Source organism: Sceloporus undulatus, chromosome 1 (genome assembly GCF_019175285.1).
Source record: "Sceloporus undulatus isolate JIND9_A2432 ecotype Alabama chromosome 1, SceUnd_v1.1, whole genome shotgun sequence".
NCBI classification, from domain to species: domain Eukaryota; kingdom Metazoa; phylum Chordata; class Lepidosauria; order Squamata; family Phrynosomatidae; genus Sceloporus; species Sceloporus undulatus.
Window position 1 is genome coordinate 71,274,625 of NC_056522.1, and position 72,089 is coordinate 71,346,713.

Consider the following 72,089-nt stretch of genomic DNA (forward strand, 5'->3'; position numbering starts at 1 on the left):
TTTGCCATAGCCTTAAAATCATTCTCCCAGTGTTTCAGCCATAACAATTGCCACCCTACCACTACTGCTGCAACTGCTTTGGCTGAATAAGCTGTTGCATCAGAATTGATATACGCAACATATTGTAGCATTTTTAGCCCTATTGATAGCCATTTGGGGGATATCTCAGAGTAAGCCCCCCCCCCAGTTCATGAGCTAGCTCCCAATGAACAGTGGGTGCCATATGGCTTTGTGGGATCAGATGCTCTGAAGATGGTAAAAATTGACATGTGTATCCTTAAGGCTGAATGATTTCTGACATAACGTCAGCTCAGGCCTAAATCCTGATCAAGAAAGAGGAGCGTCTTCAAAATATAGTATTCCTTTATTCTGCGGAGCATTTGTGAAGTTGTGACCTACACCAATAGGTTGCTATACAGTAGGCCCTCCGCATTTGCTGATGTTAGGGGTGCAGGACCTCTGAGAAAGTGGAAAAACCACAAATAAAAAACTAATATTATGTTTAAATCTGAGACAGCACCTCTCCAGGAATCTCCAGGTCCTCCAGCCCAGCCTTATGTTCAACATCAGCCAGAAGTTAACCATAGAATTGCACTGAAGGGCCTTAAAAATGCCTAGAGAAGTGTTCTCCAGCATAACTTCTGGCAGGCATTGACCATAGAGTCACACGGGGGGATCTAGAAATTCCTAGGGAGTACATATTAAATCCATGAATAATTAAATCTGCAGAAGTAGAAGGGTGACTGTAGTTTTCTATTTCTTAAAATTTTGCAGGTCCCCTTATGCCTTATTTTGCTCCTTCATCATCACCACCACCACTTACGTTGCAGCTTTTGAGTGGAGAGAGTAGTTGATGTGCATTGTCTTTGGAGACTGAGCACAACATCTCCTTAAGGTAAATCAGCAGCTTTAATTACGTTTGGTCTAATACTGCAGCGTGTCTCTCTATTGAAGTATAGCTTACTTAAAGCCATCTGAATTGGGAACCTTCCGATATGCAATGCTCTCTCTGAATCCTACATTGAGTGTACATACTACTGATCTGCTTTAAGGAATTACTTCTGTTATAAGCATACGTTGTGGCACAATTGACATGTGTTTTATATAGTCTTTTCTTTTCTTTTTTAAGATACCATCCCCATGGCGGCAATTTACTCTGGTATTCACCTGAAGCTGAAAAGTGCAAAGACACCTTGGGAGGACAAACTTAAATTGGCCCAGTTTGCATGGGTTTCTCATCAATGTTTTCTTCCTAACAAAGAACAAGTAATACGTTTTCCTATGTATTTCCTATACATGGTTTTCCAAATTGGAGTTTTGTTGGGGAAGGGGGAGTTGTACAGAAGTCGACTAGAGCTACTAGATACAATGTTTTTCAAGCCATTTTTTCCTTTTTTGTTATCCAACTGGAATTGGAACTGGAATCTGGGACTGGAAATGGTTAAGAATTACTTTGGTATCTGAACAATTATTTGAGTTAAATACATTTTCTTTTGTTCTGTTTTTCATATAAGTTTGTTTTATCACAAGATAAAACAGTACAATGATGTTAATCCTGCTGTTTCTGTAAGGAAACTTGAGTTTCTGTTTACTTCAAATGCCATTTGTATACAGTACTAGTTTTTAAAAGAGTTCAGAAATGTTTTTTACATGTGAAGAGAGGGACACACTCTTGGGATCAGAATGTTGTGTTGCTTATGAAATATTCTGTACACTTCACACTTGGTTTCTCTGATCAGTGTCTAAATTCACTAATCATTATTTTATTATTTTAAAGCAGAGGTCGGCTCCCTAGACGCTAGAGAACCATTTCTTGCTTTTCAATCCCCATCATAACCTTCTACCATTTTTCTGCCCTAAAAATACTCAGTGTACCCCCCACTCCCAAATTCCATGGGCCACAGTTGGCCATCCGCATAGCCTGTTTTAGACCTGTTGGGGGCCATTTGTCCAAAGTAGGAAATGGCCAGTAACTTCCTTTTGACGTAAGGCCTCCCTAGGCTTAAAACAGACCCCACCACTCTCTAAAAACTGAAGTTTGGGAAACAATTTTGTGGCTCAAAATTTCTTGATTTTTTTTCTTGGGAGCATGAGTGTGGGAACCTGCAAAAATACTTTTGAGTTCTTTATGCAGCCTACAGTCTGCATTTTTGTTCACCCTTTTAAAAAGCCTCACTGAAGATACAGTCAATACGTCATTATGCACTTCCAAGAACGGTTCCTCCTCAGACTAGCATGTAGTTTCTAAAGTGCCTCTGATTTAAGCAGCCCATAGAGAAAGATCTGTTTGAATTTAGCAATAGAAATGCCTTCTGTATCTGCAAAATGTACAGGATCCCCCACTCTCTTCATCCTTCACACCTGTCCACAGAAGATCTCAAATTGTTGCTATTAATTTGTGCATTTTTATTTTGGGAACATAGGTCTTACTAGATTGGGCGAGTCGCACCCTGGTTTCATTTTACAACAAAAAACTTGAATTGTCAGATGAAATTACTGAGAAGCTTTGGACGTACCTGGACAACATCCTTCATAGCAGAAAACTGCAGGATCTTTTTAAGGATGGAAAAACCATAACACTCCGTTTTTCAATTGCACAGGTAACTCAGTGTATAGATGTGTGGGTATTTATAGGACAATTTGGTCAGCTGAACTGCTTGGGCCTACCAGATTTTTCTAACTTTCTTGCTGGGCCTCACTTATTTCACCTTGCACTGTCATTATTCCCAAACTTTTTTCCTGCACGAACAGAGACATAACCTCTTAGATTATATTGTCCCTGTATGCCATGTTCTGTTATGGTCCTGCAGATGTCTACATGACTGTGTTTTGTGAGTCTTGCATAGACTTGTATGGGCTCTCTTAATCTTTCCTGTGGTTCCCTAGTTGTACCCTCCCCTAAGAGACCTGAATGACACCATCACAGCTTTGGGGCATTACTGGTTTCATCCAAATCTGCACATGGGCATGGTTTTAAAGTACTTTAAATCTTTACTGGGTTAAATTGTTTAATATATATTTCAGTCTTTTGAAATCAAGTATGCAAAACATGTGACCTTTAGACCCCAGTAGCTCTCTTCACTCTAGTAAGAGTCTGAATGCCTTATTTTTACAAAAATAATGCAGTTCGACACCACTTTAATTGTTATGGCTCCATCCTAAAGAATCCTGGAATTTGTAGTTTTGTGACACACCAGTATTCTTTGGCAGAGAAGGCTAAAGATCTTGTAAAACTACAGATTCTACAGGATGGAGCTACCACACATAAAGTAGAATCATAAAGTTGGAAGAGATCACAAGGGCCATCCAGTCCAACCCCCTTCCATGCTGAAACTCACAATCAAAGCACCCCTGCCAGTAGTGTCAAACTGCATTACAGTGGTACCTCGGGATACGAAATACCCAGGTTACGAAATTTTCGGGATACGAAAAAATCCCATAGGGAATTATTGTTTCGGGTTACGAATGTTTTTTCGGGTTACGAAAAAACTTTTGGTGCTTTTTTCGGCTTTTTCGCACGGAATCGCGGCTTTTCCCCATTAGCGCCTATGGCAATTCGGCTTACGAAGGCTTTTCGGGTTACGAAAGCGGCCGCGTTACGAATTAATTTCGTAACCCGAGGCACCACTGTACTTTTACAACCTAGATGTACTCTGACTGACTTAGGGTACATCTACACTGTAGAAATACCACTAAGTGCCATGGCTCCATTGTACAGAATCCTGGGATTGTAGTCTTATGAGACATCAACAATCTTTGGCAAACCTTATAAAACTACAGATCCCAGAATTCCATAGGATGGAGCTACAGCATTTAAAGCGGTGTCAAGCAGCATGATTTTTACAGTGTACATGCATCCTCAGTGCATAATAAATAATCTGGACTAAACAACTGTAGCTGCATAAGAAGATTCTTTTACAGAAGTGCTTCTCAGGCTATCTGATGCACAGGATGGACAATTCATTTTTCCCCAGTGTTCCAGAGCTAAAATATTGATTATAAAAGTTAAAAAATAAATACAGTAATACAACATTAAAACATAGATTTAAAAACAGTATCGTTAAAAACAGTAAAAATCATTAAACATTAAAACAGCACACCATATTACTCAAAATCTGCCCACCAAAAGCCTGCCTAAATAAAAAATGTCTTCAGCTGCCAGTGGAAAGAGATCAGGGGAGGGAACTGATCTGACCTCCCATGGCAGGGAGTTCCACAGTCTGGGAGCAGCCATGGAGAAAGCTCTCTCCCAAGTCCTCACTTGTGAAGATGGTGGGACTGAGAGAAAGCCCTCTCCTGCTGATCTTAGTGCTCAGGCTGGCTTGTATAGGGAGATAACGGTCCTTCAGATAGTTTGGACCCAAGCCATTTAGCACTTTAAAGGTCAAAACCAGCAACTTAAATTCTGCCTGGAAACAGACCAGTAGCCAGTGTAGCTGTTTCACTGTGTGTATGTGTGTGCGTGTATATGTGTGACATAATCCCTTGCCTGTAAACTTGCTGTGAAACAGCACCAATCCATGGGTCACTGCTTTAAATAGCCTTGTTTTAGAGTTTAATTTCTATCTAGAATGTGGAGCTGAACTTTCCTTTGGTTTTCTTTTTTTAATCTTCAGATCATTAATGAAAGACTTTCTACTTTTTACACTCAAAAAATGCTGAAGAACCTTAGCATAGTGCTAAGTTGTTGTAGTGGCATCCTTTCCTCCCCTCCTCTCGCTATAGTTTATACTACAAAATTTGAGCTACTGGTGGATCTTCTGAATAAGTTGTGCCAAATAGCATGTTGTCAGCTAATGTCAGAAGTTACTGTGTCCTCCCAGCTGTTTGAAGTCCTCCAGTTAGCATTTGGGAAGTATCTTCTGGTTCAGAGGCAACAGGCCAATGCAAATCGTGTATTTGGTCAAGTGACCAAACACCTGCTTCAACCATGCTTGCTCCTGAGACATTTACTCACTACTGGGATGCAAATGCGGACAAATAATGATGCCCGTGCACAGCAACACCTGTGTAAAGAGATCCGAAACCACATAGAGGCTTTGCTGCGAGGTGCTGTTTTTCCACCAGAGCTCCTGCCGTCCTACACAGAAGAGTTGTTGCCAGAGAAAGAGCCCCATAAGATCAAGAAAGAGGGCTTGAAGCATGTGCTGCTCCCAGTCAACACAATCCAGTCTGCATTAGGGGATCCTAATTTTTGTGAACCAGCAATTCATGGGAAGGTGGTTGCAAATTCAGTGCCTTTGCTTTTTAAACTCTTTTTAGAGTCTTACAACAAAACTGAAAACCACCTTCTCAGTTTTCATATGCTTATCCAACTTTTTCAGTGCCTGAAGATTTCCCACCTGCAAGGGGATTTTTGGAACAGCCCCCTTTCTTCATCAGAATGGATCTCAGATCTCCTTGCCATGGAGCAACTTCTAAACTCAGTGCTAAGCAGCAACATCTATAATATTGCCTCTGACAGGATTCGGCACAAGGAGGTCCAGTTTCATTTCTACCAGCAGTTGGCACAGATGCTGGTAAATCATCCACAGGCTGCTATACCTGCCTGGTTTAGGTGCCTCAATGCCTTGATCTCATTAAATCATTTGATTGTGGAACCCGATCTGGATGACTTACTGGCTTCAGCTTGGATTGATGCAGAAGTCTCTGAGCCACGTACAAAAAAGGCCCAGGAGTCTCTCATTGGTGCTCTTTTCCACACTTACGCCAAACTGCGGCAGTTCCAAAAACTCTTTGAACAGGTCCTGTGTGTTCTCTGTCGTCCAGCTGCAGAAGAGTTAAGGCTCCCAGTTCTGCCTGCCAGCATTAAGACCAAACTCTGTGAGTGCCTGCAGGATCTGCCTTCTAGTCAGATCCTGGATGTTGCATCTCTCATATTGGAGAAGTGTCAGACCGTCATTATTCCTGATGTCAACGGTAATTCTGATATGGCTTTGAAGCTTCAGTCTATGAGCACACTGCTGCATTTTGTTCTCTTCCACATGACGAGCTTAGATGATTCCACCCCACTGCGCATTGTGCATCGGACTCAGAGTTTGTTGGAGACAATGCAGACGGAAATCATCCAAATTTTGTTTAATCTGCTGAAGAATGTCCAGACAGAAGAAAAAGAACTGGAAATTTGGGTAGAGAAAGTTAGCGACTCAGTACTTCTCCTTGCATGTACTTGGGTCTCAACTGATACACTCTTTGGTTTAAATTGCAGACATTATGTTTCTCCACTAGCCAAAACAACTTTTGCTCTTGCCGATTCTACTATAGGCACCTGGGATTTTTCATCTATTCTCCCTGGGTTGGATGCAAAGTGCTGGGAGAAGATAACCAGACATCTAAGGTATTCCTGCTCCACAAGTAGATATTGCACTGAATGGCTAGTGCTCCAAAAAATGAAGAATATGTTGCTGCACACCAGCTGTTTCACTGAGACATCAGATCAGATTTTGCAGCATGCTGGAGCTTTCATCCTCCAGTCTGGAAAGTCTTACTTGAATGGAGAGGAGACTGAACTCTGGGATGGCAATATAGGCTCCATAAATAGTCTCTCTTACCCTACTGCACATTGGCACCTTGTAGTTTCAAATCTTCCAGTTCTGTTTCCTTATCTTTCTCTGAACGACACACTGTATATTTCAGGGCTACTTCTGAAGACCTTGTTAGTGAACAAAGTGCAAACGTCACCATGTGATGAGAGTTCCTTAATCACAATTGAGAAGGTGTCTAAAGACTTGTTATGCAGTTCTCTTCTTCCAGAAATGTGTATGTTGCACTCATCCTTTCTAAGCCATATAATTCAGCATTCTGCTAGAATGCTCTGCTCCACAGTAAACAATGTTGCCAACCAACCTCTTCAACAGCTATCTGCAGAAGATATTCTGTGGTGGAATAATGTTCCTGCCAGTCAGATTGCTAGCACAGGGCCTAGCAATGAACCTTCTGTGTGCTGGACAGCAATGGAAAAAGTTGCTCAGAATATACTATCATTAGTGAAGGAAAGGTCTTATATTACTTTGGAAGACGAGCACATTGAAAGACTTTTGAATTTACTTGAGATAATTTCAACATTGCAATTAGACAGCCTCTTTCCTGTGGACCACACAAGGTGCTTTCTTTTGCTGATGTCTATGGCTGTCAATACCAAAGCCAGTGCAGCTTGCAGTGAAGCCTTCTCTTTGAAGTTCTTGACAACTTGCTTCCACCTCCTAGCAATCCTGCAGACTGGCAGAAATGCAAACTCATCCTTTAAGGTTTTCTATGCCAGTGATGTTCTTGAAGCTGTACTGACCTCTATGTTTGTGGCATGTGAGACTTTTTCCAGCATTTTGATTACTGCTTCGTGGAATGAATTTCTTCATGGGATCCAAACCTTTTTGGAATACTATCTTCAGATCATGTTTGAGAGAAGACAGAGTGTGAAACTAAACCTGGAAAAGTTCATGTCATTCCTAGCAACTTGCCAGCCCTGTGCAGCCAATACACAACACTCCAGACACTGGAGTCCTGCAGCTGACCAGCTTCTTCTAGTGGCACTGACTGTACAGTGTCACGTTCTAAGTTTACAGCTCCAGCAGCAGCACGGGAAACACCAAGCTTTGGGAACATTGCTGAATTTGCTTGAACAAGCAGTACTGCAGGCAGGGGCCACTATAGAGCTCTGCCTTCAAAATAGTCCCAAAGGCCAACCATTGCCTTTTGCATTCATATCATGCATTACAACCCTTCTGAAAGCAGATTCTTCTTATGTTCATTTGGCAGACCTTGTGAGTGGGGCGAGTGAGCCTGAAAGTCCAGCAAAGCAAGGCAGGACCCAGCAGCTTTCTCACAATGAACTGTACAAACAATTTTATTTTCAAATATTAAAGGAGCTTGACTTGGCAAGTGTCAATGTCCAATTTCTTCAATCTGCGCTGCAGTTTTTAACTGTTTTCTGCTCCATACCAGAGATGTATTCTGCACAAGTTACTTCTGTTGCTGTATTTCACTCTGTCAGAAAGATGCTAATGGGTAAGTGATTTTAATACTTTGTAGTCTCTCCCTCCTGGGTTAATATGGAAGAGTGGTAGAACATCTAACCAATTTAGGCAAGTTTGGCTAGTAGTGATTGATATCAGCATAGATGATTATTACAAATAGATGGCTGAAGCATGTAGATGGTTTTCATTGGCATATCTCAGTGATTTTTCTTTTGTAAAAGACTTCTAGGTATGTTTTCCTGTAGCCCATCTGTTTCAAAAACCAACAGGTTCCATCACAGGTTAACATTCCTAAATCACATACCTCTAAATCCCTCTCTCTATAAATTCTCAGTCTCTTTTCTATGTGCCACCTAGACTGTTAAGGCCTGTTTTTGCTTTTCACAAAGAAGTTAATCCACTTTAAGTAACTAAATAAATCTTGGCCCATTTTGCTAAAATAAAGCCAAGTACAGAATTTTTTTCCTGTTATGATTGTAAGCTTTCAAAATCATACGTTCTCAGGGATTTGTTTTTCTTTAAGTAACCAGTAGCTAGTAATGTACTGGTTACAACCGTACTTGGATGATTCCTCGCTTAGCTTTCTGAATTCTGAAAATATTGGTCATTTGCCTCTTACTACTGGGCATGTAGAATATTTCTTCCAGTTCCCATCTCTACCTTCCAGTTTCCCAGAGCAGGGTCATGCTAACTGAAAGCATCCTTAGATTCTAGTAAAAACAAAATAGACCTTGTAAGCTTCAAGTTTTCCAGTCTCACTGCACCCACCTCAGTGTGTAAGATTGTACTTATTAAGGGAAATTAATCTTTATCAAATTAATTAAGGAGAATTGTATGGGCAGGGACTACTGGAGATTTCAAAATGAAGTTCATGTAGCAGGAGAAGCTGAACCCTACTTTCTTTTCCTAAATATTAGACCTCTGAATTGAATTGGACCTCTTTTCTCTAAACTGGATGCTTATGCTGTGTGTCTGAAAAGCTTTAAAGTTAATGTACAAAATGTTTTATAACTTGCTCTTAAAAGGAATTATTATCCAAATGAAAGGTGGAAATTGTGGGGCTTTAAAGATGTTGTTGGCCTGCCACTCTCAGAATGCTTCACCATTGCATATGATGTCTAAATTCCTGGGATTTGCAGTTGTAACAACATCTGAAGAGCTACATGATTCCCATATAATTTTAACAATTCTAATGATAGTTTCACTTGAACAATTTCAGGTTCTGGAGTTCAGTTTATTCAAGATCTAGAAGTTCAGCTGACAGAACTGATGACTCAGCTGATGGAGAAGTGTACCACCGACAACTTTTGCATCATATTGAGGCTCTTGCTTGAGGGTGTAGATGTTGGGAACATTTGGAAAGAAAATGCTGAAGTAAGGGGATTAATATTATTTACCAGCCTTATAATGTTCTTCTGTGAGTTGCTGATAGCCCTCTACTATGTGCTGCCATAGATTGCTCCCATATATCTTTCCTCATGCTTAAAGTCATAATGTGCAGCTATGAAAGTTACATGTGTGAATATATGAGATTGACTTCTGTTGAATCAAACTCAGCTTTCTTCAACCCAGTGCCTTATAGATGCACTCATAACAATTCCCACCATCCACAGTAGGCAATGCATTGGCTTTGCTGGTTGTGGATGATAAGAGTTGTAGATGATGAGATTCATCCAATACATCTGAAAAGTTTAAGACTGGAAAAGAATGATATAGCCAACCCATTGCCATTGCCTTATAGATGCATTGATAACTATTCCCACCACCCACAGTAGCCAAGGCTGCTTGCTGTTCAATTATTCCTGATAACTGTTGTTAGGAATTGTCTATCACAAAAACATATTGCTGCTTTTGCAGTGTTGTTTTGTTTTAAACATCTTGAATCCCATTGTGGGAGAAAGGTGGGATCTAAATTCTTGAAAAAATAAACAAACAAACAAACAACCTTTTCTTAAACTTGGAAATCTCTTTCTTTGATAAAATTACCAGCTTGGTAGATGAATGGAATGCTGTGGATATAGTATATCTTGATTTCAGTAAGGCCTTTGACAAAGTTTCCCATGACATTCTTGCAAACAAGCTTGTAAAATGTGGGATAGACAAGGTAACTGTTACATGGATTTGTAACTGGTTGACCGGCTGAACCCAAAGGGTGCTCAACAATGGTTCCTTTTCATCCTGGAGAGAAGTGACCAGTGGGGTCCCACAGGGCTCTGTCTTGGGGCCAGTGTTATTTAACATCTTTATCAATGACCTGGATGACAGAATTGGGAGCATACTTATCAGATTTGCAGATGACACCAAATTAGGAGGAATAGCTAATACTCCAGAGGACAGGATCAAAATTCAAAATGACCTGAATAGACTTGAAAGCTGGGCCAAAGCTAACAAAATGAAATTCAACACAGAGAAATGTAAGGTGCTGTACTTAGGGCAGAAAAATAAAATGCACAGATATAGGATGGGGGACACCTGGCTGAATGAGACTACATGTGAAAGGGATCTTGGAGTCCAAGTAGACCACAAGTTGAACATGAGTCAACAGTGCGATGCGGCAGCTAAAAAGGCCAATGCAACTTTAGGCTGCATCAATAAAAGTATAGTGTCTAGATCAAGAGAAGTAGTAGTCCCACTGTATTCTGCTTTGGTCAGGCCCCACCTGGAATATTGTGTCCAGTTCTGGGCCCCACAGTTTAAAAAGGATGTTGAAAAACTGGAGCGTGTCCAAAGGAGGGCGACTAAAATGGTGAAGGGTCTGGAAACCATGTCCTATGAAGAACGACTTAGGGAGCTGGGGATGTTTAGCCTGGAGAAAAGAAGATTAAGAGGTGATATGATAGCCCTGTTTAAATATTTGAAGGGATGTCATATTGAGGAGGGAGCAAGCTTGTTTTCTGCTGCTCCAGAGAACAGGACCCGGAACAATGGATGCAAGCTACAGGAAAAGAGATTCCACCTCAATATTAGGAGGAACTTTCTGACAGTAAGGGCTGTTCGACAGTGGAACAAACTCCCATCGGAGTGTGGTGGAGTCTCCTTCCTTGGAGGTCTTTAAGAAGAGGATGGATGGCCATCTGTCAGGGATGCTTTGATTTGGATTTCCTGCATGGCAGGGGGTTGGACTGGATGGCCCCTGTGGTCTCTTCCAACTCTACGATTCTATGATTCAATGAAATGAAATATCTTCACATGGTGGGTTTGATATGTAGAAAGCAGTTTTCAGGCTTTTACACATTCCTCTTAAATTCTTAGGAGCAGAGTGTACCTCATGCACAATCTAACAAAAATTAAAATAGTTGTCTTTCCAAATAGGCTGCTTGGCATTTTCACTATACTTGATAGAAGACTTTCTAATGAAAACATATGCCATAACTCTCGTCTCCTGTCTTACAGTAGGGATTACTTAACAAGACTTTTTGTAACAATTAAGAGTTTCATATAAAAAAAGCACTTGCTGTTTAATTATTCCTGATAACTGTTGTTAGGGATTGCGTATTTCAAAAATGTATAGCTTCTTTTGCTGTGTTATTCATGAATAGAAAATTGTAACACATTATTGTAACTTGTAATACTGTCTCTTTCCAGTTCATTAAACAGCATAATGCTGTTGATATAGATAGCAGTCTAAATCCAATTGCTTGTCCTAACTAGAGTGGCTCAGTTGCTCGATGTAAATCCCATTGATTGAACAGGTTTACTCTAGTTGGGAGAAGCAGCTATTTTTAGATCAAGTGATCTGACCAGCTTCTAACCCTGAATATTCAACATACAAAACCACCTTATTTTCTTTTTCCCCTGAATATCAACATATGCTAATGTATAGTGTGAAATATAGAATACTAACCTTAAGTTGGTGCTAAAGTTGGCCAGATTCAGAATTCTTACTTGGAGGCAAATGTTATAGTTGTTGTTGTTATAATATATGAAATCACTCTGAGATCTTTGATATAGGGCAGAGTATAAATATTTTAATAAATAAAATAAGTAGAATAACAAAGTACACAACAAGTGGAACCAATAATTGAAATTTAGTTGTATACATGCAGCAAAGTAAACAGAAATATGTTTTGTATAACAATAGGATTCTAGCTGTCTAGAAAAAGCATCAGTCTTTGAATGTTTTTTTATGATTCAGAGATTTTCTAAAATCACAGTGTGGCTAATGTTCCTAACGCTTTGAACTGCTCTTCACTTCCCTTGCTTCATGAGCATGTTTATTACCATCTTGTTCTCTTCATATTTTTTGCAGGCAGTGTTGTCAGCTATTCTTCTTATCAAAGTGCTGCTCAGCTGCCCTTTAAGTGGGGAGAAAGAGAGAGCTTTCTGGCTTTCCAGTCCCCAGATAATCACTGCTTTAGTTGTAAGTATGTCATCAAATCAGAACTGAGGAGCCACTGAAAAGAAATACTGAAAGGATACACTCTTCTCATCTGTTAGTTTTAGCTTCAGGATTATTCTCTTCAAAACCCCATTCTGGCACTTCTGACATACTATTTAATCCTGAGAACATGTAGTGAACAGAAAGGGGAAAGCTACGCTGACTGTTGTTATTCCTACTCTTACTTCTTGTTGTTGTAATGTGGATAGATTTCTACTTTGCAATAAGTGAAAGATAACATTCATTTTCCAAAAAGAATAAAAAAAATTTGACACAAAACATAGGCATTCTAGAGGTGGGGGGAGAAGTTAATTTGTTTGCTACTCTGTAGCTGTTCAGTTTAAATGGGATTGGATGCATGTGCTAGCACAAAAGTTGCACAGTAGGAGGGAATAAAGCCTTGTAGAAAATGAGGAGGCCTTTTTGTTTTAAACATCTTGGGGAACTGTAGAAGAAGACAGAAACCTAGCATTTTGTCTTCATTTTCTAAAAAGTTAGAATAGGTGTGTATTCTAGTGCTTGAGTTTCATAAAACTGGAGAATGTGGAGCCACCTATAACTTCAGTCATAAGTAAAATGTAATATTTACTAAAGGACACAAGCTTGTGTGGGCAAAATAAATTGCTGTATTCAGTAGATTCTTGTTGAAAAATGGTTGAAAATTGCAATTGCAGTAGTGGCAAATGTGCTTTCCCAGGTAGAAAATAGAATACATCCAGCATCCCTACAATCCAGCTCACCATGACAATGCCAGCTGTGTGCAAGACAAAAGAGTACTGTTTGTTCACTTAAAAACTGATTGTGCAGAAGGGGCTCAAATTTTTCTGTTCGTGTTTTCCTCTTTCAGTATGGTCAAGAGTAGGGGTTGGCTATCTATGGTCCTAAGACTCTGTAGCCCTCAGCCTTTTCTCATGTGCCCCTTGATCTCTTATCAGAATACCCTCTCTGCAAAAAGAATCTGTATGTTCTCTAGTGGCCCAGTTAGATGAGAGGAAGAAATGGGAATGGAGAAGAGAAGAATTGATGGCAGTGAGAAAAACAGATGGGATTGCCTACATTTGACTGTCGGTCAGCTGCCCACACTGGCATGCAGCAGTGGTTCTCAACAAAAACACCCAGAATAGGCGGTTATTTTTTTGGACTGTATTTTCCAGAATGCCCCCCCTCTTCTCCCCTGCCATTATGGCCAGCATCCATACTGATGGGAGGATTCTGGGTGTTCTGATCCAAAGACGTAATTTTTACATAAAAGCTTTTGCATAGCTATTTGTACATCACATATGTTACTAGTGGGTTTCAGTACTGATTGTGCATACATATGTGGCTCTTATGGTAACCCTGCGTGTTTCTGGAAAGGCTGTGTTCACATCTTTTTCTCTACTTCTTTTCTTTCTTCTGTCACAGTTGCAAGCCAAAGAGGCTGCTCAGGATGCAACACTGCTTTCCACCCTCATAGTGCCTATATTGGAGACAGTAGCAGTCCTCCTGAGGCAAGGAGAAAGGGTGCTCTCCAACCCTCATCATGTTACCCTAGTTTTCAACATCCTTCTCATTGTTCCTCTTGACCAAAGGAACTATGGTAGCATCTTCCTGGGAATTCACGAAGTACTGTTTTCCATACTGCAGTGCCACCCCAAGGTAATTATCAGGCCATTATTTTGTTTTGTTTTGATGTTGCCACATAAGATGTAGTGGTCTACAAGTGATTTTTGTGGGTCTGAGCAAATCTAATATATTGGTCAGCAGAGTCTTGTATCTATTTTTATTTGGAATGTTCATAGTTCATTGTGTTTAAACAGAGATGTATCCAAACATTGAAAGACTCTGCCAAAAAAAAAAAAAAAAAAGGGGGGGGGGGGGGGGAAGGAAAGGAAAGAAAAAAGAAAAAAAAAAAAAAAAAAATTGTCCATAAGTGAAGAGATGGAAAATGTGCAAGAGCAAAAAGACTGGTACTGTTTTCACACTTTTGTGTAGTTTTTTAAACATTTTATTTACTAAATACATAAATTTTATAAAGTAAAATTACATATAAAGAAAAAAAAACTTAACTGCATAAAACACCACAAACAGACACACAAACACAAAAAGCGAATTATATATTTCACTTCTCACTTGCCAGTCATTGGTTATAAATATCCATATCTTCTACTTCCTCTTTTATTTAACTTTATTTCTAATAATTTGTTTCAGAATATTACAACTCCTACTTATAAATTCATTTTGTATTACTTAAATATCTGTATGTCAGCTAAACAGGTGGTTGCTCCCATATCTCATATTCTTCCCTAAATCCCGATTCTTAAAACATTGTTCCAAAACACACTGCAGCAATAATCCAGTTTGAGACTGCTTTAACTGCCCTGGTTCAGTGCTAGGGAATTCTGGGAACTGTCATTTTGTGAGACATTTAGACTTCTTTCAGAGAGCTCTGTGCCACAATAAATTACAATTCTCAGAATTTCCTAGCACAGAGCCAGGGCAATTAACGTCATCTCAAACTGGATTATTGCTGCAATGTGTTTTGACCCATTTAAATGATATTAATTCATTTTCACAGCTTGATACTATTTAACCTTAGCTTTACCCGTTTTCTTCCATCCATAAAATATAAAACAAAAGAAAGGTAAACTAGAGAGGACAAAACAATTACAACCATATTTATATCTAGAACAGTATAGTCTTAGGAAGCTATACACCTTCTAATTCATTCACTAACTCCCAATTCTTAATACCCCTAGACAGTAGAAATTCATTTTAAGAACTTACGCGGGGTACAGACCGCCGCTTTGCAGCGGTCTGGCGCCGCCGCCAGAAGGTCCGCGGGGGAGCCGGAGCCTTCAAACGGCCCGACTCCCGCGCGGACCGAAAAAAGAAGCTCCAAAATGGAGCTTCTTTCTGCGTCGCGTTTGCGATGTAGCGAGGCGCCAGGGGCGCGCTCGCTACGTCAGCAGCGGCGCGACGCGTCTGGACGCTGTGCGTCCGATACGTAAAGATGGCGCCGGCCATGTAGAAAGGCCGGCGCCATCTTGTACGGACGGAGTCCGTACGAGGCCCAGGGGCGTCTAAAAGAGACGCCCCTTTTTTAAAATGGGACGTCCTCCGGACGTCCCAAAGGGCCGTCTAGAAAGCCCCTTAGTAATATATAATTTGTCTAGCCTATTTAGTTTTTAAGAACATTTTGTGTTCTCTGAATTCTTTTGGGGCTGTTTCAGGGATTCCTACCCTTAGAGTTTATATCCCTAAAGAAACGTAGGGATGTGTGTTGGTAAATATATCTCAGGATTCTTCTTACTTTGGTGATAACTTACCTGTTACGTAAGAATGCTGCTGTTTTGGCAGTATATGATAACTGAACCTATGTGTAATGGTACAAGACTATGTTGTGTTATGAATTTCCCGAAATCCAAGTTTTTAGGATAGCATAATTTAGATGCTGGCCTCTACTTTCTTATATATTGAGTGTCTGGCATTATTTTTGCACCTCTAAATTAGAAGTGCTAGTTTATAGTATGATAACCAATTAAGACATACATTCTGTAGCTTTAACCTACAGAATGTCATTTGCCCCTTAGCTGTAGTGTCTTACTTAATTTCTTTTCAGGTGATGCTGAAAGCAGCTCCATCATTCTTGGACAGTTTTCATAGACTGGTTGTTTCAGTTATGCATGAGGGGAGGCAGAAAGGAGACAGAGGTGAGATATTTTGTTATGTTTGTATCCTATTCTGATTTTCTATTATGGTCTTGGTGTATGTGTAGAATTTAAGACAAGTCCTGCTGAATCAGATGAAGGCTAATCTAGTCATGCTTCCTGTTTTCCATAGTAGGCCACCAATATTCATGAGAAACATTGCTTCATTGGAGCCTACTCATAGATATTCTTTTCCCAACCTTCAAATGTATGGGAAAGTTGGGCACACATGAGAATGATTGAGCGCTTCAGAGCTTCTCTGTTTATTTCAGTGGCAGGTAGTATAGCCTGTGGGCCACCCAACATTTGTTATTCTACCCCTCAAGGCCATTTTCAGCTCAGGAGAGTTCTTCCCCCCCCAACAGGAAATTACCTAAAAGTTGACATTAAGATGTTAACATTTGGGGCCAAAGCCAGGTTTTTTTCTTTTTTTTCCAGGGGGTGTGATCCTCCAAACCTCCCTGGGGGCCATGGCAGTCCCTTAACACCTGGCAGTTACCAATCTCAATCAATTTTGACAGGAATTGACTATATCTGGGGAAGGGGTAAATGTATGGTCCTCCTGGTATTGTTGGATTTCATCTCACATCAATCCTCACTTGTCTATGTACATAAATCTCTTGTTTCTACAGAAGAGGAGGGAATCACTGTTGGACAATCTCATTCCTCTTGTCTCATATGTATAATTTCTCTTAATATGCTGCATTTCTCTGGTTTCATGCATTATGTAGATTCCACATACTGTTGGATGGGCTGACGTGAACTGTTTATTCCCATATTTTGGAAGAAAAAGTGCAAAAGAAATTATGTTATTGTTGTGTTCCTTGAAGTTGTTTCTGATTTATGGTGACTCTATCACAGGGTTTTCTTGTCAAGTTTCTTCAGAGGGAGTTTGCCATTGCTATCCTCTGTAGCTGAGAGAGTGTGACCTGCCCAAGGTCACCCAGTAAGTTTCCATAGGTGATCCAAGATTCAAAGCTTTATCTACAGAGTCATAGTCCAGTGCTCAGGCCATTACATCACATTTGGCTCGCTCAAAAGGAAATTATGGCCTGTTACAGGCTGCCAAAATAAAGCTGCTTTGGGTCTCTTTGGAGGTATGCTGTTTAAATGATGCATGTATCCTAAGAATCTGGAAGCTGCACCAAAGCTGCACTCCAGTGCTTAGGAATGGAGTGTAGCTTTGGCACGACCTCTGGACTCGTAGGACCCATGTATCATTTAAACAGCATACCTCCAAAGAGACCCGAAGCAGCTTTATTTTGGAAGTCTGTAACAGGCCTATGCTACTTTATAATCTCACATTTTAAATTCTTTTCAAAGGGATTACAGATGAATTTGAGGTTATACTAAAGTGTGCCCAGCTGGTGGAGAGGATGTATACTTATATTGCTGCAAAAACAGAAGAATTCACTGTGTTGTCTCCCTTCATTGTTGGCCAGTACGTCATAGAACTGCAGAAGGTAATGATCAATTATTCATCTGCAAGGCATGATGAATGAGAGAAGGTTATTTGTGTGTTCATCATACATCCAAGACCACAAAGAAAAAAGAGAAAAAAATCTGAAGCATAAAAAAATGCTTCACAATTTAGATTTATTTTGACAGGATTTGGATAAGTATTCCTGCCTTTTCCCCACATGTTCAGTTGCTCTCACTTAGGGTAAGAGAACCAGATGAAATGTTGCCACATGTTTCTACATAAAACATTTTTAAAACTGGATACAAATATGCAAGATCCACAACTGCCAAATGCAGTTGTATGTTTGTTCAATTTAAGTCCCATAATAGAATCAGAGCTGGAAGAGTCCATAAGGGCCATCTTGTTTAACACCTTGCCATGCAGAAATACACAACTAGAACACTCTTCAAAGGTGTCCATAAGAAGTAAGTCCCAGTGATTATTACTTTCAAGTAAGTGTGTACAGGAATTAATCAGTTACCTGGATCCTTTTTGTGGGGGGCTGCCTCCAAAATGGCTTTGATTTATAACCTGCCTTATACAGAGTTTTTCACACCATCCTGGTTTATTTTTATACTTGCATTTTAGGAAGGGTCTTTCTTCAGACATCTTGGTCAAACTGTTGACACTAGGAAAATGGCTTCAGATTTGCATTTTCCCTCCTTTGTTCCTATACTCAGATTCCCACTGGTACTCTATGTTTGCAATAGCCACAGTTTGTTGTGATATTTAAATTAAAAATAGCAATTTGAATTTTTTAAAAATCCTTCTCTTTCTTTACTTCTCATCTCTTCACCCCCATCCACTTCTTAAAATTACTGGATCACATGTGAATCCCAGCAAAAGATCCAGGTTTAAGAGGTTCACTTTGCTGGGACTGATGAGGCTCCTTTATGCTGTCTTTGATGTAGAATGACTATCTTGATGCAGAAACCTTTAGATTTATAAGTGAAGGCTAACATTTAAATAAAGCCTTTCAAAATGCCTCAGATATGCCTCAGATAAAGAGTAACAAGAATACATTCCTTACTCAGTAAAATGACTTTATTCCCACTTGTTATATTACTTAGCAAATGTAACTTTGTTGCCAAAAAGGTGTTATTTGTTGCAAGTAACTATTTTAAAGAAACTTGTTACTTCAAGTGTCTGATGGTGTGGTTATAAGCAAATAAGGAAGTGTTGGAGATAATCAGAAAGTGTAAAGGGAAGAAGCAGCATACAGGCATGGAACGTAATCCTAATACCTGAACTTGTAACTCTGCTACTAATAAGCAAGCTGCCTTTGGACCTTGGATGATAAGAAATGTCTGTTTCTCAGCAAGCTAGCTACTGTATTTACCAGTTTCTCTTGGCATACATCTTGTGGTGGTCTATCTCTTTTCCCAGATTTTTAACACACTGGGTCATTTTCTAGTCTAAGTTCACTGTTTCCCAGGATTTGGAAAGCTGCTTTTAAAAAAGCAGTTGTTTACAATTACAGTTCCAAGGCCCCCCCAAAATTGTTAGTTACTCACACAGGTAACAAATGCTAGTTACTCACACAAGTAACACTTTTTTTGTTTCTCACAAATGGCCAAAAAAAAAATTACTTATTAGGTTTTTTAAACCCATCTTTGCGAATTCTGTAAACCACTACCCTTGAGTCTAAAATTTCTTCCCTCCAGGTTATTTTACTTCAACACACACAACTGAGCAGGGGGCAATAGCATAAGCCATCACTTGGACTATGTGATATTTCTTATCCTTCGTTTATCAAGTCCAACCTCTATAAATATAAAACTGACAAAAATAACAGCTGTGCCATGAAAGGGATGTAGCTGTCCCACATTAAGCTAAAATTGTAATTTTATATGTTCATTTTTCCAAAAAGGAATTAGAATCATAGAGTTGGAAGAGACCGCATGGGCCATCCAGTCCAACCCCCTGCCATGAGGAAATCCAAATCAAAGCATCCCCAACAGATGGCCATCTAGCCTCTGCTTAAAGACCTCCAAGGAAGGAGACTCCACTACACTCCGATGGGAGTTTGTTCCACTGTCGAACAGCCCTTACTGTCAGAAAGTTCCTCCTAATATTGAGGTGGAATCTCTTTTCCTGTAGCTTGCATCCATTGTTCCGGGTCCTGTTCTCTGGAGCAGCAGAAAACAAGCTTGCTCCCTCCTCAATATGACATCCCTTCAAATATTTAAACAGGGCTATCATATCACCTCTTAACCTTCTCTTCTCCAGGCTAAACATCCCCAGCTCCCTGAGTCGTTCCTCATAGGGCAAGGTTTCCAGACCTTTCACCATTTTAGTTGCCCTCCTCTAGACACGCTCCAGTTTCTCAATGTCCTTTTTGAATTGTGGTGCCCAGAACTGGACACAGTATTCCAGGTGGGGCCTGACCAGAGCGGAATACAGTGGCACTATTACTTCTCTTGATCTAGACACTATACTTTTATTGATGCAGCCTAAAATTGCATTGGCCTACCGCATCGCACTGTTGACTCATGTTCAACTTGTGGTCTACTTGGACTCCAAGATCCCTTTCACATGTAGTTTCATTCAGCCAGGTGTCACCCATCCTATATCTGTGCATTTCATTTTTCTGCCCTAAGTGCAGTACCTTACATTTCTCTGTGTTGAATTTCATTTTGTTAGCTTTGGCCCAGCTTTCTAGTCTATTCAAATCATTTTGAATGTTGATCCTGTCCTCTGGAGTATTAGGTATTCCTCCTAATTTGGTGTCATCTGCAAATTTGATAAGTATGCTCCCAATTCTGTCATCCAGGTCATTGAAAAGATGTTGAATAACACTGGCCCCAGGACAGAGCCTTGTGGGACCCCACTGGTCACTTCTTTCCAGGATGAAAAGGTGTCATTGTTGAGCACCCTTTGGGTTCAGCCAGTCAACCAGTTACAAATCCATGTAACAGTTAGCTTGTCTAGCCCACCTTTTTCAAGCTTGTTTGCAAGAATGTCATGGGAAACCTTGTCAAAGGCCTTACTGAAATCAAGATATGCTATATCCACAGCATTCCCTTCATCTACCAAGCTGGTAATTTTATCAAAGAAAGAGATCAGTTTGTCTGGCATGACTTGTTTCTCTGAAACCCATGTTGACTTTTTGTGATTATGGCATTGCCTTCTAGATGTTCACAGACTCTCTGTTTAATGATCTGCTCCAGAATCTTTCCTAGTATTGATGTCAGACTAACTGGACGATAATTGTTGGGATCCTCTTTTTTTCCCTTTTTGAAGATATGGACAACGTTTGCCCTCCTCCAGTGCTGGGATTTCACCTGTTTTTCAGGAGTTTTCAAATATGATTGCCAATGGCTCGGATATTACATTTGCCAGTTCTTTTAGTACCCTTGGATGTAGTTCATCTGGTCCTGGAGACTTAAATTCATTTAGATTAACAAGGTATTCCTGTACTATCTCTTTACTTATTCTGTACTGAAATTCCCCTAATCTGTCCTCTGCTCCATTATCCTCAGGTTGAGCACCCTTTTCCTTTTCTGAGAAGACTGAGGCAAGGAAGGTGTTGAGTAATTCTGCCCTTTCTCTGTCCCCTGTTAGTATTTTGCCATCTTCTGCCCGCAGTGGCTACCATTTCCTTCTTCTTCCTTTTGCTGGGGACATATCCAAAAAATCCCTTTTTATTCTTTTTAACCTCTCTAGCAAGCCTGAGTTCATTCTGCACTTTAGCTTTTCTGACTTTACCCCTACACATGCCTGCTATTTCTTTGAATTCCTTTTTCGTGATTTCCCCCTTTTTCCATTTCTTATACATGTTCCGTTTCAAACTTAGCTGGGTTGAAAGTTCCTTAGTCATCCATCCTGGTTTCTTGAGACACCTCCCGTTTTTCTTTCTCACTGGAACTGTTTGAAATTGTGCCTTCAGTATCTCCCTTTTGAGGAACTCCCTTCCATCCTGAACTCCCTTCCCTTTTAGTATTTCTGACCACGGGATCACCCTAAATACTTCTCTAAGTTTACTGAAATCCGCTCTCCTAAAGTCTAGAATGTGTCTCTGACTATGCCTGGCTTCTCCTTTCCATTGTATAACAAACTCCAGGAGAACATGGTCACTTCCACCTAATGATCCCACCACTTGTACCCCATTAACCAAGTCATCCTTGTTGGTTAGGATCAGGTCCAAAATAGCTGACCCCCTTGTTGTCTCTTCCACCTTTTGGACCATGAAATTGTCTTCCAGGCAAGTGAAGAATTTGCTAGACCTTGAGGATTTTGCTGAGTTTGACTTCCAGCAAATATCAGGATAGTTGAAGTCACCCATCACTACTACATCTCTCTTTTCTGAATGTGTGGTCATCTGTTCTAGAAAGGCATCATCCAATTCCTCCATCTGACTTGGGGGGTGTGTGTAGTAGACTCCCACCGTAACATCCTTGTTGTTTCCCTCCCCTTTAATTTTTATCCAGATGCTCTCCACCTGGCTTCCATGATTGATGTCCTGGATCTCTTCACTGGTGTAAATATCTCTGACATATAGTGCTATTCCTCCTCCTTTCCTGTTTGGCCTATTTCTCTTAAAAAGGTTATACCCCTCTATTTCCACATTCCAATCATGAGACTCATCCCACCAGGTTTCAGTGATGCCTATTATATCATATTTGCTTTGTTGTACTAGGAGTTCGAGTTCATCTTGCTTATTTCCCATGCTCTGTGCATTAGTGTAGAGACATCGCAGACCATGGTTCCCTTTTACTTGCTGCTTGTGCAAGTTTATTTGCCTCCCACTGTTGGGTCCTTGCACTTTTTTTCTTGTTTCCTCTATGTCTGTTTGACTATTTTCGCCATCCCTTTTGCCTTCCTTAATATTGTCTCCCTTCCCTACGGAACTCAGTTTAAAGCCCTCCTGATCAAGTTCTTGAGACTGTTGGCAAAAACATTTCTTCCAACTGGTGTGAGATGCAACCTGTCCGTTGCAAGAAGTCCCTCCTCATGGAACCGCAGCCCATGATCAAAGAATCCAAATTGTTCTTGGCGGCACCATCTGCGAAGCCAGTTGTTCACATCCGCTATTCTCCTCTCCCTTCCTGGACCGTGCCCTTCAACTGGCAGAAGAAACGAGATGACAACCTGTACATCCATTCCTTTCAGCTTCCTACCAAGCGCCTCGTAATCTCTTTTGATGTTCTGCAAGCTGTGTCTTGCAGTATCATTGGTTCCCACGTCGACCAAAAGGAAGGGGTATTGGTCAGTAGGCTTGACCAGTCTTGTCAGCCTCTCTGTCACATCACGGATCTTTGCCCCTGGAAGACAACACACCTCTCGAGACATCTTGTCAGGCCTACAAATCACTGCTTCTGTACCCTTCAGCAAAGAGTCCACCACTACAACCACACGCCTCCTACGAGGTTTAGCAGCGGCTGTTCCCTTGGGTGGGACTCTCAGGCTTGCTTGCTCTGTCCCTGAAGTCTGTCCATGCTGCTCTTCTTCATCCTCCTTGATAAGGGAAAGAGCTTCGAATCGATTCTCTAGCTGCAAGCTCCCCGATCGATCCCTTCTTGGCCTACTTCTCTGTGTGACATTCCTCCAGCTGTCTGCCTCCTGTGTATGTGAACTGATCTCCTCGGCTGTAGCATCTTCCTCTGCGTGGTATTCATCCAGGATTTTTAGTTCTGTTGTGTCCAGGAAATCCTCCTGCTCCCTAATATGCTGAAGTGTAGCTACTCTGGACTCCAACTGCTGCACTTTCTCCAAGAGGGCTACCAACTTGCACTTGGTGCATGTGAAGTTCTCCACTTCTGTAGGCAAGAAGACAAAAATCCCACAAGTGTTGCAGGTGACTGCCGTGGTTCCGTCAGTGTCCATACTGAAAAGTCTTAGGAAATTACTGGAACAGGACTGTGGGCTTCCTCCTGAAAAAAAGTCTCCTCCAGAAAACACCAACATTAAAGCTCCTGATGTTTCAACAATTTGTGGCAGTGAGCTCAATCAACTCTGCCTCTGCTGTAGATTTCAATGGCTGCCCAGCTGCCTCTCTCCTCCTCCTCTCTGTAGCAGGAATTAATTAAAAGTAGCTCATTATTTGTAACATGTTATTCCAAGCTCTGCTTTGTCCCCATTTTACCTCAGAATTGTGGATGAAAAGGTGGAAGGAGCATTCTAAGTTTGTATACAGGAGTCAGCTAACATGGTAAACATTTCAGATGAATATGCAAATGGTCTAGGTATTTTCAGGCTGTGATTGTGTCATATTATTTCTGATTCAATGCTTAGAAGCTCTTGTGAAGTGATAAAGCCATGTTTCTGTCACTTAGGAGAAAAAGAGAAATGCAGAAGAACCTAACATATAGAACTCTTTCTTCAGCCTGGTGAAGAGAAGTCTAAAGGGTGACATGATTGCACTCTTTAAATACCTCTAGAATTGTCCCAAAGAGGAGGGTGCAGGTTTGTTTTTTCTTACCTGGTAGGACCAGGTGTAATGGTTTTAAGTTCCCAGAGAGCAGATTTCAGTTGAACAATAGAAGGAACACCTTGACAGTAAGAGCTGTTTTGCAGTGGAACCAACTGCCTAGAGATGGTGGAGTCTCCTTCTCTGGACATCTTCAAAAAGAGGCTGGACAGCTACCTGCTGGGGATGCTCTGTTTTGAGGTTCTGTAGTGAGAAGAGAGTTGGACTAGGTGGCCCTTGGGACCCCTTGTAACTTTATGATTCTCTCTCTACCATGGTGGGCAAAATGTGGCCCTCCAGATGTTATTGGATAATAACTCTCATCATTCCTCACTACTGACGATGCTAGCCCAACCTGATGCAAATTGTAGTCTAGGACTGCACCCTCCATCCCTGTTATACATGAACCTAGGTGAGGTGGGGAAACTTTGAGCCTCCATGGGATTTGGTATACAACTCTGATTAGTCATATCCAGCATGAACAATGGTAAGAGATTGGAGAAATTTTAGTCCAAAACTTCTGGAGAGCCCTGGGTTAAGGAGTCAAGAGTTATCTAAGAGGAAGGCTGTGTGTCATGTTCATTTTAAACCCTGTCCTAGTGTTATCACTGTTTTTAATGAAGTTGCTGGTTCCTCTTCTCTGTTTCCCTTTGGCTCTGTCTTGAAATATTGAGTATCAGAATGGCAGCTGACTCCAAGTTCTGATGAAGGAAAGTTTTTGCAAGAGGAAATAATTCATAAACATAATTGCTGGAAACTCATTAACATAGGACTTCTATAAAGATGGACCATTCAATGATAGCCATTTTATGATGACCCAGAATGGTACATGCTAAAAATATTCTTCGAAAGCAGTTCTTTCTCCACCAACACTGTCATAATGATTACAAGTTTGCCTCATTAGAAATGAATTTAATACTTGCCTGAGGTAGCAAGAGGAAAGCCTGGATTTTAATGACAGCTTCTAGTTTAATTTCTGTCAGTGACTCTAGGAACTCAATTTGGCAGTATGAGACTAATTTGGAAAGAGAAGGAAGGAGAATATTTCTGTGGCAAAAATAACATGATCTCCTTTAGATTCCAGTCTCAGCAGAAAGATACTGCCAGGATTGACCTTTTACTGCAGAATTTGTGTCAGTTACAGGAAAGACTGGAAGAACCAACTAGTTCTCGATTGAGGAAGGGTTGTTCTCAGCTCTGCCTTCAGCTTTGTTGATTGGTGGATTTATGTCTCTTGATTTAAGAGGATAATATAGAATCAATTTATATCTTGGCTGTGGAGATAAAAGGAGAGGATGCATATGAGTAGCACTTTCACAATGTGATGCTTTGCATAGTCTTTCAAAAGTAAACATAATTGAGTTAATTGGGATTTAATTCCGTTTATATGAGTATAAGATTGGAGCCTTGGTGTTGGAATTAATGTTCTTAAAGCAAAGTGAGTTCAGCAAAATGCAACCGCTTGTATTCTAACTAGGTGTCTGTGTCATGTCAAGTTTATTACATTCCACAAAAAGCAGAGAAACAAACATAAAAATACAAATTGTAGATTAAGATACATCAAAATGTGTGCAAGCTTTCTATAGAATATAAATGTAGTGGTGTTAATGTATAAAAAATAATCTCAAACATGTCAAAATATTGACTCAGATATCTAGCACCAGTGCTGTTTAGAGACAGGGTCAAGGTGGAGCAGAGGTTCCCACCAGCAGGGGGTGTGGGGAGACAATTGCCTCTTCATCAGATCAATTAGGCCTTTGGGAACACAAGAGTCTGGTGAGAAGGAAGGATCAGTGAATGTTGGTATGAGAAATGCCCTTACTGGGTATACCCTGATCAAAGCCCATTTAGCAGCTCTTCAGGCCCCTACTCTGATCTAGGGGTGACAAACATATCATGGAGAGCAAGTCTTTCATTGTGATCAAAACCAGCTCAGTAAATGTATCTCTTAATGCTGAAGCAAAATTTGCTGAAGTCATTGTCAGTCATCACAACTGGCATTTCTCATTCTTGTTCTTTCTGCCAAGCAACTGATTCTCTGGAGGTTAAGCGACCACAGTGGTGTCACTAGGATTGGTGTCAACCAGTGCGGTAACTCATGGTGTCACACACACCCCCATTGACCTCCCATTTCACACTATACAGAATCCTTAGTAATGCTTTTTTGCACTAATATTACTCGTAAATTGTAATTCCCATATACCACTAAGTGGAATGCTAATATTTGTGACATAAAGAACAAGCAAAATTAAAATGATACCTTCAAATTACAATATCATATACACAACCTAAATGTATTAACATATACATAGTGAAGATTTGGTTAAAATGTGATGTTTTTAAAGAAAAAAAATTAAAAGAATATTTTTAAAAACAATTCAATTTTGAAATTTGAAATCTGAAATGTAAAAACTTCTGGGGCCTCTCCTTTCTCCTCCCACTGAGCTTCACCTTACTCCCACCATCTCTTAAAGCATTTTAAAGGAAAGCAGATGAATGCCACAGCCTGTTTCTGCCAAAAGGTAGGTGTTTGAGGAACAATGGTGTCAACCCCCTCCATTCTGCCCCCCTAGTGATGCAACTGAGCTGTCATACTCCATCTGAGCCCTTTCACCCACAGTAATGTATTTGTGGATCACTGTAATTGTCTTCAGCCAGATCTGCATTGGTAGTAGAGTCTCTGCCACTCACAACCTTTCTTAGTTGATTTCTTGCCTCCTCCTCCTGGTAGGAGAGTCCCTGAGGAGAATCCCTCTATGGGAGTGTGCCTGCTGTCAGGAGGAAGTGTAGGACTCTTTGTTTCATGTGCATCTTCTGTCTTGTTCATTAAAGAGGATCCTCTTCTTAATTTTGATGACATTGATCTTAATGTCAACATAGATCTTACGGATGCAAACGTGAGCACGCAGAGTAAACTTGGAAGCCTTGTGTTGAAGATAAACAACTGTTAGCTGCCAGAGCATGCTAGGAAAACAGCTGCTAGAAGAAAGGCAAACCGATACCTGGTTTATCTCCATAGAAGCACTTTGTTTATTCTTGTTGCCAAAGACACACACGAGAACAATCAACACTATCCACCAACTACAAAACCCAACACTGTACAAATGGGCATCTGAGCTTATATATACATTTGCCATGTGGCAATCCAGCTCAACCCCTTCCTGTACAATTTTCTGTGCATCTAGGAACATCTTCCCCCTTGCAAAGATAACACAGTATATTTACATCTTGCTTCGTGCTCTCTGGCACACACTGTGATCTTGGACATCACCTGCTGGTTTGAATCCCAGCTGCAGCCAATTCCAGGCTTCTGCAAAGTGAATAACCAAAATGTTACATCTGAACATTTTCATACACTCTATATATTAACAGATCTTATGTTGCTTACCCCAAATGTAATGGTAATAGTAATAATAAGTGTGTGCATGCATGTACTTTTAAGTTACTTGTTGACTTATGTCAACCTCTTGAATTTAATGGGATTTTCTTAGGCAAGGAGTACTCAGAGCGGTTTTGCCAGTTCCTTCCTCTAAAATTTAACCTACAACATCCAGTATTCATTGACAGGCTCTCGTCCAAGTACTCCCCAGTGCTGACTGTGCTTAGCTTCTTAGATCAGAAGGAATCTGGTGCCTTTAGAGTATTTAGCCATTGACCAGTAATAATAATACCAAGCATTTATAAAGGGTATGTTTATTTTGAATATTCAGTGCTCTCATTAATCCACACACCATCTCTTTGAGAGGGGTCTATATTGCAGATGACAGAGTGGAGAGGGAAAGAGCCTCTAGGATAGCGACTTGTGTATGGGTTCCATTTGAACTGGGCTGCTATCTCAGGTGTGCATACTTTTGTTGTCTCTGTACTGACAGAGCTAAGGTTTTTTGATTTAACAAAGGCGAGTTACAGACCGCCCAAAACGGGCGGTCTGCTGCCGCCGGTTACTGCGTCTGTAACGCGCCAAAGTTTCTTTCAGTGGGTTTTGAATTTGAATTATTCAATGAAGAATTTTACATTTAAAAACCACTCATGCATGGTTGTATATGCAGACCTGAGTCTGACAAGCTTCTAAATGGGCATTGCACACTTAAAATAACAATATTTACTGGGGGTTTTAAAAATTTATTTCTAGGCTGCCTTAGAGTTCTCATATCATTTTACAGTGAAGATAGCTAAAACTAAATGGCAATAAAACACACTCCAATAAAATTGTATTTCACTTTAGTATTGAGATAGCTGACCTTTTTTCCTTTAGTCTTAACAAAATTAGGGGTGTTGCTTTTATAGTGTGAGTGACAGTCTCTCATCTTATTGCATGTGGGATAATAAGCCAATATCTGTGCTCAGCACTTTTTAATAACTTGGAAATAAGATTTAATATGTATTTGTATTCTTTCCAGGTGACTCTGCATCCAGCTGTAAAGAAACATCTCACTGAGGGAATTTACCACATCCTTGATCTTTGCCTTGAACGTGACATCAAGTTTTTAAATGCATCTCTACCTGTGGGAGTTAGAGAAGTTTTCAAGGAGTTGTATCGTGATTACAACCATTATCACAAAATTCTAAAGCAAGGGGATGAAAAGTACACGGCATGAATATCCCTGTTGCTTTGGGGCATCATGGTGGATTCTCTGTCAGAGTGATAAACACTTGCAGTTTATAAGGCTGTTGTACTTGGGTATTTGAATTGGTTCTGAATCCAGAGACAAGTCCATGGGGAACTTGGTGTTTGCATGGATAACTGTGACGATCCTGTGCTCTCCTCAGGATTGCAAGCAGAGTCCTGATTTGTTTTTGAAAGGGAAATGTTGGTAAAATGTTTGCATACTTGAAGAGCAGGAACAGGTTCTGCAGAGACAAAGCCCACTTGATATTATTAGGCTGGATTTGGCTGCATCCTGCTCGTGGTGACAGCCTTTGGGAGTCATGGAAATCCTCCTTTATGCATGCAGAGTAAGAGTGAGTCAGGATCTTCATAACAGCCCTTCTACTGTGGCAGACAGTATTCATTAATATTATACAGTAGAAGAAAAAGGTATTGTCCAAGATGCTGCATTATGAAGACATAGCAAAAATTCTGCAGGCAGAATATCTATCTCTGAATCCACCTGGCCACTCCAGCCCCGATTGCTCCTCGTTTGGTGCAGGGCTGCAGCAACTGAATGGGCTACCGGTAAGTAGCGCTTTTTTTGCACTCCTTTGGCCAGTGGCCATGTGCCATCTTAGGCAGCCACGGTAGGATTTTGACCTAATCTGGATGTGTGCCATCTGTATGTCACGTCCCCAGATTGGCCCGAAACCGACGCTTTTGGCCAAGTGTTTCAGGCCTAAAAGTCTGTCAGACATTTTTGTTTTTATATTTATACTGGGGGGGGGGGAAACTTTTGTACTGCAACTGTGCAAAATTGTTAATTACTAAAACTGATTTTTATGTGAAAAATGGACTGGTGTCTCTTTTTTCCACACACAAAGAGGAAGTATATAGGCTTCTAGAAGTATATAGGCTACCTAGCAAAGGCCTATGAGAGATTAAAGCAAAGTGGAGCAGGGTGAGTAACTTTACCTGAATCTTTGTCACATTTATATGCTGCTCTAGAGCAGTTGTGAGAACTTGCCACTCCCCACAGTTAAGTAAATCAATCCTCTTTATTAAACAAAATAACTTTATTTAAAAAACTGGAGAAGTTAACATTAAGACTTCTGCAGACAGAACTAACAATTTTTTAAAGCATAAAACAAGCAGTGATCTGTCCTGTAACTTTTCTTGATTTGCTCATAAACCAAAATACTATTGCCCTCTTGTAGTTTGCCTACCCCTCTGGCATACTTTTACTTTAAGTCTTTTCAAGTTTTCCATAAGACTGGCCTACCAGGTTCCTCCTATATAGAGCTGTGCATTCTTCAGCCAAGCAATTATTTCTCCCCATAAGAAGCACTACAACTCCCATCAACTGAACTATCAAGCTTTTATTATATACCAGCCGTATATGTCATATTTTAAGCGTATTTAAATATATAAACTGCATTACCACCATAAAATAGCAACAACAACCAACTTATGACACGGTTTAACAGAATTCTGACAGCACTGCCCATTAGATTTCCCCATTTTTCCTTGGCAGAGGCCTGTAGGGGAGGGAAAACTGAGTGAGTGGCCCAGGATCCACCTAGTGACGTTCCTTTTGAATCCATGGATCCTACATTCAAGTCTGTCACCCAGCTTTCTATATAATAGGAGTGTAATTCTTCACTGACTTCTCAGAGGAAGCAAAAGTAATTTTAGCAATTTTTCCACACTGCAAGAAAATCTAAGTCTAACTGCAATTCAGGACTACTGTGCATAAAGATATAAATTTCCATGTAGAAATATTTTCTACACAGAAAATGCTGTTTCCTCTTTTAAACAACAACATGTGAATTTTGCACAGAATAAATCCTAAAACTTTGAAGATTATTGTCTGTCCAGGATTATTATCAGTCAGGGATTCTTCTCATCGGGTTTTCTCAGTGCTGGAAAAAATTTTCAAATATTCTTTCCATCGCCACTACATAGCTTGGTTTGAACACCTTTGCTAACTACTGCCCTCTTGTGTCTGTTTCATAAAATAGTTTAATTATGAATACAGTACAGTAGATGAATTCTCATCACCCTTAAATGTGATAGCAAAACAAACATTCCTTTCCACTCATGTTCAGAAGCATTTTGGAAAGGGTGATGGAAAGGAAACACCAATGGGTGAGGGGCAAAGGAGGAAGAGGAGTGGCACAGATGACAGGAGGAATTGAAGATGCCCCTCTGAGGAAATGTGTCCCTTCTCGGATTCAAGTATGACGGCTATAGTGAAATGAAGTTTATTTCATTTGCGTGTCCAGATGTCATAATCATACAGAGGGATTCTTATGCTACAACTCCCATGAAGAAGGATTTAATCTGCCATCCATTGTTGTTTTGCTTTCTTTTTGGCCAAAGGTATCTTTAAATGATGGGTACCGAAGTGAAAATACATGCTTTCTCGATGCAGATCCTTCCCTCACATTTATGTCTGTTCTAAAATAAATCATTATTAATCTTTATATTTTCCAGTTATACGTGTTTTCTGCATGAAGCATTCCCATGGCCCCAATAGAATTACACAGCAAATTTTAAGCTGAAAGCACATAGACATTCCCTGTTGATGTTCATTAGTGGGAGGAGGGAGTGTCTTTCACAAAATGTCTCTTAAAATAAATGTATATGCAGGTTGTTCACTTGAAAATATACTTAAAACTGTAATAATAATACTGTTTCTAACATATAATTTTATTTCTACCACTGAGTGAATGTTAACACCAAACAACACACACAGAGAAACTAAAAGTGTTAACTTCTTAGTTGGGTGTGGGAATTGGTAGGCTACAGGACATAAATATGGCAGCTGCATGAATTTCATAGAGATTTCTTAGTCAAGGAGTATTCAGAGGTCATTAGCCATTGCCTTCCTCTGAATTTTAGCACCTGATATTCCTTGCCAGTCTTCCATCTAAGTTCTGTTGGACATCCTATTAAACCTATTGCAATATAACACTTTTCTCACAAGAGGGAGCCATTGTCAAAAGTCCACTGACTGGCAGCAAGGATGCAGTGCAAAATTAAATTCCATAAAGAACACAAGCCCATTGTGAAACAGCATGAGACAGAAATTATCCAGTCTTGTGAAAATCTCTCCCCCCCCCCCCCCATTAGCACTTTAGTAAACAGAGAATGGTAATATTAGAGGGCAGGAGATGCGGGGGCGGGCAGAATGGATGGATGAATGAACCCTGAAAGGGAACTCTTGTACATTAAGAGAAACTCTGATGCAAAATAGCTTAAGGCTGGTGTTTGGCTTTTGTTTGGTCTTGGCCAGTTTCCAAATTGTGGTGGTGACAGTCATGTGGACCCACATTTCCCAGCATGTCTTTAGTTAGACTTGTTTGTGCCTATGGCTAAATTGGACTATAAAGGATGATGGTTTATCAAATCTTGGTGAAGAAGTGGTGACTGACAACTAGTGGCTATGAGGCTGGTTGAAGTCTGGCCTTTATCTCAAGCTTTCATAAATCATCTCAGCCCCAAATTTGGCATAACAGATAAAGAGATAATATTGGAAAATGTTATTTATTTGAATCATTTTTGTCTTCCTTTTTCTTCCCAGGGCAGTCAAAGAAACTAAGAAAAAAATTAAAAGAGTTCTTTCTTTCTTTCTTTCTTTCTTTCTTGGAGTACCTGAGGCCAGCCCTTCTAAGAAGAAATTGATTCACACAGCTCATTTGAAGGTTCAAGAAACAACTGGAAACTGTTTGTTATTTAATATATTGTATTTTTCCTTTTGGAAGGGATGAGGAGACAAGTGTTTGGGACTTTTCTGCTTCAGGTGCCAAAATAACTCGATCAGTCTTACATACTCTGTACCTAACTTGGGAGGAAGGAAACTATTGATTGCTTTGCCTCTGGCAGCAAAAAATATCTTGGGCCACTCCTGTGCCTATGACAATAATTGTATTTGTGGTTAGAACAGGTGAGGATAGTGGAGACAGCTGATCTCCTCTGAGATTTAGTTCAAACTTAAAAGGTACTGTTCAAGATGCTGAACTTATTTTGGAGATTGTGTTCAGTACCGCAGATGCCTCTTTTAAAGGTTGGATTAAAATCCAGGGCAGTTTGACCATCCCATCAGCATGGAAGCCTCCAGGTATCAGTGGGTTAGAGCAGACTATTAGTTCATCTTATTTTCCCCAATGACCTCTTTACAGAGCCACGTCACCTTCAAGAACTAGAAGTATTGTGGAATGAGACCATAAGGGAAAGCCATTCCAGGGCATCTGTCCCAACCCAAACACCATCTTCCTGTACTGCAAATGTGGGAAACCTTTGGCTCTCCAGATGTTTCATCTACAGTTCCCACAACTGGCTCCAAAAACACTTTTGCTCCCTCTAAACCAGAAGGACAATGTTGGATTTTGACTGCCATAAGCCCTTGTTGGGTCATGCTCATAGTCTAAAACATTTAGAGTGCCAAAGTTTCCTCATCCCTGCTCTGCTGCCTGTTGCAGGCTTCCCAGAGCTGATGTCTTTTAGAATGTTTAAGTGTGCATTTTTCATCAGCCCCAGCCAATGATCTGAAATTCTAGGAACTGTATTCAAAATATATGGGAGGGGGCAACAACTGGAGGAAGAGTGACCTATTGAGTTTGATTAGCCCTGCAGAACACAATGGTGTTCCTTTCTTTTATCTTTCTCCAGAGATTGCTCTCCTCCTCCTCCTCCAGCACTACTGGGGGGAATTGAAATGGACTTCAAAACGCTTTTGTACATGTGTGTGAGAAAAAGACATGGAGAGAAGAATGAATAGACGGAGTGTAACACTTTTAAATTGCTTTCTGTGTGTGTTAACCCTTGTACAACTATCCTTGGACTAAGACCAAATATGACTGTGAGATGAGTTTGGCAAGGACGTTTTCAGGTGGTGTGTGCAATTGGTCTTCCATTTTTGGTCTTTGCACTTTATGAACAGTGGGTGTCCTGCAAGCATAGAATTGGAGAAAAACAAAGCTGTTTGACTGAGGGAAAATATAAATAGCAAAAATCAATGATAACACAGCACAGTGAGGAAAATGCAAAGATTTGGCTGCAACAGCTGATATTTTCATGGGTTTGCCAATATAATTGATCGAGAATGGCCAGTGCTTAATATTGGATAAAATCATATTGCCTGTCTAACAGCTGACTGGGAAAAAAAAGAGGAATTAGAGCACGCTACTTGTTTGCCTTGTACGTGTGTCTCTGACAGATGAAGTCTGCCTTTGCCAAGATCATTGTCCATGTTTGAGGGGCTTTCTATATAGTTTTGGGACAAAAATGATCTGAAAATTGAGCTATAATTACAATATGTATATAGGGGTGGGGTGGGTTTTTTTGAGGCCACAAAACTGAGGTCCAGGTGCTGCATGTGGCCTGCAGGCTGCACTTTGCTGATGTCTGGTTGTGAACGTGAATGCAAAAGAGGGCTGGTTCTACTGTTTGGCAGACAGTAGAGAAAACTATCTCAAGCAAGAGATGTCAAGAGGAAGCAGTCCTCCTTAAATTGGCCTCCTGCCCCTGGATGCAACAAATGATGTTTTACTGTCCCCATTGTGGAAGATTCAACTGCCAGGCTTTTGTATATGGAAGTAGGAAGATGCCATCTTGTCCTCCTCAGGCAGCTAAATGTGAGTAGAAAGGTAACGTTGAGGCTTAGTCCATTCAGCAGCTGTGGACTGGGTCTGCAGCCTTTGAAAAGCCAACTTTTTTCTCTGGACTTTTGCACACGGGGAAAATTAGAAGGGTAAAGCGGTCACAATGCAGAGTCATACAGGGCATTAGGGACAATTTCGCAATTGTTTTTCAGACCGCTGTGCACAAACCGGTCAGAATCCAGACAGAAAGTGAGGTGAATAGGGGAATAAGCATTTTCACAAAAATACCATGTTTTCATTTCCAGTCATTCACGAATTTGTTCTCTTCACGTAATAGCAGCAGTCTGAAAACCATGTCCCTGATTCCCCTTGTTCCCAGATTTTCCAGGGTTCCTTGCTGTGCCAAGAAGAGAGAGAAAGCCTTGTGCTTAAAGGGATATATGCACACACTCACCTCTTTCCCTCGTGTGGCTGGTCTCCTCCTCCTGCAGCAGGGAAGAGCTGGTAGGAGAACGAGAGAGGGGATGTTTTGGAATTCCTGCTGGACAGGAGGGAGGAATGGAACATATGTCCTGAAAGAGGAGGGCATCTGGGAGTTTCCTCCCTCAATGAAATCAGGCAGGTTTATGGACCAGCCCCGCCCTCCTTCTCTCTAGTGTGTGTGTGTGTGTGTTTGTGTGTGGTTTTAAGGGAGTTTGCAAAGGAAAACCTCAGCCTGCCTTCCTCTGAAACAGCTTCTGGGGCAAAGAGAATTTCCCTCCCCATTTCCCTTCCCTCTCTGGAGGGTGTGTGTGTATGCACTTGTGGGAATGACAGTTTGAAGCATGCACAAAAATGTTATTTCCAAGCTAGCAACGGAATTTGCCCTTATCTGTCTGAAATGCAAATTTGCTTTCGACCCACTTTCTTGCCTAAGTAATGGGCTTTTAACCCTTTGTTGAGCTCTGTGTGTGATAAGCATTAGCAAATTTGCTTGCTTTTCCGGGATGCCAACACTAACCATTTTTGGGATGGAAGCACATAGGTCTCTGTGTGAAAAAGTCCTCAGTGCTCTTTTTGCCTTTTAGCGACTAGTATGAACTAGCCAAGAAACTAGCCAAGATTTTTCTGACCAACTTCTTGGGATAGGATTCAACACATTAGATAACTCTTTTAGTCCAGATGAAAACATAGAGCACTAAAAACGCCTGACATGGAAGCCGTCAGAAGGTACAGCAGAGAGGTACCTACCTTATGGGGTTTTCTAGATCAGGTACCAAAATAATTGGTCTTTTGATTTTTGGGTGGGGTATGTTCTTTTCTGTCCTTCCTCAGGCAGCAAAACAAGTTGGTCCTTCAGGAAAAAAGACAACAAAAGAGGACAAATATTTGCTTAAAAATCTGCACGTTAATTTATGTCTTTATGGATGTGTGGAAATAATTGTAACAATTGAAATGGAACTATAGAATATCTCATTAAAGTGGGGGAGATTGGAACAAGTGACCAGCCGTCAGTCTGATGCTGCCTAGGGCTTCTTTCACACTACACAGCACTAACAGCTATAGCCAGAGCCTATGGAATCCTAGGATTTGTAGTCTGGTGAGACACTGGAGCTTTCTGTCTGAGAATCCTAAATATTCCTCCCTAAACTTCATATACCAGGATTCCACAGGACAGAATCATGGCACTTTAAGTGGGATCATAGGTCCCATCCACAATGCAGAAGTAAAGTAGTTTGACACCACTTTAATTGCCATGACTCAATGCTATGTAATTCTGAGATTTGTAGTTTTGTGAGATACTTAGCTTTCCATGCCAGAGACCTTTGGTGGCCCCCACCAAACTACAAATCCCATAAATCCATAGCACTGAGCCATGGAAGTTAAAGTGATGTCAAACAGCTTTATTTCTGCAGTGTAGCAGCAGCCACAGTGCTTCAACTGTGTAGTGTGAAAGGGACCCAGATTCTAACTGATACTGGCAATGATCCAACCATTTTCAAAGAGGCAATTTTACACAATCAGTGTGGTGATATATGACACATGGCACAACCATGTAGTCTTTTCTTCTGTAGTATTGCTATCTGATTTTTGTAAGCAGAGATCATTACAGAGAGAGGGACATGAAGGCTTGGCTGAACTAGGGCCACAAATTATTAAAACCCAATGAGAATGATTAGCAGAAGGGGACTAATAGTGTGGTGGCAACCTACCCCAAGCTTAAGGCCTACTCTCAGAAAAGAGAAAGGAGTGATGGGAAATTTCCATCCCCATATCACATGAAGAATAATCTTTCAAAATGCCCCCTCTTTTTGTGCCACATTACTCTGATCAGATGCCAATGGCTCACCATAAAGATCCATCCATATCTTGCTTGAGTTTTTGGTGATTTAAAGGGATGTGGACTGAGTAGCCCTTCAGACAGAGAAACACTGTGAAGCAGAAGATTGTTCTCTTGACAGAGGACTTCCTTCTATAAAATAGGACATGTGGCCAGCTTACAGCAGAATACCCACAGAGCATTCTATCCTAGAGTGTTTGAAGTAGCAAAACAGTGCTAGTACAGGCACCCATCCTTTCTCCAACTTCCTAGCTTGGTTTTTCTCATTAAAATGCATTCATTCACTACTGACTCCTTGCCCTCGATCATGCACACATTAATCTTCCACTTATTTCAGCTGCCTAAGCCTCTGGCTAAGGCTTTTCAAGAATGTGGAAGAGTGTTTTCAAGGGAGGACAGGTATGTAGATGAGAATAGCTATTAACTTATTTCCATATTCTGACATTTGCAACTTTGGTAGCTAATTATTTAATAGCCTGATTTGGCAATACCTGCCTCATGAGAATGAATCTGAGAAAAGAAATATGTGCGTACACCTATACCCTTCACAGGCTCACAAAGAGTTTATTGGCCCTTTGTACTCTGGAGAGCTATGTAGTGATGTCTAAGAGATTTTAAAAGCCTCTTTATTTTCTCTTGCAGTTATTTCTTTTTAAAAGAAAGGTTATTTTACCACTGCCTGGGCCAAACCAGATCCTTATACTTCATCCCATTTATCATAAAGAATATCTATCCGTGGTGTTTTTGCAGTCTTCTCAAAGGAAAGAAGAGAGTGGACCCACAAAGAAGCTCCCTATAATTTTATGCTGGCACAGATGCTGAGTGATCATCTTTTGTATGCCTCTTTGCTTGCTTATCGGCTGATAATATGATGTGCGTGGGCGCTATTGTCTAGAAATTGTTTGTTCACTGGCCTACAATGGTTGCTAGCTCCTATCCACCAGGATGAGGAAACAAGATGAAAAAATAACTGGAAGAAGGAGCCTTGGGGACTCCCAGCAGAAGCTCTTTGCTTTGTGTGGAAGTGGAGGGGGGTCAGACTGACAGTGCTTTAGGACAGGCAGCAGCACTGTCTTGTCTGTTTAGATCTCTCATTCAAAAGGAAACTAATTCCTTCAAGGCTGCCCTTGGAACTTCTCGGGGCCAAACTAGACTTAATGCTGAATTTTTTGCATTTCATCTTTTTTGTATTTCATCTGCAGGGGTTCTCATAGTGCAAGGAGCATAGTCGGGGGAGCTGATCTATTGAGACTGCAGCACATGAGAGATGGAGTTTAACCCTTTCCTGTCTTGCTGTGGTACTGAGGGAAAACCATCCTCTGAAGCTAATATTTGCTCTGGGTGCCAATAGGGTGGTTTACTCTCAAAGGAAATATGAGCTTTAGAAGATAAATTTTCTGCAGAGCTACACCAGGAAAAGTGAAGGTTAAATTAGTGCTTGGTGTCTGAGGAGATCTCAATAATTACTCCACAATTTGGAATTAAGTTACAAATAACTAGGGAATTGTATGGATTTGGGTTCAGTTTGCAAACTTGCTTTTCCCCTGTGTGCATTGTGGATTACTGCTGAAACCGAAAAATGTGCAACAAGAAACATATCACTAATAGCAGCTTGATTCAATTGCATCCTGTGAAGATGGAGCTGGAACAGGAGATTGTACCTTCAAGAAGAGTGTTCTTGTGTGGATCATTCTCATTCTCATTGTTACTCCATTCAAAAAGGCGTATTTCGAACAAGAATTTGCTGTTTGTGCTTTCAGCTAAGTAATCTAATATTTTTAAATTCCAAGTAGATAATCAGATGGCTTTTTGTAATAATTTTACTATTCCTATAGTGTGGGGAAAATTTAGAGGTGTTTAGCAGTTAAGAACAGATGAGAAGCAAAAGTAGAAAGTGACAGAAATAAAATCAGAAGCTTGAATGCATCTGTTCAGTGACTTGAGTGAAAGAACAAGGAAAATAATATAATAATCAATGCAGAGAAATAGGAGATGACAACAAAAAGGTGGAACAAGTGATGCTTTCCACAAGATCCAAAAACTCAAAAGGGAAATTTAAATCAAAAACAGAGATGCTCTGCATCCAGGAGGAGAACACAATGCATGACCAAGTAGACACAAAAATATGATGGAAATAATAAATAGAAGAACTGTATAATAGAGCTGAAAGGGTGACAGATTCATTTGAGGGAGAACCATATGAAGATGAACCTCCAGTTTTAAAAAATGACATGGAAACTGCACTGAGAGCAAATGTGAGAAATGAAGAACCAGGAACAGATGGGACACCAAAAGAGCTGCTTCAAGTTACAGAAACAGAATCTACTCTAGTTCTAACTAAAGTATGTCAACAAATATGGAAAACAAAAGAATCGCCCACAGACAGGAAATGTTCAATATATAGTCTGATCCCCAAGAAAGGGGCCACCAGGGATTGCAATAATCACAGGAGCATTGCATTAATTTCCCAAGCATGCAAAATTCAACAACAAAGATTTTTACTATATACGGAGTGGAAAATGCCAGATGTCCAAGCTGGATTCAGGAAGAGAAGAGGCACTAGGGATTATAATGCAAACATACATTGGATAATGCAGCACACCAAAGAATTCCAGAAAAAAGTCAGCCTGTGATTTATAGATTATAAGAAAATATTGCTTGGTAAAATAGAAGACAGTAGGAAAAGTGGAAGACAGCCCTGAGTCTGCAAGACCTGAGCAGGGTTGTTGATGACAGGGGGTCTTGGAGGTCTCTGATTCATGACATCACCATAAATTGAAGTAGACTTGATGACAGTTAACAACAAAATGATCATTACTTAGGGGAAATTTTACAATTCTAATTGTAACTATACAATTTCAACTGTAATTGTAACTCCTATAAAGAGCCCTGGTGCCACAGTGGTTAAATGCTGATACTGCAGCCACAACGTTGTAACTTTGATCCTAGAGGAGGGCTCCAAGATTCAGCCAGCCTTCCATCCTTTCGTAGGTCAGTAAAATGAGTACCCAGCTTGTTAGGGGCAATTGGCTTACACATTGTAAACTGCTTAGGGAATGTTAGTTCACTGATAAGCTGTACATAAATGTACTTGCTATTGCTTTTTTGCTATAAATACTTTTAAAAGTAACTCCCAAGCTCTAATTGCCTCCTTCCTCAGCTGATTCTATTTGTTTGTACAGTGGGGAAACCATATTGGTAGGCTTCTGATCTGATATTTCAACCACCAGTGGATCACCACACTTTGTATTATTCAGTGGTGGCAATGGGAATGCACACATGCCAAAGCATGCATGGTCATTTGTTGCCATTGAATAATATAAGGTGTAATTATCTGTACTTTTTGGCATCTGGGGGGGGGACCCCCACAAATATGGAGGGTCCACTGTATCAAAATTTGAACATGTAATGCAAAGGTGCAGATAAAGCCACATCTAGGGCTCATTCCCACTTACATTTAAACTAGTTTGGGATTCGCCTTCACTTTGTGTTGGTAAATTGATTCCAAAAGGTCTGTCATTCCCACCATGAAAGCAGATCTTTTCATTATGTCCTTGTAATCACTTCTTTTTTGGCACGACTGTCATCCTCACTAGTTTGCGCCACTTCAAAATGTATGCCAATCATCTGTGCATAAGCGACAGCCTGGGCTCTGGGTGGGGTGAGGGTGCTGGCATCCTGGGCTTCTTGGCTGGTCATCACTCAGGTGCTTCTCCCAAAGAGGTGCTCAGGAGCACAGTGCTAAAACCTTCAAAGGGCTCCTTGGCATTTATAGATTAAAAAATAAATAAATTCAGAGAAAATTTAATTCATTGGTTTTGCAACTACTTGCCTTTGCAAGTAGTTGCAAAATCAATGAATTGAATTTTCTATTAAACATGCACCCATAGGTCACACCACAAGCCAAAATGCATCACTGAGGGGGGGGGGGATGGTGGATCTACCAAAAACTGAGGAGGGATGGTAAGCACCTCTCTGCCATTAGTCTCTCCCCTCTAGAATGATGTGATTGAGATCTATCCTTCCCACTTGTTGAACACACTTCAGAATCGATCCTTTCCAAAAGAACCAACCAAGAACTAGTGTCAGGAAAGAGCGGGTTTTTTACGTTTCCCTCGCTTCATTACGATTGAAATGGATCACACTAGGATCAGAACTGGTTTCAAATGGGAATGATGGTCATATAAACTGATTGGTGATTTGCTTTAAAACATAGTGGGAATGAGCCCCTACTTTGGCCAACACTAGCCTGGAAAGTAAGGAAGATGTAACAATACTTTTACTCCTCCCTTGGATATACTTCTTTTCATTCATCCTATTGTATACAAATGATTTTGTCCTTGATCTTAGAATCATAGAAATGAATACCACTTAGGACTGTAGAAGTATACAATTGGAAGGGATCTTGGAAATAATTCTATTCAATATGCTATGTACAATGACAGCACAGTTATAAATACTGCTGTCAGGTGGTCTCAGTTTAAGTGTCTCTATTGAATGAGAGTCTCCATCTCCCATGGCCTTCTGTTTCTCAGCAGTACTATCATTAGACCAGAGTTTATCATGTTAAAAAAAAAAAAAACCTTTACATCCCAGCATCTACCAGCCATGTTGATTATTATCCATGCTGAATAGCAGATTATAAGAGCAACAGTAAGGCTGCATCTGCGCTGCAGAAATAATTCAGTTTGACACTACTTTAACTTGAGCTATGGCTCAATACTATGGAATTCTGGGAATTATAGTTATGTGAGACATTTATCCTGTGTCAGATAACTCTGGTGCCACAACAAACTACAAATCCCAGGATTCCATAGGATAGATTCTTGTCACTTAAAGTGGTGTCAACCTGGATTATTTCTACAGTGTGGATGATCCTAAAACAGCAGCAGCAATAGCAACAACTTTTCAATCCCTGCCTCAGGCATTAAAACATTTCTATGGGTAAGCACTTTTTTAAAAATGAAAATCAAGATGGCAAACCCATGTGGATCATTATGTAGGACAATCTTATGTGCATTGTGTTATCTCTGAAATCCCCAAAAGATAACCAAAACTGTCCTGTGACCATCAACATTTTTTCATTGGTGGTACATGATCTGAGAGGTGTGTCTGTTTCCTCAAGATCTTTTGGGATGCAGGCAGAAAATGCTGGTACATATTTCTTGGATCAAGTATAAAAATGGTTGAATATCGGTTGGATTAAGAATCAGATTTTTATTTGCAAGCTGCTTTAGAAAGCATTCAGAAACACAGGCTGAGCTCCTACAGCATGGAGATGTAGTTTTAAGTTAATGGAGTTATGCCTTGATTGTGCTCCACAACCTCATTAGAGACTTATGACCCTGGGCAACTAAATGTATATTGTGCAATGAGCAATGCACAAAATACATCATTGCCCAGTAGCATGTGACCATGTGTAACTCTGATTTTGCAGCCTTGAACTGAATATGACTCTTGCAGAGTGGTGCAATAGTCCATAATAGGACTTCCACTTGCATGACTCAGGCGGGTTACAAACCGCCACTTGGGACGTTCACAGGACGTCCCATTTTAAAAAGGGGGCGTCTCTTCTAGACGCCCCTGGCTCTAATACGGACTCTGTCCGTACAATATGGCGCCGGCCGTTCCACACGGCCGGCGCCATCTTTATGTATTGGATGCTGTGCGTCCGAACATGTCGCGGCGTCTGTGACGTCGCGAATGCGCCCCTGGCGCCTCGCGACGTCACAGAGGCGCCGCTTAAAGAAGCTCTATTTTGGAGCTTCTTTTTCGGTCCGTGCGGGAGCCACGCGGTGTAGCTGCTGCGGCTCCCGCACGGAGCAAATGGCGGCAGCGGCAGACCGCCTCAAAGCGGCGGTTTATAACTCGCCTCAGTAACAGAATTCCAATCACATTAAATCTCTCTTCTGTGAACTCTTTCCCTGATCATAACATTGGCATGATGGTACATTGTTGTATTCCAGCCTCCCCAGAATGACAATTCATTATCCTTTTGCTTTCCTACATCCACTTCACCCCACCAGGCATGGCATAAAGATACAGTGGACCCTTGTCATGCACTGGGGTTTGTTCAAGAACTCCCTGTGGATACCAAAATCGGTTGATGTTCAAGCCTCATTATAAACAATTGAATAGTAAAATGGTGTCCCCTATATAATGGCAAAATCAAGATTTGCTATTTGGAATTTATACTTTTTGGGAATATTTTCAAATCATGTATGCGTGAATCTGAGGATAAAGAACCTGTGGATATGAAGGGCTGGCTGTAAATTCAGTTATGTGAGTAAGCAAACACATGAAACATACCTAAACCCCCAGGAACTGCAAGTCCTATGAACCCTAGCCAGCATAGCTAATGGTGAGGAATCATGGGAGTTGGAGTTCACCAACATCCAGAAACTCACTTGTTCTCCATCCCCACCATAAAACATTTGTAAGAAACAGTCAATGAAACTGACCCCATAGAGAATATCTTTAAATAAAAGGCTGCTTGGTGTGGGCATATAAATAACAGAAATCAATATGAACTCCATATAGAAAGAGGTTAATATCAAAGAACTTTTGCATGTGTGTCTGCCAAACATCTGACTTTGTAATTGACATCATTTTCATGGAGTTTAAGGTGGCCTGTGGTATCTGGTCCGCCAAATGCTGACCGCACATCTGGAGAATCTCATTTCACATTCTAAACTTGAGAAGAACATTTTGGAAACAGAGCTTGGTTCACTATGCCACAGAACATAATGAGCTGAACAAATGAGTTTACCAAACTAAGTAGCCGTCAATTCAGCCACATCACACATCCCATGCTGCTTTATTGGCAACCCCCTAATATGGTCTGTTGAAGTGCTTGGGTTATTCATAGAGCTTGAAAAAACTACCTCTTTGGACTACAACTCTCAGAATCTCCCAGCTAGCATGGATGCCAGCATCAGAGCAAACTTGTTTATTAGCTTTCCTGGAAAGAAACAGTAGCCCCAAGTGATAGCGTACTTTATAGCAGGAGCTGCAACCAGTCAAAAAGAGATACTCCTTCACCTTACCCTGAAGTGAGTCTTCAGGAACATCATTAAAAGAAAATTCTACTCCTCACTTCTATCAGCTTCTAAGGCCAACTTTTCACCCTTGGCTCTTGCATCCCTTTTAATCTTCAAAGTGCTTACAAACACTAATGACATTAATTAAGTGTTCTCGCCTTCCTTCCTGCTAAGAAGGCCTTTTAAGCTGAATGCATCTTTCTTCCTGTGGGCATATCTGATTAGCAATCAAATGAATAAATTTCTTACTAAATTTAATAGGTGAGATATGATGAGGAGCATGAACTAACAGAAAAAGGAAGAGACTAAGAATGATCAGCAGTTGACAGAGAGGTCACTTGGGATGCCCTTTTCAGCCTGACATCTTCTGATTTTGTTGAAGCTGCTTATATTCCAACTCTGTGCACGTTTACAAGGACAAGCAAGTCCAGCTGTACTCAGTGGGGTGTTGCATCTAAATAAGTGTGTGCATTATGTGTGTGCCACCTTGAACACACACACAGCAGCTCCTCTGAATACAGTACAATTTGTTGCTGAGCGAACAAGGATAGAGTCAGTGTGGTGTTTGAGCATTGGAGTATGACTCTGGAGGCCAGGGTTCAAATCCCCGCTCAGCCATGGAACCTCACTGGGTGACCTTGGGCAAGTCACACTCTCTCAGACTCGGAGGATAGCAATGGCACCCTCCCACCCTCCCGGCAAAGAAACTTGCTAAGAAAACCCCATGAAAGGTTTGCTTTAGGGCAGCCATATGTTGGAAACAACTTGAAAGCGCACAAGAACAACAACAAACAAGCTTAGGGTCAGGCATAACTCTTCTGCCATTAATTTATTAAGTAATGTCTCACCGTTCTGCCATCATGAGAGCCAAGGCAGCTTACTGCCTTGGAGCCCTGGTGGCGCAGTGGGTAAATGCCTGTACTGCAGCCCTTCACTCGAAACCACAGGTTGGAGTTCAAGACCAGCAAAAGGGCCCAAGCTCGACTCAGGCTTGCATCCTTCCGAGGTCGCTAAAATGAGTACCCAGACTGTTGGGGGCAAATTAGCTTACTTGCTAATTAGCTTACTTGCTGTTCACCGCTATGATCTTTGGAATAGCGGTATATAAATAAAACAAATTATTATTATTATTATTACTGCAAATGTTGAAAGCAAAAGACAACTAAGGCTGCTGCCACATTGCAGAAATAAAGCAGTCTGACACCACACCGTCCATGGCTCAATACAGTGGAATTTGGGATTTGTAGTTTGGTGGGGCACCAGGCTTTCTGACAGGAAAGGCTAAACATCTCACAAAACTACAAATCCCAGAAATCCATAACATTAAGCCATCACAGTTAGAGAGGTGTCAAACTGCTTTATTTCTGCAGTATATACACCTCCTAAAACAACTTTTTATACAAAAGTTTAAAAACTGTTAAAACAGACAATATTATTCAAAAGCAATTTTAAAATTAATTTAAAAACATTAAAAACATAAAGATCAAAGTTCAGCAAACTCCATTAAATAGATCCATCTGCATAACCAATTTAATGTCAAAGGCCTGATGAAATAAAAATAGGTCTTTGCCCAGCAGTGAAAAGAAAGCAGAAAGGGTTTTCCCTGACAGAATCAGCCTTAATACTAGACAGAGCTTGGGAAAGTTACAGCTTTGGATGAAAACTGCATGGCTAGAAACATTTCTCCAGCCAGCATGGCTAGTCCAAAAAAATGACATTCCCAAGCTCTTCAGTTAATCAGGTGGGCAGATCACTTACATCAAGCTGAAATCTTTTACATTTGTTATTCCATTTTTACTGGAAAGGAGTGCCACTTGTAGGATGTTCTACTGTCAATGGCAAAATAATTTGGTGGCTCTGAATACTATATCCTTTGACCAAAACTTGGGAAAGCTATTTTAAAACTACAACGCCAGCATTGATGGCTGGGGGATTCTGGGAGTTGCAGTCCAAAGGTAATTTTTCCAAGCTCACCTTCAGACATTACATGTCTATAGGGGATGTACTTCTTTATGGAAATCATATGGAAGTATAGACCCCATGCAGAGCATGATAAATGATTATCTGACATGCCTATTGTTATCTCTGAAGTCTCATGTAGAAAATAGAAATTATCCTGTGGCCACCAATGTTTTGACACTTACTGGGCATGATCTGCTAGTATTTCCTCATAAAGAAGTGCTTTCCTTTTTGTTGTTATTTGCTCTCTATTCAGCTACAACTTACGGCAACTGTATAAATGGGAGACTTCCAAGGCTGAATCCACATATCCCACTTCCAGTGCACAATATCCTGAACTGGTTTGACCCAGATAACATCACACCTATATTAATTCAAACTCAGATTGGTTTTGAAAGCCACAGTTCCCCCACCTTGAAATCACCTTGGGTGTTTTTATCATGTTCACTGTCTTTTAGGTCACAGTAGCTGCATGTTTTCTCTCTCTCTTCTTCTCAGCATGCATGCCAATATCCGTATATTTGCCTATCCATATAAACCACTCCAGCAAAAATTACTCCCCCAAACTGCTCCCTATGTTTCTTTGAATCTATTTCCTGCTGGGTGCAAAGGAATTTATTCTCCAATAAGGAGAATAAATTCTCTGCCTTCTTATCTGAGAGTAAGTCCCACTGAACCTAGTTGGACTTACTTCTGTGTAGGAACATATACGACCACACTGTTAATGAACCATATGACAGAAGTGTTGTCAGGGTGCTTGGAAATCCTTCAAGTGGGATTAGAGATGATCCTTGATGGTTCACAACTTGAGCCTGGCAGATGAGATATGGGCAAAGTTCATGATTGGAAGGATCCTAAAGGGTTTACCTTGGCATCCACATTTGGCAAGTGTGGTACTGTTACCCAAAAAGATGGTGGGGACTTAGGGTCCTCACCAACAGTGACATCATTTCCTTGGTAACTGGGGGAAAATAGTTCAACAGGAGGTGACTTATGGGGACTTTCCACCTATGTATAGCAGTAGTAACTGCAGAGAGACTACAATTTCAACGAATAAAATGGTTTTATTTGGACCTGTGCAAAGGTGCACGCAAACACACAATTCTAATGAAAATTTAGAACCATACAAGGCTAGCAGAAAGAAAGGTGTGAAAGGTTGGCTGGCGAGACATTGAGGATAATAATTACCAGTCCTGAAGATAGGTTTATTGAAGATGGAGTGGGGCTCACACGCTTTATCTGGCCCTTCTGTTTCGGGCCTAAGTCTAGCTTCTTAGCAAAAACCTGTCAGGCATGGAAAACACTAACAGCAGTAGTGATACCATCAGTATAGCCTCTTTCATCTCAGGAACACATATTCCCACCACCACGTCCACTGAAAGACAGTGCCATGGTGGGGTTTTCTCTACAGGAGTGTTGTAATATTTGAAGCAGAAGTTGTAAAAGTTACCTTTGTTGACTACAACTTCCAGAATCCTCCAAGCAGCATGATTAGTGGTGATAGTGGATGGAGGCTTCTGTTAGCTGTAGTCCCAAAAAATTAAATTTTATAAACTCTACCCTTGACTTGGGTGGGCCATTTGCTGAGCACTTCAAATACTACAGTGTTTTGGGCCAGACATGTGTTATATGCATTACTTCTCCTTTTTTCCCTTGGCTTTTCCCTTCCTTCCTTAAAAGAAATTTACTTGATTAACATATCCTCCAACATTTCACAGACGAAATCAAAACATATAAGGCTAGGCAGCATCAGAGTGTGATGTGGTCAAAATGGCAAAAGTTATAAATGAGGAGGAATACACAAGATAGAAGAGGCTGCAGCAGTTTCCTCTACTTTCCTCCCAGGTGAATTGAGTGAGAACTTCTTTTGCACTTTGACCTCAGTTTGCAGCAATGGAAGTAAGCTGAGGACAAAGGGAGAAAGTGGGAGGAAGAGACATTTTGAAAGCTGCTGAAAAAAATGGACAACAGAGGATCAATTGGCACTGTCCTTGTCAAATTGGTACAGTTTAAGGGTATGGATTAATGTAGAGCACTTCACAAACTACATATGTCATGTTTATGATGTTTTAAATGTTTACCCCTATATGCATACACCAATGGGAAGCATGAATTCATATAGATGAGGACATGCTGTGCAAATCACGTGCTCTCAGCCTCAGGGGAAGGCAATGGCAAACCTCTTTTGAATAGATCTTGCTAAGAAAACCCCATGTTAGGTTTTCCTGACGTTCGCCATAAGAAATGACTTAATGGCACACAAAAAGAACAACAACAACATCGTGTATAGTCACTGCATTTTTTTTTATTGAATGTATAATCCACAGCAAAACAATGTTTACTTGTGTAGTTTGTATGAAATTAATCTTTTCCAGACTGTTGTGTTGAAATGCAAATAGAAGTTGCTAGACCTAATAAATAAATAACTGCAAAAACTAACACTTTTATGGTGACAGCCTACACAATTAGACAGAAATGGTTTAATGATTCTTGCAATAATAGCAGCAGGAATGATGACACTGAATTTAATATTATGTGTCTTCTGTTTATTCTCTACCTTGGATTTTTGTAGAAGTTTTTTTAAAGACATCTCTTTCTCTTTTAAAAATCTAAGGCCATTTCACAATAAAGTTCAGTGGTGCTTAGCTTGGGAGTAACAATAATTTTTGACCATGTAATTGTTATTTTATAGGTGCTCATTCAACCCAGATCCAAAAGTCCACCTTCTGGCAGTATTCAAGGAAGAAATTCCGAAGATTGCTAAATTTCATGAACATCTCAGTCTCACGAAATCTTACGGTATAACAGCTCTAACTCCTTAGAGAGGCAATCACCTGTAGGCTCTTTTCACATAGTGATACTCTTCCTCAAACTATCATGTTATTGAAAAAGGCAGCAGGCACTTTGTCTGGGATCAGGAGGACCTGAAAAAGTCAAGGTGAGGTGAGAGCCAGCATGATTTCAGAAAAAGGGTTCCTCAACAAAAAGAAAGCCAAGTCCAGGGTTGCACCAATTATATGGAATCCTGGGATAAATCATTTGCTGTGGCACCAGACCTCTCTAACAGAGAAGGCCAAACATCTTACAAAACTACAAAACACAAAATTCCATAATATTGAGCCATGGTAGTTAAAGTGGTGTCAAACTGCATTATTTCTAAAGTGCAGATCCTGCCCAGGTCTTAGGCCAGTCATGAAAAATCAAAAGACACTGTGACAATTAAAAGTGGAGGTTTCCAGGTGAACAAACGGGAAGAGCACTTGTAGCACTTTTTTGATGGTGCTTGAGTTTAAATGGTGCTTGATTTCAAAAAGATTTCAATAATTTCTAATCCCACATAATTGTGGTATGCTAAGAACAAGGTGGTATATGGCTGCATGCTGGCCAGTTGTCTAAACAAACCATGGATCATGTTTATCATTATATGTCTAGCACAGCATCCAGACACGATATGATTATGTTTCTTCTCCAATCAGCCAGAGAAAGAACCCTAGAACAGAGCCTGGGTTCTTTCTCTGGAATCTATTGGGTTTTGGAAATCACACAAAATACACTATGGATAGAAGATCTGTGTTTTGTTTTAGCCACTTCTATTTACAGTAGAAGTGATCCAGCCACTTGTAAAAGTAAGCCAAGGTTCCCTTGGAACTTAATTTACCATGATTATTGAACTGTTTTATCATATGGCCAGCACAGATTTGAAGAAGGTACATTTGCACAAAGCAGGAGCTAAGGAAGGATGTTTTTTGGACATGACCATTTGGCCATGCTGCCTGGGGGATTCTGGGAGCTGTAATCCAAAAATAACTGTTCCAAGCTCTGCACAAAACCCTATGTAACCTCATATTATTTTGTGCTCTAAGTTCTTCTTACATCCCTGATTTATCAGTTAAATCATTCAAGCAGCAGGGGTGGAAGCTGCCATCTGTGTACAGCCAGACCTTAGCATGCTTGTGCAGGTTTCATATCTACATTTAAAATGTCACCTTTATCTTCTTCTCTCCTTGTCCTCTAGTTTAGGTTGTCTTCACATCTCACCATTTCCTGTATTTCCCAGTGGCTTTTCTCTTGCTTTCCCTTAACTAGGTTGTTTTTTAATATTTCAATTACCTGCCAAAGAATTCAACATGTAAACCCAGATCATCTGCTATGCGTATGCTGTTTGTATTGTCTGCAGAATTTGAGGTTTTTTTTGCTGGCATAGAATGAAAGGAGTCCCTGAAGTAGTATTTGTTCTTTGCTTTGAGTGTTATTGTTAGTCAGGTGCCTGTGATCACAAAGGTAAAATGCATTTGTGCATTTAATGGTGGGTGAAGTGATTGCTGTTTACACTGTGTAACATCCAGGCTCTTGTGGGCTGGAAGATGCTATTAAATGCAAGGTTTTATTATCAAGCTTCTTAATTACATGTCAAATCTGGGGGAAAAATCAATATTTACTGCTTAGCTTTTCCTGATATAATAACCTGCTGTTGTACTGAGTTACTTTTTTTCTCAGAGGTTGTCAAGGGTTGATCTGGGAGCTCTGCTGGCCATACATTTATTTCTCACTTCCTGTCAGAGCTTGGAGGTTAATTCTTTGACTTCAGTTCCCAAAATCCCCTAGCCAGCATGGGGGGGGAGGGGAGATTGAGAAGAGGAAGAGCAAAGGGCGGGGGTGAGAAAAGGTATACCAGAAAAAGGGGAGAAAGTGGCTCATAAATTAAACTGAAGCTAGTACTGCTAAAATTTAAAGGCAAGTATAAATATGTATGTCAAACGATTATGTTCAGTTTCCACTAAATTTGCCATTATCTCTCTATCTTTCTTCCTGTCTTCGTCCTCTTCCTCCTCATTTCCTTTCCAAAAAGTAAAATGATATTGGTACTGTGGCTCAGTTCCATCTCAGAAGCAGACAACCTGTGGCTCTCCAGAGGTTTCAGAACAGCTCACACACCTCACACACTATGGCCAATGGTCAGCAATAATGGGACCTGTGGTCCTACAATCATTAGGGGTGGGCCACAGGTTCTACAGGTATGTGCTTAATTAAGAGTAAATGTCAGGATGACCAGATGGTCCCTGTTTCCCAGACATGCCCTACATTTCAACCTTCTGTCCAGGAGGAATTTCAAAATGCCTTCCATTGTGAGCATGACTAAGAAGTATAAATTTATATTTATATGAGTGTTTTTAGCCTTTATTTTTACTATCTTACATTTTTCTTGAATGTCCTGCATTTTGCGGTGCCTTATCTTCCTTTGCCATTAGGACATCTGGCCACCCTGCTAAATGTTACACATTAAATAGGAAGCTGGTTCTGGTGTTGGGTATTGTTCAGTATGCTCCTTAGTAATAATAACAATAATGTTGAGTTAGACATTGTTTTTCCCATTAGTTTTTTCCTTAGTGTTTTCAACTCTCCAACTCACTTGGCAGGCTTTTTTTGTCTCCAGCAATGAAAATCAGAAGCCCTGCAACTTGTCAGTCTGAATGCACTCCTCCTTTTCCTTGCTCTCTGCCTGGGGCCATGCTGCTATGCCAACCTTTTTACCTCTTTCTTTTTTTCAGCTTGACATTTCCAGAGTAGCTGATGGGTGGGTCACATGACCACCGATCAGTCTCCCATAATGACCCCAAATGAGACCTGTTCTTCCTGCAGTTCCACCTCTTAAAACTGGATAAGCTTAGTTTCAGTTATCCCTCCTCCCCATCTCTCCAGTTTATGAAAACAAACAGCAGAAAGACAACGTATGATCCTCTCTTGACTTTGCTCATTGAAAATAAACAGTATTTGAAATTCCTCTTACCATATTTTCTGACTGGTTGATTTTTGACTCATTAGGTGAATGACACTCTCTTTTAGATGTTGACCAGTATTTTGTATCAGATACTTAGTTAAGTGTACTTAACTAAAGGAAATATATTCAGGAGTAGAATCATAGAATAGAATCAAAGAGTTGGAAGGGCCTTCCAGTCCAACTCTCTGTCTGTGAAAAAAGATAAAGTTGCTCTCTTGTCCTGCAAGGGTCAACTTTCCACAAGCAACAATGGCCACTGTGTGAACACAATGCAAGATTAGATTGGTCTGATTGTCTTGACAGGTCCAAGGTCCTACAAAGCAATTCACAGCTTAGTAGAGATTTGTACCTTGTTCTCTTCACTCCTGGAACCTATTGTGATGTGATGTGATGTCATTGGTGTTGTTTTTACTGCAACAGATTAACAAGGCTACCTGCCTCCAGATTTTTCCAGGAGTTATGGCAGGCAGCCAAACATGTGGCTGTCATTTTGGGCACATGTTTAATACATCATGTCATTTGGCCATAACATTAGCCAACTTTTCAGCACTGTTGTAAGATTACCAAGATAATGTATCAACAGCACTTTGATCACATGACATTTTCTACAGAATTGTTTCTTCTTCCCATACCAGTTTGTTTGAGATTTATATGAAATTGTCTTTGGGCTGTATTTCCTGGTAAAATCCATGCAAGTCACAAAGGTTTAGAAAAAGAGATCTGTAATAGGCATAGCTAACAAAATAAAAATTCGTTGAGGCACAGAAAACCTACTAGAATATATTTTAATCTTCTTTGTGTTTTCATATCTTTTTAAAATACAGAAAGAATAAAAGCATTGTATCAGCAATTTTCCTCCTCTTCTTTGTCCAAAGGTTAAAAAAAGGGAGAAAAATGTGACAATGAAATAGGGAGGTATGTTCCTTTGAATAAAAATGTGCTAAATAATAAAGCAGATGAAGACACAGGCAATAAAACAGGAATTTCCATAGCATATCATTCCATCACAATATATCCAAGCAGAGCATTTTATTTATGATGGCAATTCAATGGTGGTTCTTTTTAACTTCCTATTATATATAACAGTGTCCTCCTCTCCTAAACACATGATAAACCAAGGTGAGGAATCTTCTGCCTTCCAAATGATTTGGATTACAATTCCCATAAGTTCTTATCATTTTTATATTTTGCCTTTTAATGAATTTTTAATGGTTTTAATTTGATATTTGTTTTTTTTTAAAGTATGTATTTTATTATACACAACACACACACACAGATGATTAAAAAGCCAACCAACAGCACTTCTCCCAAGTTTATCTTTGACCCGACCCTGATGGATGCAGTAAATCACTATATCTGTCTGTATCTCTATCTCTATCTCTCTTTCTTTTACTGGAGCAATTTACCAATTGAACTAAATAGGCTCTGTGAATTGGTGGTTCTTGGTTCCAGGAAGTGGGTAAACAGCCTGTTTTGGATGGGATTGCACTCTTCTTGAAGGAGCAGGTAAATAGCTTGATAGTGCTCCAAGATCTATCTCTGTCACTAGAGGCCCTGTGGCATGGGTCTGCTTGGTACCAGCTTCCACTGGTGCACCATCTACTGACTTTCCTAGAGAGAGAGATAACCTAGCCACATAGTCTATGCACTGGTAACCTCCCAATTAGACTACTGCAATGTGCTCTATAACTGCTAATCGGAAAATCATATGGAGAACATCTTATACCAGTTCTAAAGGGAAAAATTGCACTGACTGCCAATATGTTTCCATTCATAATTCAAGGTGCTTGTGATGACATTTAAAGCCTTAAACAACTAGGAATGTAAATAATTGAGGGAGCACCTCTCCCCATATGTACTTGAGGTTTAAGATCGAGGGGGGAGGGGAGTTGGCTCCTACAAATCCCACCAGTGAGGTCAATACCCTGTGCAGAGAACCTTCTAAGCCATGGCATCTCAAGTGTAGAATGCTCTTCCTCAGGAGGACCAACTGGGGCCAACACTCTTACCATTCATGTGCAAAGTTGTTGTTGTTATTTTCAAGGATTTATATCTGGTTACAATAATTTTAAAATGCAGAAGTAAAAATGTTAATTATAAATTAAAAATAATTAAACATTATTTATATTAAAACATAAAACACATAGTTAAAAGCAGTAAAAACTGTAAAAAAATGTTTACAGCACACAGCACAAGTAAAATTTATCCACCAAATGCCTGCCCAAATAAAAATGTCCAGCTGCTGACAGAAAGAGAGCTGGAAGGGGGCGAACCTGACCTCCCATGGAAGGGAGTTCCACAGTCTGGGAGCAGCCATGGAGAAGGCTCTCTCTTGAGTCCTTACCAGCTGCACCTGCAAAGGTGGTGGGACCAAGAGAAAGCCCTCCCGTCAATCTTAGTGCTTGGGTTGGCTTGTATAGGAAGATATGGTCCTTCAGATAGTACAGATTCAAGCCATTTAGGGCTTTAAAGGTCAAAAACAGCACCTTGAATTCTGCCCGGAAATGGACCAGTAGCCAGGGCAGCTGTTTCAGCAGGGGAATGACATGATCCTTGTAGCCAACCCCAGTCAGCTGCCTGGCCATAGCATTTTGGACCTGCTGCAGTTTCCAAACAGTTTCCAAGGGCAGCCCCACATAAAGTTTATGAAAGTAGTCCAAATGGGATGTAATTAAGGCATGTGTCACTGTAGCCAGATCTGACTTCTCAAGGAATGGGTGCAGCTGGCGCACTAGTTTTAACTGTGCAGATGCAGTCATGGCCACAGCTGAAATCTGGGCATCCAGGCTCAGATTCAAAGTCTTTCGGCCTTCTTATTTATAGTGCTTAAAATTTAAATTTAGAAAAAAACCCTGTTTTCAACTCATACTTATAAATATGTTTTAAGCTTATCTAAACTATCTTACAGTTTTTAGCCTGTCTGGTGTATTTTAATGCTATTGTAAACCACCCTGAGATTTCGTGATACTGGGCAGAGTTTAAACATTTTAATATATCAATCAATTAATCAATCAATCAACCAATAATAAGCAAACCTCATCAGTTTCTGCCTTTTTCAGTTGCGAAGGATGAAACCAAGCTGAGAATGAAGCAGAAAATACAATAAACATTTAATTATATATACATAATATGTTTGATTAGATATTTATATCGCTTACAGATGTTATATCTTACGATATATCTTATTGTAGGCTTTAATCTGCAATGTTGCTAATATTTTGTAAGCCACCTTGAATCCTGTTTTGAGGGAAAAGGAGAAATAGAAATGAATGAATGAATAAAATGAATGCATGAATGAATACATGCTGGATGAGGCTGATGAGAACTGTAGTCTGAACAATCTGGAGTCGGGTATTGCTTCCCCAACCTTGTGATGAACTATTTTATTAAATGTTTGGAAAAGATTGGCCAGAGCAGCCACACAAGAACTGTTGCCATCTCAACATTTTGGATTGCCCATTGAACACAAGCACATGTGCAAATTAACTGGTTTTTTGAAGGTGATGGCTGCACATGTGCAGTTTTGATTAGAGTTTGGTCTTAAGATTTAGCTGCTAAAAAGTACTCTGTGGGGAGATGCTTGAATTCTGTTTTAAAGGCAGGCTGGGAGGGGTTCAGATGGCTGGAAAACTGTCAGAAGAATACAATTTGCTTTGAAAGCAGAGCGGTGTTCTTAAAATGAAGGAAAGCCCATAATTTATTATGATTTTTTTCATGAATTATAACAGGGGTAGAAACTGTGCAGCTTCCAAATGTGGATGAAGAGCAAATCCCAGCCACTCTAGCCACCATACCAAATAGTGAAGAATGCTGGAAGCTGCAGTTGAGCAACTACAGGTTGAGTCTCCCTCAATTGGATTTCTGAAATATTCCAAAAACCAAAACTTTTTTTATGAATAGCTGAGATAGTGAACCTTTGATGGTTCAATGTACACAAACTATACGAAGCATAAGTGAATTTTATGTTTAGACTTGGATCCCATTTCCAAGATGTACATATGTACATATATGCAAATACAGGTAATCCAAATTTAAAAAAAATAATTCCAAAATTTAAAACACCTTTGGTCTCAAGAATTTAGGATAAGGGAGACTCAACCTATATAACAATGAGATAATCAAAAAGAAAAACAATTTTAACTGAAATAATAACAATATACAGTTTGGAAAACAGACAAATTATTAAGTAACTGGGACACATACATAATTACTGGGGGCAGGGACAGTATTCTAATAATGCACGCTCGCTGAAAAATAATTTATTTATTTAGTATTTATATAAGGCATTTGTTTATCACCTTTTGACCTCACCAGGACCTCAGAGGCAAAGTAATTTCCTCTGAATTTAATGGGATTCACTGTTAGGTAAATGTGCACACAACTGCAGGATAAACAAAGTAACCTTCTACTCCTTTTCCAGCTGTGACAGCTATAAGTGACTAGAGGTATAGATTTATCAGTACTGGCCTTGCTTCCTTGCTGCTTGCTGTCTTCAAAAAGCTAGGTGCTTAATTAGGTCTCCAAGGGGATGTGGGGGCTCAAGTGGTTAAGACGCTGACTCTGTTGACTGTAAGATCAGCAGGTTGGTAATTTGAAACCTGTGTGCTGCATGATTGGGTGAGCTCCCATCACTAGTCCAAGCTTCTGCCAACCTAGCAGTTCGAAAGCATGCAAATGCAAGTAGATAAATAGGTACCACTCTGGTGGGAAGGTAAACAGCGTTCTTTGCAATCATGCTGGCCACATGATCACAGAGTAGTCTCTGACAGTGCTGGCTCTTTGGCTTAGTAATGGAGATGAGCACCACTCCCTACAGTCCAACACGGCTTGACAACCTTGTCAATGGCGAATACCTTACCTTTACCTTTAATTATGTCTCCTCTTAATAAACTGTGGGAATGATGTAATCTCTTTTTGTCTTTTTGTCACTCCATGAATGATGGCAATGGGTCCCCAACATCTGCAAATTCATGTTGGGGAACAGTGTTCCCCTCTGCCTCAACCTCTGGCTCTATGGATTCAGAATGACCTTTGTTATCAGGAGCTGCAAATTCCTGGCAATCTGCCTCCTCCTTTCTGTTTGAATCTTCTGACTCAGCAGGGTGAGTAATGATTTTATTAGCAGTGCACCCACAGAGATGGAGGTCCAAATCTCTTCATTTACTCTGCTGCTAATAGGAGTTGGGCCACTCTGTGACAGCTGATGGCTTCCATGTTAGAAGGGCAGTGAATCCACTCTTGTTTTAGCCCAAGCTTTAAAAGAGCTGTCCATGGTGCTTGAATATATTGGAAGGCAAGAGTCAGCACTTTGGATAGATTACTTAAAGTTCAGGCCACCACCCAGAGTGGATTGTCTTACACCCCTGCCATGGAAGCCACCAGTTGCCAGGGGAAAGGCGGGAGAGAAATTATCTGAAACTATGGAGACTTGCTGCCAGCCTGACAATAAGAAGAGACATGACTGAGTCAAACATCTCAAATGGTGCCTGATGTCCATGTTGGAATGGGGAAAATGTACAGTTGCCATTCCCAGTGTACATGTTAAGATAATCACATGCTTATGTGGTGTAGTGGTTTGAGTGTTGGACTATGACTCTGCAGAACAGGGTTTGAACCCCACGCTCAGCCATGAAACCCACTAGGTGACCTTGGGCAAATCACACACTTTCAGCCTCAGAGGATGGCAATGGCAAACCCCCTCTGAAGAAACTTGCCATGAAAGGTTTGCCTTAAGGTTGCCATAAGTCAAAAATGATTTCAAGGCACACCACCACAACAACAACAAACAGCCATCATCCTTTGACTCTCTGTCAGGCCAAGGATGAAGTTGCTTCTGCAATAGATGTTCCAAAGATATTGGATTTATTCTTACTGTTTCATGCCTTCAAGTTGTTTTTGGCTTATGGCAACCTAAAGCAGACCTATCATGAGGTTTTCTTGGCAAGATTTGTTTGGAGTGTGTGTGTGTGCCTTTCTCTCTGAGGCTGAGAGAGTGTGACTTGCCCAAGGTGACTGAACAGGGATTTAAACTATGGCCTCTCAGTACCCTAGTCCAACACTCAAACCACTATATCATGCTGGCTCATCAGATTTGTGTGTGTGTTGTGTGCCGTCAAGTCATTTCCAACTTATGGCAGCCCCTAAGGCGAATTTATTTTTCTTCACGAGATTTGTTCAGAGGAGGTTTGTCATTACCTTCTCCTGAGGCCAACCAAGAGCATGTGACTTGCTCAAAGTCACCCAGTGGGTTTCATGACCAAGCTGGGAATCAAACCCTTGTCTCCAGAATGCAACACTCAAACCACTATGCCACACTATATTTCTTCCTGGTAATATTGATGGATCTGCATTGCTACATATCTGCATGTATGTGCTTGGTCTTAGTTAACAAGAACAAAAATAAATTTACTCTCTTTAAGAAGATAGGTGTGTTGTGAAGAAATGATTCAAATGATGGAGCAGATTCTGCTCCTCCTACTTTAATATCAGCACGAGGAGGTGGCTTGTGTGTTGCCATCAAGCAGATGAAAGGGTAGGGCTAATTTAGTTTTACCAACCCAGTGTGTTCACAGAGATGCTAATGCAGTTACTTAAGAATGTGTTCCTGACACTTTTTGCTCCTAAGTGAAAATCCACCCCAGGTGTATGTCACAGAATAGCTTTTAGATAAACTCAGCATTAAAAACTCAATTGTATCAGCAGAATTTAGAAGTTTTGGATTGCAGTTGTGATGTTTGATCTACATTTCTCTTCCTTCCACTACAACAAGGTCTGAAAATTACTTTTTCAGACTATATCTCCCAGAAATACTTCAGCCAATACTGCCACTGGTCATGTTGGTGGGGAGACTGGGGAAGTTTTAGTCTAAAGAGTATGTAACTTTTCCAGTGTTTGAACACATCTAAGAGACAGGAATTCAGCATATTTTAAAATGTCAACATGTATGATGTAAAGTTTCATATTCTCATTTGCTTTTTTTCTTGCATGGCTGCTTAGAGATCAAGGAAATCCTCCAACAAGATAAAGTTAATTCAATTATAGTTTAATTAGGTGGAAACAGAAGCTCTGATTCCAGAACTTTATGAATTAAGTGTTTATGAATAAAGTAGGATAAAAAATCTTCTAGCCTTGCAGACAGGAAATAACAACTCATAAGTGCCTGTGAGTTATCTATATACTTCTTTTAACCCTTTCCTTTAAAGCTGGTGAGTTATGCTGTCACAACAAACTCAAAACTTGTGAAATTGGAAGATCTGAGTAATGTCCCTTCCTCTGTTGCTGTGCCCACTCTGCACACTTTTCTGCTACAGCCCAACAGAGTCCCTCTGGCCTAAGGCTGGCAACTCTTTCTCTCTACTGAGGATAGAAAATGGATGACAAAAGCTTGCCTTGAATGCATAATTGCTCTGTAAGTCCTTCTTCCTCCATGGATGTCTGCTCATTTTTTGTACTACAGAGAAAGTGTGTAGCCCATCTCTCTGCCCCCTGGGCACAGACACACACACAGCTCCTCATGAAACCTTTCTTAGCCATCTATGCAGCCTTTCCCATCAGCTCCAACCAAAAGGAACTGGGATCAGGATGTTTGGGAATTAGAATCTAAAATCTGTTGGGTTGTGCGCACCAGGTTTCATTAGGCTATACAGAGTAGACAAATAAGATAAATACAAATGTAATTATCTCATATATCCTTACAATAGCCCAGTGAGACAGGTCTTGAATGCTGCCATTTTACGAAGGGGAAACTGAGGCTGACCTAAAGGAGTTTTCCTGAAAAAGAGATAGAGAGTTCATAAATGAGTGAGTATTTGGCTGCAGATTGCACTAGCCTATAGCAATGATGGTGACGATGATGATGACACCTTTTGACTACAACCTAACAAATCCTCCGGTTGATGGATTATGGGATTTGTAGTCCAAGGTATAATTTCTTCCAAATTCTGCCCCATCTCCTCTGCTCTCCTAATTAGGTCATGGTTGCTTGTAAAGCTGAGCCTGACAAATAACAAGGGTTGGGGGTGGTTGTGCAGTATGTACCAGAGGTGCAACATTGGCATTGTGTTTTCCCAAGTGACCTGCCCAGTCACTTCAGTTACCTCATTTGCAATTTTGATACATTAGCTTGCAGCTGGTGGTTCTGCAGTAATCTTAGCCTCAGATTTGCATTGCCATAGAAACAATCTTCCTCCTCTCTTTGCTCCTCTCCTTAGCAAGTCCTTCTGTTTTGCTTATCCTCTTCATCTATTCATTTACTACCTACCTTGTGTCTCATTATGCTGTTCCAATTCCCCAGCCATTTTCTTATGCCACTACAGCAGCAAAACATTTTTTCCTGTAATCCTGTTCCACTTACAACTTTTATCTTTCTAACTGTCAAAATCCTCCGGTGATGTTTTTTTTAGTGTTGAATTAAAAGAGAACTATTGGGCAGGGGGAGGGATGGGACATGCATTGTGAAATGGGTCCTCCTTTTTAGTAACTTTTTGGCACTTCTTTGTGAAACGGAGAAAGTATCACAAGGAATGAGGGAAACTCCAATCTAACCACAAATAGCAGACAATGGTGGCTGTTCACGCTACGTTATAAACCAGTTTGCAAACTGGTTTAAAAGGGGGTCATTCATACTTTCACCGGTTTTTCTGCCCTAAATTCAAGGGGGGCAGTGGCAAATCCCTCTTAACCCAGTTCTTTCGGGAATGAAAATGTCCCTGTTTCTTTTCCAAAACACCGGGGTTTTGGGGGGTGCTGCCTATGGAAACTTGCTCCTGATTCCATTCAGGACATCCAGAAGGGAAGGGTTAATGTGCAGATCATGCCCACCCCTTTGCTCTTTCTCTGCCAGCCAAGTGCCATTGTTTTTCCCTCCTGGCACTTGGTTGTGGGAGTGAAAAAAGCAGAAATGCAGTGGATTCAAACTTCCTGCATTTGGAAAGTGGTCTCTTTTAAGCACAACCCAGCTTTTTTTTCCCTTTTCTGCCCATCAGTTCGCTTATCTGCACCGATGTCTGATTCCCAACCCACAGCTCACCAAATCCAGGGAAGGGGTTCTCCTGGGAACATCATTAGGCAGTGTTTTTTAAAAAATAAAATTTGACAGCTTATGTACATATTTGCTATTACATGGCCACAGCACCTTTAAATACTCATGCCATCAGTATGACAAAGTTGCCCATGATTTGCTTGATTAAAAAAAACAAAAACTCCTAACCGTGGCACTGTGAGTTAGGGGTCGTTTTCCCAAAGAAATAAAACCACAACAGCCCACAAGGCATCTGTCTCCATCCTTGCCTCTGAGAGGGAGAGAAAGGAGGCCTTCCCATCCGGCCTCACTAAAGGAACTGAACCCCCCCACATGGCATCTGACTCCACCTTGCCTCTGAGAGGGAGAGAAAGGTAGGCCTTCCCATCCGGCCTCACTAAAGGAACTGAAACCCTCCCCACAAGGCATCTCTCCATCCTTGCCTCTAGAGGGAGAGAAAGGTAGGCCTTCCCATCCGGCCTCACTAAAGGAAACTGAACCCCCCCCACAAGGGCATCTGTCTCCATCCTTGCCTCTGAGGGGAGAGAAAGGTAGGCCTTCCCATCCGGCCCACTAAAGGAGACTGAACCCTCCCCACAAGGCATCTGTCTCCATCCTTGCCTCTGAGGAGGGAGAGGAAAGGAACTGAAGCCTCCCCACAGGCATCTGACTCCATCCTTGCCTCTGAGAGGAGAGAAAGGTAGGCCTTCCCATCCGGCCTCACTAAAGGAACTGAACCCTCCCCACAAGGCATCGGTCTCCATCCTTGCCTCTGAGAGGAGAGAAAGGTAGGCTCCCATCCGGCTCATAAAGGAACGACCTCCCCACAAGGCATCTGACTCCATCCTTGCTCTGAGAGGGAGAGAAAGGTAGGCCTTCCCATCCGGCCCACTAAAGGAACTGAACCCCCCCACAAGGCATCTGACTCCATCCTGCGCTCTGAGAGGGAGAGAAAGGTAGGCCTTCCCATCCGGCCTCACTAAAGAACTGAACCCTCCCACAAGGCATCTGACTCCATCCTTGCCTCTGAGAGGGAGAGAAAGGTAGGCCTTCCCATCCGGCCTCACTAAAGGAACTGAACCTCCCACAAGGCATCTGTCTCCATCCTTGCCTCTGGAGAGGGAGAGAAAGGAGGCCTTCCCATCCGGCCTCACTAAGGAACTGAACCCTCCCCACAAGGCATCTGACTCATCCTTGCCGCTGAGAGGGAGAGAAGTAGCCTTCCACCGGCGCTCACTAAAGGAACTGAACCCTCCCCAAAGGCATCTGACTCCATCCTTGCCTCTGAGAGGGAAGAAAGTGTAGCCTTCCCATCCGGCCTCACTAAAGGAACTGAACCCTCCCCACAAGGCATCTGTCTCCATCCTTGCCTCTGAGAGGAAGAAAGGTAGGCCTCCCATCCGCCTCACTAAGGAATGAACCCTCCCCACAAGGCATCTGTCTCCATCCTTGCCTCTGAGAGGGAGAGAAAGGTAGAGGCCTTCCACCGGCCTCACTAAGTAACTAACCCTCCCCACAAGGCATCTGTCTCCATCCTTGCCTCTGAGAGGGAGAGAAAGGAACTGAAGCCTCCCCACATGGCATCTGACTCCATCCTTGCCTCTGAGAGGGAGAGAAAGGAACTGAAGCCTCCCCACAAGGCATCTGACTCCATCCTTGCCTCTGAGAGGGAGAGTAAGGAACTGAAGCCTCCCCACATGGCATCTGACTCCATCTTGGCCTCCGAAGGGGAGAGAGGGTGGGCCAATGCCATCAGGCCTATCCTTAAGATACAGAGCCCTCCATCTGTCCATCTGCCTTGGTCCAGGCCTCAGAGGGAGTGAAGAATGCTGGACCTTATCCTCTTCCCCTCAACCATTCCCTTCTCCTTTTGTGTCGTGTCTTCTTAGATTGTAAGCATGAAGGCAGGGAACCGTCTAATTAAATGATTTTATGTACAGTGCTGTGTAAATTTACAGCGCTATATAAATAAAGTTTAATAATAATAATAATAATAATAACAGACTCTGCTCCCAAGCTGGTGCAAACTAAAGCTCTTGCATTTATACCCCACATTTAAACCTGCTGTGGTTTCTTGGCTGAGAGAGTGAGACTCCCCCCAAAGTTAACCCACCCCAGGGATTATTGCTAAGGCTATTGCCATCCTCTGAGGCTGATTGAGGGGGAGGGCTTGACCAAACAGTGTGATGTAGGTGTACATCATTTGATTGACAGTGTTAAAAAAGCCCCTGAGAACAATCGAAATGGCGGCTCCATTTTAAATCGATATAAATGATAATATGATAATGTAGCATTAAATTGCTACAGAGAGATTCTATCAGGGTAAACATAGTGTGAACTTTGATTCAGTATTTCATCATCGAATCTACTCATTACAAAACCGCTAGTGTGAATGGGGCCAAGAAAAGAGTTAGGATGCAGAATGGGGATATGTGCTAGACAGTGATGCACATCTGCACTGTGACACACATCTTCCTCTTCCTTCTGCCCCAACTTTTCATGTCTATGCCCAATGAAAGCCAGATTCCTGCCATGTATTGCTGCCAGGGAAATGAAGCAGTCAGTGTGGTGTAGAGAGGAAATTGCATGGTGAATGGGCAATGGGGCTGTGTTTCTTCATGCCTCCCCATCATCTCCATTCAGGGTGAGTGCAGTGGGAGGACTTTATTCCCTCTTGGTCAATACATTTACTTGCATTAGCAATGTTACATCTAACCAACTACATCTAATAGTAATACCATCATATTCATTATGTTTGTTGTAATCATGCAGTGATCATGCAGTGGTTGTGATCAAGCAGTGAGGAAGACTTTTCAAGTAAGACAAATTGTACTAAATGAGTGCAGCATGGCATAGTTGTTTCAGTGTTGGGACTATGACTCTAGAGACCAGGGTTTGATTCCACACTTGGCCATGAAAACCCACTGAGTGGCCTTGGGCAAGTCACATGCTCTCAGCCTCAGGGGAAGGCAATGGGAAACCTCCTCTGAAGAAATCGTGCTAAGAAGACCCCATGATAGGTTCACCTTAGCTGTCGCCATAAGTTGGAAATTTTGAAGGCACGCAACAGCAACAACAAGAACAACAACAACAACAGAACAGCAGATCAGAGCAATAATGACTGCAAACAAGCATAAAAACATATATGCCACAGAACATAGGTGATCAGTTCATTATTATGTCCTTCCCTGCTCAAAACAGTAACTTTCATTTCAAAAATGGAACATAATGAAAATTGGCATGCTACTGTTTTCTTCAATAAGAAAAATAAAACCCAACTAAATGTATCTATATGTTTGTTTATAGGCACACCCCCCACCTGAAACTGACAATAAGTTACAGTGGTACCTCGGGTTACGAAATTAATTCGTTCCGCGGCTAATTTCGTAACCCGAAAAACCTTCGTAACCTGAATTGCCATAGGCGCTAATGGAAAAAAATAGCTCTCTGCTGCCCTCCGGTGGCGAAATAGCGCCGAGGTTTTTTCGTAACCCGAAAAAACCTTCGTAAGCCGAAACAATAAATCCCTATGGGATTTTTTCGTATCCCGAAAAATTCGTAAGCTGGGTAATTCGTATCCCGGGGTACCACTGTACTCTTTAAAAAGATATAATCTGCAGCAAAATATACATAGACAGCATTATTTGGGAATATTGCATAGATATGAGCTGGCTTTTTGTAAACAAAAGGTACAAAACCAACACACTCATCAGATATCCGCTTTCCCAAATATTTTGCTAATAAAAGTAACCATTATACTCTATGTTATCCAGTTTTCTTAAATTTTGAACTCAGAAATAAATGTTCAAGTGTTCAGAATCCTTTTCATTTAGTGCACTTTCACTACAGTGTTGTACAAGACACTCTGTGTAGTTTCGGAGTCTTGGATATAGTGCAAGTGCCATGAGTCTGATGGACCTAAATGGGGAAAGCAGCTTTCTATTGGTGAAAACAGAACCAATGGACAAAACAGGAGCAAAAGCCTGCAGGGGCTTTTACACATGACAGAAAGAAACAATGAATACCATAAATCCATTTTGCTTCTTTCATTGATCTTGGAGGCATTGTAATAGGCAAGAAGGTCTTATCTGGGCTCATTCAGTGTTAAAAACCTGTCCACCATTAGAAATATGTTTTGGGTCCTTTCTGGCTGCTTGCTCTTCTTGTACAGCTCAGTTGGGCTATCTTTGCTTTTCTCCCTGAAGGAGCATCCAGGCACCATAATCTGTTTAGAGTATACAGCTATTAAGATCAACTGGAACACTAACCCCATATGACAGTTTTATCTTTTCTGAGCCAGTTTCTACCATGTATGAATACAAGTCTTGTCTGATTTAGTGAATGATGACAAGCTCTATACATCTACCCTTTAGATGCCAGAAGGGTTATTTTTAAAAAAATGAAAGTACAGATGAAACTGAAGAAAAGTTTCTTTGCAAAGTCTTTGGATAGAGAGAGAGAGAGAGAGAGAGAGAGAGACTGTGTAGCTGGTCCTCTGCATCTATGGATTCTTCATCCACAGGGTCAACCACCCATGGCTTTAATACATATATCTATCCAAAGATTTTGCAAAGAAATGGCAAAATCAGGGTTTGTTTTTTGGAATATATATCCCAAAAAGCAAACCTTGATTTTGCCACTTTATATAAGAGTCAACAATTTACTGTACCATTGTATGAAATCATCCATGAATTTTGGTAACCATGGGGGTATCCAAACACCAGCAGATACAAAGGACCCCTGTATCAGAGCAGGGCTGGGGAATCTTCCCACTACAAAATAACCTGGTGTGGAAACTGGGTTATTTGGTGATCGGATCTCTCTCCGGTCATTTACTCTGCTTTTACACCCCTATGCCATTCACACTTGAGGGGCAGGGGAAGGGCTACCATGGAGAGAGGAAGAGGAGGAGGAAAGAGAAGGCAAACTCCTTCTGAACAAACCTTGCCAAGAAAACCCCACGACAGACTTGAAAGCACACAATAACAACAATAGAAGAGGAGTGGTGGCATGGCATGAATGCTTGGACCTCGGCGGCTCCTCCTCCAGCTCTTCCAGATAGACTGCCCTCTGGTGCACCTCTCACCTCACCGCTGCTCACCGGAACCCTCTGGGGCCCCCTCTCTGTCCATTGAAGTGGTGGCGGCAGCACTTTGTCTCCGTCTCCTCCTCCTTGCCCTGACCCACCCTTGGCTACTTCAACCAGGGAGCCTAGCCATCCCTCCATGAAGGTGAAAGCACTCCCAGATACTGATCCAGGCCTCTCTAGGCCCTCGGCCCCAACCCACCCTTGGTTGCCTCATCTGGGGAGCCTGGCCAGAGCTCTCCTGGACCATCCTCCACCTCCTCCTCATCCCCTCCAGAGGTGACTCTGAGCTCACTGAAGCCTGAGGAGGAGCACTGTAGGAGAAGAGCCGCCTAAGATAGTGCCCTGTGGCCCCCAAGAACTGCACCAGAACACCGGGGCTGGCTGAGAGAAGCCAGCAAGAGCCAGCTCAGCTCCCAATGAGAATCAGACCCGTCATTCCCACTCATTGAACATGATCAGGATCTTTTCAAAAGAACAGCCCAAAAACTAGTATGAAGAAAGAGCTGTTCTTTTGTATTTGTCTCACTTCACAGTAGAATCGGAACTGGTTTCAAGTGGGAATGATGGACCTATAACCCAATTAGCAATTTGTTTTAAATCATAGTGGGAATGGGGTCTATTTCTCCCAGTCTTTGTAGAGGAAGGAGAATCTTCTAAAATGGTCTTCTCTTGGACTAATGAATCCAAAAGGATTCCTGAATGGTCTGCCGAATTTTCCAGCTGCTCAAACTAATGATCCTGTTGATTGGCTAATCTATGGAATGGGAAAGATAATCCAGACAATTGACACAACCACATTTAAGTATTCTTTATCTGGATACACAGCATGGGCTCCTTGGTTTTCTGAAGAGCTTAGGTCTCTGAAGCACTCAGATGGATGATTGCAGCAATGGTGAACAAAGACTTATGACAAATCCAGTGGAAAACGGGCAAAGGCAGTGAGAGCAGAGAGGAAATTATTATTTGCTGCCTCTCTTTCATCAGGATAATCTTTCCCAGTGCAACCACTTTACAGAACTAAGGGATAATTACAATCTGAACCTCAGATTAATGAGGAGGAGCCCTCAGAACCTGACTGCAATTAATATTTTGTGGAGAAAATTGCTTGGAGATGGTTTTACACGGACTTCATCTTGGGGGTAGGTCCTGAGGAGGTAACTGGCATGCAGTTGTCCAGTTTTCATGGATTAGTTTCTTTTGTTCAACCTGATAACAGGAATAAGTTCCTTGCAAAAATACAGCCAACCACTGTCTGTCAGTTGACACGATTACATCTTGGCTGATCAGAGCTGTTAAACAAGGGCTGACTACTTGAGTGGCAGGTGGGAGAGAGGGAGAGAGGGAGAGAGAGAGAGAGGGGGGGGAAGACTTTATTGCACTGCCTTTACTCCCATGCTAAGCGCAGGATGTAAACTTAAATATTTGGATCCTATTTCACACTTCTGTGCCCAGGCAGCGGGCATCCTGTATCTGGGCCGGACTTCTCCCGTACATTGTAAAGAAAAAAAAGGGGTATTGAGTTGTATTTGCATCACGTCCATCATTCCCATTACAAAAGGGAGCAAACAGACTCGTTTTTTCTTGACCCATGTTCTCATTCCCATTGATACTTCTCTGTTGGATTTTGACACAGACTTTTTTGTTCCCCGTTCCCATTGTCTTTCTGGAACCGTTTTTTAGGCGATTAGATGTCACAATGACACCAATTTCTTTGATTCATTTTGACCTTGGCTATTTTTGTTCCCCGTTCCCATTTGCGTCTTTCAAACCTGCTTTTCTGGTGTTTTTTTAAAGCAGTCAATCAGGTGCTTAGGCGCTCAGGCAAAAAGAAAAAAAGGAAATAAAAATGGTGTTCAATGGGTCTCCTCACATGTCGATCTATGTGGAGCAGGGAAGGGTTCAGGGGGGCGTAATGTGTTTACTGTGTTTAGAGGTCAGTGTAGAAATTTGCTATGTTTGGACACTCGACAAAGCGCCTAGGCGATTGAAAGCTTAATTTTTTTTTAAAAAAATTATCTACACGCGCAATCGCCTTACCCTGTTTCCCACACCACTGGGTGAAAAGCTACATGAATGGGGGGAAATGGCGCCAGGAATGCCAGGAAAAGAGAACAAAGTGAGTGACACCCCTGGGACAGCCCCTTGAACATTGCTCCTCCCCTCCTAAAATATCTATTCGGACATCCTGTCATTCCCATTAGTTTGCCCCAGATCCAACATGGCAGCTACAAAAAGAACCACTTGGAAAGTGGTGTCAGGATAACCCAGGGTCGACCACCACTGATTTGGATTTTTGCTAGAGAAATCGATCAAAGTAGGATTGGATGTGAATTCAAATGGGAACGGTGTCCCTATAATCCATTCTTTATTCATTTTATAACCCACTGGGAATGGGGCCAGAGAAGGAGATAATCGAAACTCCCCTGAAAAGGAGCTGCTATTGAGAACACTTTCATCAATGTCTTCCTCCCCCTAAGACTGCCTGTGATGGTGGTAAGGTCAAGAGAAAGCCCTTTCCCAAAAATCTTAAAATGCAGGTGGGTTCATATAGGGAAATACTGTTTCCACTACAGTTTCCATTTGCTTGTTCACTGCCATTTCATAATTTGGAGAAACCCTTGTTAGAAAAAGCAGAGTGGAGAAGTAAGATGTTACAAATTGTAACTGATTAATTTTCTCAATAACAATTACATCAGTACATCAGATTACAACCATAATTTAAGGAAGGATAACCTCATTCCTTTCCATTACTCTTATGAACACAGTGTGGTGAACTCACTAAAAGATGAAGAATGAACATCACATGGCTCAACATCTGGCTTACGCTATCATTTCATGCTGCTACAGAAAGAAAATAAATTTAGAATGTATCATTGGAACACACAAATGAAGACACATCCCAAGATGTGATAAGGTGATGTTTAATTGTTAAAATGCCCAAGTTGTTTTGGCTTATAAATATTTTGAGGATTTTATCAAGACACTCTAAAAGATGAAAAGGTGTTGGATTTTTGAGTACCTTATAACATCTCAGAATGTGTCTGCTTCATCTGTGGGCCTCATGCTTTAATGCGGGTATTGAGATAATGATGAGTTGGATGAGAGAAGGATTTTTACCAAGCCAGCAGCTCATTATATTCTGATTTCAAAACCCATCACCACCAAAGAAAAAAACATTTTAGGTACTTTCAAGACATGGGAAGATAAATCCAGAGGATGGAGTAAGATTGGGAACAGATTTATACTCCATCTTCCTCTCATCACAAGGCTGGCACACAAGGCCGTTTACAAATGAATACAATACATTAGATCATACAAAGAATTCCTTTTTAAAAATACAACTATATGTAAGTATCTTTTGATCACTAAAACTATAATAAACGTTTAAAAGGTAATTCTCCAAACTCTTGACTAAACATGATGTGTTTTGCGAAGTAGATGCCAGTAAGTGTGCCTGCTGTTCCTTGTGGAAAAGGATGAACTCGTTGTATATTGTATGTGCATCTTGCATTAATTTTGCATCATGCTCTTCCTTCAAAAGTTTTGGCTGTTTTATAAATGTATGCAAATCTGAGTCATCCATTGCATATTGTATATGCAATTGGCTTCACGGCACAACAACCTGCAAAATTAATCTGCTGTATTTTGGGTTTGTTGGTGGAGGGAGGGAATCTAATGAACAAACATAACTAAAAAGCTACTGCTTGTTTAGATATTAATTTACAACAGTGTTTATCATACTTCTCTGCATAACACACAGTATTAGGGTTTCCAGGGCCTGACTCCTCTTCTTCAGTTCTCAAAGCAAGGAGGAGGAATTTCAGGGCAAGAGCATTGTTTTGAAATGTGGAGATACACTTATTTTCCTTATTTCTTAGGAGATTATCACACAGAGGCGGGATAAAGACAGGATGCAGGACGCACTCACGCGCGTGTGTGCATGACTCTGTACTCGCGTCCTCCATCCTGCATCCTCCAGGCTGGCTGCTTCTCTCCTTCTACCTCAGCCTCCTTCTAATGTAGGTCTGCTGGGGCAGAGAACCAGAAGGAGGCCAGGCAGCAGCATGGAGGAGGCAGAGGAGGAAAAGGAAGAGGAAGAAGAGGACCAAAGGAGAGGGCTGCTGTTGCTGCCACCGCCGCTGCCAAGCTCCAGCCACCAGCAGCCAGGTAGGCAGGGAGGCTGGGGGAGGAAGGGAGGGAAGGAGGAGGAGGATGCAGCAATCCAAGGGTGGCAGTGGAGAGGGACCCATGGGGTCCCTCTGGGGCCTCTGCCACCCTGGATTGCTGGAAGGGAGAAGGAAAGGGATGGCTGCTTGTCTTCCCCAATGGGAATGACAAGCGTGCCAAGGGAAAACCCCAATTCCAAACAGGCCCCCTTTTCATAGTCTGAATGGGAGGCCTTTTGGAATCGGGGTTTTCCCCTTGGCATGACCGCATTGGATCCCCGGTGGGAATGGACCACTAGTGAGTCATGTCTTCCCATTATATGGCCAAAGTCCAACAGCCTCAATTTAGTCATCATGTTGCAGTTCAGGCAGGATTTTATCTAGAACTCATTGATTTATCTTTTTTCAGAAGTCTATGGTATCCATAGAGCTCTTTTCCATCATTGCATCTCAGATGATTCCTCTCCTTTGTTTATTGTTCAGCTTTCAAAACCATACATAGAATTGAGAACTATGATGGCATTGACAATCTTAACTTTAGTATTCAATTATGTATCTTGTCACTTGAGAACATTGTTTAGTTCTTTCATAACTGCCATTCCAATTCCTAGTCTTCTTCTGATTCCTTGATCACAGTATCCATTCTGATTAATGACTGAGCCAAAGATATGAAAAATTATATTTATACCTCACCTTTTCCTCCAAGACTGGGACTTAAGGCCATTTAAAAATTTAAAGAAAATACATTTAAAACATACAAACATCAAAATGGAATTAAACTAGCAACAACATCTAAAAACAGTTTAAAATATAGAATCATAGAATTGTAGAGTTGGAAGAGACTACAAGGGCCATCCTGTCCATCCCCCTGCCATAAAGGAAATCACAATCATAGCATCTCTGACAGATGGCCATCCAGCCTCTGTTTAAAGACCTCCAAGGAAGGAGACTCTACCACATTCCGAGGGAGTGTGTTCCACTGTCAAACTATTCTTACTGTCAGAAAGTTCCTCCAAATGTTGAGGCTGAATCTCTGTTCCTGGAGCTTGCATCCATTGTTCCATGTTCTAGTCTCTAAAGCAGCAGAAAACAAGCTTGTTCCATCCTCAATGTGACACCCCTTCAAATACTTACAGAGAGCTATCGTATCACCTCTTAACTGTCTCCTCTCCAGGCTAAACATACCCAGTTCCCTAAGTCTTTCCGCATAAGGCATGGTTTCCAGACCCTTCACCATTTTAGTTGCCCTTCTCTGGACACGCTCTAATTTGTCAACATCCTATTTGATTTGTGGTGCCCAGAACTGGACACAGTATTTTAGGTGAGGCCTGACAAAGGCAGAATAGAGTGGCACTATTACTTCCCTTGATCTAGACACTATACTTCTATCGATGCAGCCTAGAATCGCATTGGCCCTTTTAGCTGCCGCATCACACTGTTGGCTCATGTTCAACTTGTGGTCTACTAGGACTCCTAGATCTCTTTCACATGTAGTCTTATTCAGCCAGGTGTCTCAATTAAAATGATAAAATGCAGTTTCAAAACATACATTTAAAACAATAAAAACGGCTGCACCTCTTAAAAGCCTCTCTAAAAAACCTAGGTTTTCAAAAGTGTTTTGTACTACAAAAGTCTTCACTGCTGACAAAAAGATTGCAAGGAGGGACCCATTCTTGCCCCCCTGGGATGTGGTTTCCAGAACTTGGGGCAGCCACTGAAACATCTCTGTCTTGTATCTCCACCACCTGTTTCTGAGAAGCTGGTGGGGCTGAATTTGGGGGGGGGGGGGGGAGAGTTTTTGTAGGAAGGACAGATTGCCAGATATCACCTCCCTCTTTGTTCAGCTGACAGATGCCTGCCATTGGTGGAAGGACAGTCTATCAGCCTGAGTGCAGTGCAGAAACATATGCTAAATATCCATTGGCAGAAGCACACTAGTTGGATCCATCTGTCCAGTTGGCAGGAAGCTGTCTTGTGCTGAGTCAAATTCTTTTAGTACATTCAGTATTATCTCCTCTACCTGGCAATGGTGACTTTTTAATATTTCAGGCAGATTCCATTTCACTAATGGTCCCCATATCTCCTACCCCTACCCACTGCCTTTGCAAACTGGAGATACCAGGCACTGAACTTGAGAGGTTCTCTGTGTAATAGCTTTGCTTTACCATAGACCTCTAGCATCTCCCTTCTGCTGATACCTGCAGCATCCCCCGCCACACAATGCCTGCCTAGGGTCCTCACCTGTCCACAGAGCAGCATGGGAGAACCGTGAAAGGGCTACATTGTTCTGTAGTAGGAAAAGGAGGAGGAGTTATTCACTTATATCCCATTGTTTTCTCAATATTAGGTTTCAAAAATGCTTTGCAGAACATTAAAAGCAGAACAGATTAAATACACACAAAAATATCAGTAAAATGTATATAAAAATTGGTCAGCGTTACTTGGCCAGTATGTGTAACCTATAGTTACACATTAATTACTGTTTCATATTCATGATGCTTACATATTCCCTTATTTAGGGGCTATGTAGGGACTATAACAGTCTCCCAGTCCCCACTTACTGGGCAGCAGGCACTACAATTAATCAGGAAGCAGAAGACTGGTGTTTT

General features: G+C 41.1%; 1 protein-coding gene across 1 annotated transcript; it reads left to right on the top strand.

Moving 5' to 3' along the window:
• Window positions 1-772: 772 nt before the first annotated feature.
• URB2 (URB2 ribosome biogenesis homolog) lies at window positions 773-29,287 on the top strand. Its single transcript, XM_042444074.1, has 10 exons — window positions 773-895; window positions 1,130-1,266; window positions 2,424-2,600; window positions 4,617-8,004; window positions 9,193-9,347; window positions 12,223-12,333; window positions 13,756-13,989; window positions 15,953-16,043; window positions 17,364-17,503; window positions 28,312-29,287. The coding sequence occupies exons 2-10, from the start codon at window positions 1,141-1,143 to the stop codon at window positions 28,507-28,509; spliced, it is 4,620 nt and encodes a 1,539-aa protein (XP_042300008.1). The 5' UTR covers window positions 773-895; window positions 1,130-1,140; the 3' UTR covers window positions 28,510-29,287.
• The last annotated feature ends 42,802 nt before the right edge of the window (window positions 29,288-72,089 follow it).

Excerpts from the sequence above, each read along its gene's own strand:
- URB2 (XM_042444074.1), top strand. The coding sequence starts at position 1,141 with ATGGCGGCAATTTACTCTGGTATTCACCTGAAGCTGAAAAGTGCAAAG. Across the intron at positions 8,005-9,192 it reads TGTCAGAAAGATGCTAATGG|GTTCTGGAGTTCAGTTTATT; the intron begins GTAAGTGATTTT and ends GAACAATTTCAG. Across the intron at positions 12,334-13,755 it reads AGATAATCACTGCTTTAGTT|TTGCAAGCCAAAGAGGCTGC; the intron begins GTAAGTATGTCA and ends CTTCTGTCACAG.